General features: G+C 38.9%; 3 protein-coding genes and 2 long non-coding RNA genes across 13 annotated transcripts in view; 2 read left to right on the top strand and 3 right to left on the bottom strand.

Moving 5' to 3' along the window:
- Positions 1 to 24649: 24649 nt before the first annotated feature.
- Positions 24650 to 47869, bottom strand: LOC122023856. 9 transcript variants are annotated; one of them, XM_042582243.1, is made up of 5 exons: positions 47661 to 47869; positions 46980 to 47281; positions 45428 to 45648; positions 27749 to 28535; positions 24650 to 26962 (listed from the first exon to the last, which is right to left on the bottom strand). In XM_042582243.1, the coding sequence occupies exon 5, from the start codon at positions 26352 to 26354 to the stop codon at positions 25008 to 25010; it is 1347 nt and encodes a 448-aa protein (XP_042438177.1). In that variant the 5' UTR covers positions 26355 to 26962; positions 27749 to 28535; positions 45428 to 45648; positions 46980 to 47281; positions 47661 to 47869; the 3' UTR covers positions 24650 to 25007. The 9 variants fall into 9 exon arrangements, with proteins under 9 accessions (XP_042438177.1, XP_042438179.1, XP_042438180.1 ...); XM_042582245.1 differs by having other exon boundaries at positions 47027 to 47281; XM_042582246.1 differs by having other exon boundaries at positions 47153 to 47281.
- A 499-nt stretch (positions 47870 to 48368) lies between these two features.
- LOC122023690 lies at positions 48369 to 50852 on the top strand. The gene is made up of 3 exons (XR_006123178.1): positions 48369 to 48510; positions 49557 to 49693; positions 49874 to 50852. It is a non-coding gene; the product is annotated as an uncharacterized LOC122023690 (long non-coding RNA).
- On the bottom strand, positions 48708 to 50314 carry LOC122023688 (transcription factor bHLH139-like). Its single transcript, XM_042581947.1, has 5 exons — positions 49793 to 50314; positions 49545 to 49709; positions 49409 to 49474; positions 49259 to 49324; positions 48708 to 49125 (listed from the first exon to the last, which is right to left on the bottom strand). Exons 1-5 carry the CDS (start codon positions 50312 to 50314, stop codon positions 49024 to 49026), a joined length of 921 nt encoding a protein of 306 aa, XP_042437881.1. The 3' UTR covers positions 48708 to 49023.
- Positions 50853 to 53056: 2204 nt separating the features above from the next.
- On the bottom strand, positions 53057 to 56424 carry LOC122023689 (50S ribosomal protein L25-like). The gene is made up of 3 exons (XM_042581948.1): positions 56030 to 56424; positions 55806 to 55935; positions 53057 to 53564 (listed from the first exon to the last, which is right to left on the bottom strand). Exons 1-3 carry the CDS (start codon positions 56384 to 56386, stop codon positions 53356 to 53358), a joined length of 696 nt encoding a protein of 231 aa, XP_042437882.1. The 5' UTR covers positions 56387 to 56424; the 3' UTR covers positions 53057 to 53355.
- Positions 56425 to 71734: 15310 nt separating this feature from the next.
- The window catches only part of LOC122025155, a 2798-nt gene continuing 2443 nt past the window's right edge, over positions 71735 to 72089 (top strand). Inside the window, exon 1 of the long non-coding RNA XR_006123610.1 lies at positions 71735 to 71908. This is a non-coding gene — a long non-coding RNA (uncharacterized LOC122025155). The remainder of the gene's footprint in view (positions 71909 to 72089) is intronic.

Here is a 72089-nt window from a genome sequence, read left to right as displayed (position 1 = left end):
AAATGGTCCTACTCAATACACTCTGAGTGTACTAGTGTAATTATATAGTCAAGATAAACTAATACCTAATTACACTACGACCTTCTAATGGTTTGTTCCTTTCCATTCTGGTCGTGAGCTACTGTTTATAATTTATAAGGTACTGATAACATCATCTTCTGTATGTGACACCACATACTATGTTATCTACAATATAAATTAAATGAACAACTACAAACAAATGTAGATAATTAGACCAAATGTGATTCTTTATTCATAATGAATGTTTACAAAGCTTAGGCTTTCAGTATACACTCCAACAGATGGAAGGGGCACGGCCGTGTGACCCACACACGGCCGTGTCACTTCGGCAGAAAGAAGGAAAGACACGGCCGTGTGGAAATCACACGGCTGTGTAGCAATGGCTGAGAGGAGGAGGTGTCCGACCGTGTGATCCCACACGACCGTGTAGCCTTGGCCGAGAGGAGACAGCCCGTTCTCCGCTTTTTCGCTTTCACTTGCCATCCAAACATTCTTCCAAGCTGACAATTCCTTCATAACCAACTTATGTCGGTATTTTATATAATATGGAGTGAAGAAACAAACTAAAGTTCTATATGTTCCCCAAATTAACAACTCTCGGATCTCTTTCCATTGTTCCGCCACACACACACACCCCAAAGCACTGCTCCTGCTGCCTCCTCCTACTCAAGCTTTCCTTTACCTTTATCTGCAGTATAAGGAAATGCAATCTATAAGAAAATACTTAGTAAGTACCATCTACTCACAAAATAATGCATTAAAAAGGGAAAACATGCTTTGCAAAACTGCTTGAAGGAACACAAAACATGCACACAATAATTACTCATGCTAAAACCCATAATTTGGAAATATGTACATGGCATGTATTTTTAAATAGACTCATCACACAAACATCATCATTTTTAAATATGCTTATCATGAGACATCAACATAAAACCATGCTTGTATTGAAAATAAGTAATGAAAACCATAGACCTTGCTATACAATAGAGTTCATCAAAAGTGCACCTTATAATCTCTAATTCCCAAACTTAAGAATGCTTTCACTTAAATAAACAATGAACTTGGGAAAACTTCATATTACATACTAGTGAAAATAATAATCAACTTGCTTTGGGCCCGGCATTGTACCACTTTGCGCGCATCCTTAATAAGATCCGAGGTAGCTAATCCCGAACCTACTAAGGTACTACTAGGTGATCTAGGGGCCTAGGGGCGATCTAGGAGCCCACCCATGGACCTTGTGTCCAGTACAATGCCACATCAAAGTAAAATACTTTCTTTAAATATCGCTTTCTTATACTTGCACTAGCTTGTCATTTCAACAAATAACCTTGTGTGCACTTAATCCCTCACACTTATAGGGAAGCACTTAAAGGCACTGGAATATACTTCTTAGCCCAAAACTACATGGGAAACAATCCAAGACCCTCTAAACATGCTCTTAATCCCAACAATTGTAGAGGGAATCTTACATAACATGTCTTATATCTTCTTTAACATGAATATCTCTTAATCATGCATACAACCATAACAACCCACAACAAGAAGGTTCGTACATGCATAATCGAAGCAACTTATACTGTAGGTGAGTAGTACTTACATCCTTTCGCTAGATCTTACTATTATGGAGGGTGTAGGGAAGAAAATCCTCTCTTTTGTATGCCTTGATCTCCAAAACACCCTTCACGTGCGTACGAACCTTGTGGAATTATCCTCTTAGATCCTCCCCTTGAAGTCTTAGAATTTTAGAAACCCTAGTCCTAGATCTTGGCCGAAAACCACAAAGGTGAAGGAGAAGATTTCGGCTAGAGAGGAGAGGAGGAAGAGGGAGATGAAAAGTTAGGTTTTCATCTCATCCTTTCCCTTTTATACCAAGTGGAAGTTGAAGCATCTCTTCACATATATTCTACATATAATGAATTATTTCCTATTACTCATGTGATGTTTTACCACCACCCTAATGGCAACTTTAACCAATCATAAATAAGAGGTCTTGGGTTCAATCCTAGCCCAAGGCCATTTATTAATCTATTTTTATTTCTTTTATCTCTTCTTCTACTTCTTTTTGCTGTATTTAAATAGAAGAAATTTATGGGTGTTACACCAGGCAGCCAGGGTGCCTCCTCAACGGGCCCTGTGCAAGGGTTGTGTCAACAGGGTCCAAGCGCCCAGACCTGGTCCAGACGCTCAGACTAAAAAAAGTTTATCTTTGCTGAACCGTTGCGACGTGGATAAAATTTTATCCATGCCAGGTGCCCAGAGCCCTTCCTGGCACCCGAAGCTGCCATGTCAGCAAACAGTCATATTTTGTATGATCGATGCGCGCTAGAGGGGGATGAATAATACTCGTGGTTTTTTCACACTTTTTCAGAAAGCAAACAAAATACAACACAGCAAAAATAAGTAAACAGATAAAGCAAGAGCTAACACTTTTGGTTACTTGTTTCAGAGCCTGTGACGACTCCTACTCTAAGGCCCACACTCATTGAGTGTTTATTTTAGATAATTCACTATTAATTCTGAATATTATAAAACTAAGTACACCAGATTTATAATTAAAGTAGTACAACTAAAAGTTATACCGACAACAGCGATGTTGAAATTGAGAGCTTCTGGTTATCGGAGTAGCGTTACGACTTCATTGGATTGTCTTTGGAGCAGCACATAGGAGAAAGATCCTGTAGATGAGTTGTTGAAGAGGACATAAACTACCATCTACTCAAAGAGGACATTTATTAGACGCTGAAGGCACCATCAACCCCTTTGAAGGAGCCTCCAACTTGGATCTTATCCCCGTAGCTTTGGTTGTCAATAACATTCTCTTTCTGCAAATTTTATCTCTTTGAAGGCGCCTTCAAGCGCATGGAAGGTGCCTTCCATCCGGTATCCAATGCACCTTTAGGTGCTACGAAGGCGCCTTCGGCTTCTTCCATGAGGTCCTTCGGCCAAAGCAGCCGAGGTGCCTCCAACAGCCCTGGAGGTGCCTCGGACACTGTTCTTCCGAGCTTTGCTTTGTGCATCTCACTTCCTACAAGACATATTAGTCCAAATACAATGTATACCTTGCAATATAAAGTTAGCACAATAAATATGAATAATAAATTATTCGACAGCCTCCAGACTATCCATTCCTGACTTTTAAATTTCCTGGAAACCCTAGGTCGAATCGACGCCTATTGTTCCCTCAACGGGGAACACATCCTCACCTATTCTTCCCAGAAGAAATTAGTTTTTTCCAGACCGATCCTCCAGACCGACTGAACTTTTGCTTAGTATCCAAGACTTTAGGACTTCATGTTGAGCGTCCGCTCCATAACCCTTCTAGAGTTTCACCTGGTCCACGGCCACCAGGATTTTCACCTAGAGTCCTCAACTCTAGGATTTCTCCCAAAGTCCTCAACCTGCCAAGACTTCATTTCCTAACCACAGTTAGGACTTTCCATAACCTAGGGTTACCACCCCCTAGGACCTAGGGTTACCTCCCCCCAGGGTTTTCTACTAGCCTGAAATCCACTAGGACTTTTGATTATGAATACTTAGGACTTTCCTACAAGCTTATTCACACTTGTTAGATAACAAGTAACATTAACTTTAAACCCTTTGTCATTATTAAAACATAGGTTTGATCATCTGATGCTCCCTGCACGAACAATCTCTCCCTTTTTTATTATGGCAACATAGTTCAAAGTTAAGTAAAAATAAAAATTATTTGAAAGGATAAAGTAGAATAAATATCAAGTAAATTATAAGTAGCATTTTCAAGGCAAAAAATAAAATATTACTCACTCCCCTTTAAGTATTACTTTTTCTCAAAATAAGGCTTTTTTTTACTTTACTTTTAACACCTTTCTCCCCCTTTGACATATATCAAAAACTATTAAGTAGAAAGAAAAGTTTAAAAAAACTTTAAATTTTAAAAGTTAACTTTTTAATCTTTTCCTTTAAGCTCCCTCTAAAAAGTAGCACTTTACTTTTCTTTTTAAAAATACATTTAGCTTTCAAAGAGTTTCTTAGAAAAACTTACTAGATATTTAGCTTTGAAAAGAATATCTTTGAAAAAACTTAGCTAAATACTTAACTTCGAAAGGAATGCCTTTGAAAAATACTTAGCTTTGAAAAGATTTTCACTTTTAAAAAACTTAGCTAAATACTTAGCTTTGAAAATATTTTTTTTAAAAAAAAACTTAGCTAAATACTTAGCTTTGAAAAGATTTTCACTTTGAAAAAACTTAGCTAAATACTTAGTTTTGAAAAGATTTTCTTTTTTAAAAAATTTAGCTTTGAAAAGATTTTCTTTTGAAATAGCACCCCAATGAAAACTAAAAAAATTTAACTCCCTATTTCTCTCTCTCTTAAACAATTTAAGTAATTTGTAGGGGATAGTGAGCTTAAATAATTTAATAAATGCCTTGATTAATAATTATGACAGTAGAATCCAAGCATGAACAACATAAGTTTAAGGATATAAAAGTAATTATTTATTTTCCTGATTTTCCATCTCATCCATTCTATATTATTAAATATGTTCATCTTATGAGTTTGTGTGAGATGGAGTTAAGTTAATTTTGAAGTTGATTATATCTCTGACTTTGAAAAATATTTATGATATTAAAAAATATTTAAGTTTGAATTTCAAAAATAATTTAAGTAAAATTTTGAATTTAAAATGTTTGAATTTTAAATTTGGATTAAATTTTGAATATGTAAGTTTGTATTTAAATTTGGATTATAAAAATATTAAATTTTGACTTTAAAATGTTTAAGTTTTGAATTTAGATTTGGATTTAAAAAATATTGAATTTTGAAAAATTTTAAGTTTTAAAACTTTTAATTAAGATTAAAAATAGTTAGGATTTAAAAATTAATTAACATTTGAATATCAATTATGAATAAAGATTTTGAAATTAATTAAAATTAAAAAAATAATTAAGATTTTGAATTTTGAAAATTAATTATGATTTAAAAATTACTAATTAAAAAATAATTAAGATTTTGAATTTTTAAAATTAATTATGATTTAAAAATTAATAATTAAGATTTTGGATTTTGAAAATTATGATTTAAAAATTAATGATTAAGATTTTGAACTTTGAAAATTAGTTATAATTTAAAAATTAATAATTAAGATTTTAAATTTTAAAAATTAATGATGATTTAAAAATTAATAATTGAAAAATAATTAAGATTTTGAATTTTGAAAATTAATTATGATTTAAAAATTAATAATTAAAAAATAATTATGATTTTGAATTTTAAAAATGAATAATTAAGATTTTAAATTTTGAAAATTAATTATGATTTAAAAATTAATAATTAAGATTTTGAATTTTAAAAATTAATTATGATTTAAAAATTAATAATTGAAAAATAATTAAGATTTTGAATTTTATTAGTTTTAAATTTGGTTAGACTAATTCTCAATTTAAACCTAAATTCATCTCACCCTTTTCTATGTTATCAATCAAGGAACTTTATAAGTTTTATGAGATGGTTAATTTTAATCTTACTTTAGATTAATATCTAAGGATTGATTTACATTTGAGTTAGACTAATGTTTAATAGTTAGTCAATTAAATATTCATTTTAATAATCAGCTTCTAGGCTGTGGCGAGGTATTAGGCCTTCTTGGATATTGGAACAACAACCACTTCTAGACAAAGTCTTTAAATGAAATTAAATATTTAGTTTTCTTTTTGAGAATCCTTGATCTAACTAAATAAGTGTCAATCAAGCCTAAGTCCTTATCTATCCTAATCTAAGCATGCATAAGAGAAAAACAGTAAATCAAGCATCAATCAAATTTTTATCTAATGAAAATGGTCTTTCTATTGGCTCCCCCTAGATCATAGTCTCGATAAGATCTATCAAGGTAGTGAATTTGATCCTTGGGGATCCAATATTAATCAATATTAATTAACTCTAACTTGATTAATCAGGTTACACTTGGAGACTCATGCTTGGACTAAGTTTCTATTTGATCAATTTACAAGAGATAAGTAAGATTTAAATTTATGTTTTGCCTTATACCCAAGTCCAGGTCGACTGTATAGGACTCTTTGTTTTCCAAGAATCAGATCTGTTGGGACCGTGATGTCCGCTAGAGGGGGTGAATAGCGTTTCGTCGCGCTTGTCAGTTGCTTCATCTTGATGATGTGCAGCGGAAATAAACACAAGACACACACAACGCTAACAACTAGGATTTACTTGGTATCCACCTCAAGAAGAGGTGACTAATCGAATGATCCACACACAACAGGCTATCTCCACTATGAAACACTCTTTCTCGGTCGCAGCCGGAGGCGGAGAAGTCTCGTACAAACTCACACAACAGCACACACAAAAATACAAGAAGAGAGTACAAGATACAAATGAAAACACTACTTCTTCTTGCTTACTTATAGCTTGTTGTTGCCTCTTGAACCTTGGAGAAGCCCCTCCAAGTGCCTTCAAGACTAGCAGTGAAAGTCGGAGAAAGCGCTGTGAAGATCGCACAGAAATCGCAGATGAAGCTCGCAAAGAACTACGGAGAAAATGCTCCGCCAGGACTTTAAATAGTGCTCCCAATCGATTCAATCCATCCCCAATCGATTGCCACATCAGCACCCAGCAATCCCAGCCGTCCATCGCCTGTAACCTGCGCAACGGTCACTTCCCAATCGATCGATTGGGACTTCCTGAATCGATCGGTTGATCGATTCATAGCCTTTCTGTTCTATCGCGTCCGTGCGAGAGCTTCACTGCCCAATCGATCGACCGATTGATTGGCAGCTCCCAATCGATCGCCCGATCGATTGGGAGAGCTTCTGTGCTCGTGATTTCCCGACCCCAATCGATCGGCTGATCGATTGGGCCATTCTAACAATCGCAACACACTCCAATCGATCGGCTGATCGATTGGAGCCTGTTCAATCGATCGCCCGATCGATTGAACACCCTGGACTTGACTCAAACTCAAGTCTAGCTTCCCAAACCCAACTCTCGGTCAATCGTGACCTATTGGGTTTGCACGCCTAGCATTTGGCTACTCCCGTCCAACCTCGAATTAGCCTTCTATCCTCCTCCATCAGCCTTGCGCCCCTCGGATATCTCCCCATCCTTCACGCCTTGCCTTCTAGAGCTTCCATCGGCCTCATCCTAGTTGTCGCGTTCTCCTTGCCAAGTCACACTAGGACTTACCTTGCCAAGACCACATGCTTGGACTTACAAACTTTGCCAAGATCACACTTGGACTTTCTATTTGCCTGGCTCCTCACCAAGACTTTCCTTTTGCCAAGATCACACTTGGACTTTCCAGTTGTCTGGCTCCTCACCAGGACTTTCCCTTTGCCTAGCTATACTAGGACTTTCTAATTGCCTGATCTCACTTATCAGGACTTTCACCACCAAGTCTGGTCAACACTGACCTTCTTGGATTTTCACTCTTGCCTAACCTCCAGTTAGGAATTTCCCAGATGCCTAAACTCCAGTTAGGACTTTCCCATTGCCTAAACTCCAATTAGGACTTCTCCACTGCCTAACCTCCAGTTAGGACTTCACCACTACCTAATCTCCAGTTAGGACTTCACCACTGCCTAACCTCTAGTTAGGACTTCTCCACTGCCTAACCTCCAGTTAGGACTTCCAGACACCTAACCTCGAGTTAGGACTTACCCAGTCAAGTCTCCTGTCATCCCTGACCTACTTGACTTGTCTTCTTCTCAACCTGGTCAACCCTTTGACCATCTCCACAATCGGATGATTGCTCCAGCAATCTCCATATATTGTCAAATGGACGATTGCCCTAGCAATCTCCATATATTGTCAAACATCAAAACTCAAATCTCGACTCAAGCTTGACTCAACTCAAGCTTAGTCAAACTGGTCAAACTTGATCTAGGAAAATTGTCCCAATAATTTTTCCCTTTTTGATGTTTGACAATCCTTCTTAGTTAATACCTCTAAGTTAGGTTAAATCCCATAGCCTTAACTTTTCCATGACAAAGTATGAATGAAGGCCTAACTTAACCTTCAATTTTCCCCCTTTGTCACACATCAAAAATAGAAAACAACTCTTCTTGTAACGTCATGGCCCCTTGGGCGGCCACACTAGTGGCCCAACTGTCAGCCCAACCTTGGTCCCTTGGGCGGCCACAATGGCGGCCCAACTGGTAACCCCTTATATCGTCAACCGACGACCCTTCAGCCGTGCCGTTACTCACAAGGACTTCCCACCCCTGGCCAGTGGATTTTTGCCTTCCCCAAGATTCGAACTCTAGAGTTCCAGGATAAGTACTAGAGTTTATGAATCCTGGTAGCCAAGTGTGTGCACTTACTTGGCTACCAGGATTCATAAACTCTAGTACTTATCCTAGAAATCTAGAGTTCAAATCCTGAGGAAGGCAAAAATCCACTGGCCAGGGGTGGGAAGTCCTTGTGAGTAACGGTACGGCCAAGGGGCCAAGGGGTTGTGGCGTTACAACAAAAAGGTGCATTTTTATTGTAACGACCCGACCCCTCGGCCCCTTGGGCGGCCCAACTAGCGGCCCATTTGGCAGCCCCTTGGCGGTCCCTTGGGCGGCCACAATGGCGGCCCAACTGGCGACCCCTTATGTCGTCGACCGACGACCCTCGGGTGTGTGCTATTACTCACAAGGTCTTCCCACCCCTGGCCAGTGGATTTTTGTCTTCTACCAGGATTCTGACACCCCGAGAATCAAACCCTGGACCTCTCGACCATGAAACCATGCGCCCCCAGCTGTGCTACGCCTAGATCGTATGATCGGGGGCCCTAGTGACAAGGGTAATCTTTTAACTAGACATCCAAGGTATCACCTTGAAAGGGAGAATAATCCTTTACAATGAAGTGTAAAATTAGGCTTAATGGGTTATTTCTATATCCATGCTATCAATTGTTTAGTGTATCCTTGTAGATGTATGACTGGGGGGCTCTAGTGACAAGAGTATCTCTTGAACCGGACTTCATAAGAATCACTTCTATTCAGTAGCATCAGATGTTAATAGGGATAGCACTCTATCATGACCACTGTGGGGTAGTGTAGGTAACGAATTGAACTTCCTACTGGTGCATAGGAATAGAGGATGGATAGTAGGTAATCCTTAGCACATTGATCAACATCACAATGAAATTGAGCTCCTAGAATGCTCACTTCAACCAAGTTCCTCAACCAACTTTCAACTCTTGCTCTCTCTCTCTTTCTCCTTGCTTTCTTTCTCTCTACTTTAAATGCACAGATTCCCAACTCACGATCGTTTAGCTAATTCATTGTGTGAGTCTCTAGTGCTTATATTCAGTCCTTATGGGTTCAATATCTTTTATTACTTGATGACAACCGTACACTTATAGATTGTATACATTAGCAATAAGACTTGATAGGTCTAAAGGACCTTATTTGAGGGGAAGCATTGGGGAGTCGATTTGATGTTGTGTTGAAGTTCAAACAAGTTTGGAGGACTCGATGTTTGGCGGTAGGTTGAGGTAAGTAACTAGAGTGGAGCGATGGAGAGGTTATGTCCCAGGAAGGGATAAACCCTAGGTCGTTGGTCCAACTGAAGAAACTGGAAAGTTTCCCAAGTTGAGATCAAGATAGATCTCACTATCTTTTCGTACTCATGTAGTATTATATTACTATGCTAACTTTGTATTGCAGGGATACTTTTTATACTGTGGAACTAACTTTATTTTATAGAATCTGAAAGGATCGATCGACCGAACAAAAGGTTCAGTCAACCAAACATAGTTGATGTAACAAGGTTCAGATCACGCAGAGCAAACTTGGAAGCAGGTAGATCGGTCGACCGAACCCAAGGATCGGTCGATCGAACCCATTTTGGAAATGTAGTTGGAAGATCAAATTTTGACAAAAGAGGAAATTAATCAAATCAGTCGACCAAACACCAGGATTGGTCGATCGAACATTAAATGACATTAATGACACGAAGATAAGATCTCGGTGAAGAAGGAAGACTGGTTGATCAATCGACCGATAAGGACATCGATCGACCAAAAGGATCAGTCGATCGAACCCTTTTTCTATCGACCGAATGCAACTTATTAAAAGACCTCAAAATTCGAGCTGAAGGACTTCTGTGCAATCTTCTAATCTTCTATCATTCTGTTTGTGTTACTCCTCTACGTGTCACACTTGTGCAAGCTGTTACACCAAAGAGCTCTGATAAATCTTCATCTAATATCTTCATTATCGTTATATTTATTTTCATATTGCATAATCCTTTGTAAACTTCATTGTATGAATTATTGTTGGTGCAACCTTAGGTCAAGGTTGACTTGGTTGACCTGACTCGAGTTGTGTTTTGATGTTTGACGATGTTTGACGAGGAGAGAGTTGTATTCTTGATGTTTGACAAGAATAGGTGTTCGGGAGATTGTAGGTGCAACCTTAGGTCAAGGTTGACCTGGTTGACCTGATTCGGGAAAAGTCCAAGCAGGGAGCTTGGCACGCGAAAAGTCCAAGCAAGGAGCTTGGCATTGGAAAAGTCCAAGTATGGAGACTTGGCACTGGAAAAGTCCAAGCAGGGAGCTTGGCACGCGAAAAGTCCAAGCAGGGAGCTTGGCACGCGAAAAGTCCAAGTATGGAGACTTGGCACTGGAAAAGTCCAAGCAGGGAGCTTGGCACGCGAAAAGTCCAAGTATGGAGACTTGCACGGGAAAGTCCCGTGAGTGAAGCCGGGCAGAGTCCTAACTGGGATGTTAGGCGGTTGGAAAGTCCCGTGAGTGAAGCCTGGAAAAGTCCTAACGGGATGTTAGGCAATGAGAAAGTCCTAACTGGGATGTTAGGCGGTGTGGAAAGTCCTGGTGAGTGAATCCAGGCAAGGAAAATCCAGATGGATCGGGGATGATCGGACATCTGTGTGAGAAAGTCCAAGTAGGTCAAAGGATTGACCGGACACTGGGTGGAGTTCTAGCAGGTCAAGGAGTGACCAGATGTTAGGGATGAAGTACCAATAGGTCAAGGTTGACCGGATATTGGTTTGAAGTCTTGGGACTTGGTTTGGGCAAAAACCAAGCTCTGGATCGGTCACCAGACCGATCAATAGTTTTCTCGATCGGTCCGGTGACCGATCGATATCAAGCTCTGTTGATTCTTGTCGATCGGTGACCGATCGAAGAAAACGAGGCGAAGAAGGCTGATCGGTCCACGCATCGATCAAAGATGTCCGATCGTGGACCGATCGAGACGCAGCATCGCGAGAAGGAAAGGAAGGGATCGGTCGTGGACCGATCCGGTCGATCGGTCCACGCATCGACGTAGTACGAATGTCTTCGCAGATCGATCGATCGGCGGGACCGATCGATCGGTCCACGATCGAGTTCTAGCCGTTGCAACGCAACGGCTAGTTTCTTCGCTGTTTCTTCTTCGCAGGTATAAAGGAGACGAGGGCATCTTCTGTGCGTATGCTTCTTCCTCTTCTCTTCTGCTACAGAGCTGCTGTTCTGGTGCTTGAGCTTTGTTGAGCTCTTCTTCCTTCGGCTGGGACTCCGACTGAGCTGCTGCTGTGGTTGGCGTCTGAGAAGCTGTTGCTTCTTCAACAGTCGACAAGAAGGCAAGGGTTGTTTACATTTGCTGTGTATTTACTTCTTGTTTCTCTTGTATTTGTACTCCTTATCTTGCTGTTGCAAGAAGTAGTTGTGGCGAGGTTTCTCCACCCATAAGGAGCTCATATTTAGCCGGTTCTCCGGGGACTCATCCACCGACGGATTGGTAGGCTTCGTCCACCTTACGGACACGCCGAGGAGTAGGAGTTCATCTCCGAACCTCGTTACATCGGTTTGTTTTTCTTCTCCTTAGTTTCTTCCTTGTATTTCCGCTGCACTAACCCTAATCGTAGGAAGAACGCGAAAGGGCGGCTATTCACACCCCCCTCTCTAGCCGAGTACGAAGAGATCCCAACAAGTGGTATCAGAGCGAGGCCGCTCTTCATCGGATCAACACCCGTGGGAGCAAAGCTAGAGATGGATCTCTATGGAGAAGATGTCACGATTCAACCCTTCTACGAGTCTCACGACAACTTCACATATTGGAAGGTAAGGATGATGTATTTTCTTAGGACTAATATGTTAAATTGGTTTTATGTACAAGAAGGGTTTTCCCCTCCGATGGATGAGGAAGGAAAACCTATCAAGAAGAAGGAGTGGACGAAAGAGCAAATCCGACAATCCGAAATCAATGACGAGGTAACAAAAATTATTGAATTTGCTTTACCTAATAATGTTTTGTGCAAGATAGATAGGTACAACAACGCCAAGGAATTATGGAACAATTTGGCAAAACTCCATGAAAAGGAGCCTAGTGAGTCAAGTAGCTCACATCATGGAGGAAGCGAATTGGGAGTTGAGGGCTACTTAACATCCAAGGAAGAAGAGGAGAGTTCTTCTTCAAGATCGGAGCACGAAGAAGAAGCTTCTACCTCCGGGAGGGATGAAGAAGAGAGCATCCATCCATCCTCAACCCTAGGTAACTCAAACACTTTAAGTTCAAGTAAATTGCATATAATGTGTTTTGAGTGTAGGGAATTTGGACATTACAAGAGTAAATGTCCAAAGAAAACTAAGAAGACTCCACCGGCGCCAAAGATCAAGGAAGTCGGAGTCCCAAAACGCAAGGGCAAGGAGCACGTGGTGTGCTTCCAATGCAAGCAACGGGACACTATAGGAGTCAATGTCCAAGGGGAGGCAATCTCACAAGGACAAAAGACCAAGCACGTGTAAAGGGGGAGCGAAGGCAAACCCTAAGGTATCCTCTAAGGTTCATTCTTGCACTTCTAATAAGATACATGCTAGTAGTCTTATTGCAATTGTCAAGAATGATAAGCATGATAATCATAGAAATCAACATGTGTGCTTAGGTGCTAAACATCTTAGCTTAGATAAGAACAATACTAGGAAGGCCAACCCTAGGATTAACTCATCTAAGGCTAAGGAGAACCTAGGTAGAAACCCCAAGACAACTAGACATATGCCTAGGAACACCTCAAGAAAGAATGATAAATTAAAACTTGAGGTTTTAGAGAAAGAAAATCAAGTCTTAAGGTCAAGACTTAACACTCTAGAAAAGGCCCTAAAGAATTTAGAGAAGTCAACTCTAGGGTCTAAGGGTCAAATCTCAAAGCCCAAGGACAAGAAAGGTTTGGGTCACAAACCTAAGTCCCAAGTGGTCAAGCCCACTTATCATAATGTTCCATTCGATTATGGAACAAAATCTAGGGCTAGGAAGACCATCACCAAGGTCACAAGGGGAGTCACCCCTAGAGTTGATCTTGATGAGTCCCAAATGACCAAGGCTTTAAAGCCTAAGAGGGTCATTAGGAGGGTTGCTAGGGAAGTCATCCCTAGTGAATTTTTAGTGAACCCAATGAGCTCAAGTAGGTATTGGGTTCCTAGGAGCATTTTCTCTACCCCATAGATGGGTTAGAGAGTGTCAACTCCAATAAGAAGGGTAGTTAACCCAACTTTGAGGAAATTGACACTCAAGGAGCATTTTCAAGGTTTTTGGGAACCTTTGAAAATGAAATGGAATAATCTTTATCATTCACTCCTTGGAAGAGTAAAGTGTGCCAAAGTGAGAATATATTAATCTTACTTTAAATTGACACAATGTGGAAAAACCTAGAGAAATATCAAATTGGGATTTTTGATATTCTCTTAGGTAATCAAGGCAATCCGGGCCTTAATTTAGAAGTGCTACTCTTGTAAAATTTTTAAAATGGTATAAATCAAACAAGAGATCAAGAAATGCCAATTTGGGTTTTGACATTTTCTTGGAGCACTTTGGGCAATCTAGGATTAGAATTTAAGTTAACTAAGTGATTAAGGATACTTAGATAGGTAATCTAGGTATTTTATTTGTGTTAACTTACCATGGTTGTTTGCCATATGACATGTCATGACATCATGTTTAGTTTTATCATCATTTGAAATGTCATGATAGTGCTTAGGCTAGTTTATATGTCATGCTCTATTTAAGTTTTCATACTTTATGCCATGACATCATGACATTGGCACATGTTTTCCATTTATGATATCATTTATGCCATGTCATCATCTCTTGCATTAATAATCAATTGAATTGATTTAAGGATGAAGAACACATCTTGATATTGAGATCAAATTTGTGTTTAGAAAATGCATGAGACCTTAGCCTAAGTTGACCTTAACCCATATCTCACATCAAATTGACTTGAATGTGGTTTGATGCACCTTAGATGTGTGTGAGATATTAGGATCATGAGTTAGGATCAAGGTGCATAGTCATTGTACCTAGATGACCCTAATTCAAGAAATTAAGGATCATAGGGAAAGCTTGTGTACAAGTCATGTACATCTAGCCCTAAGATTATGGTCCTAAATTCAAATGGTTTTAAAAACATTTTAAAATTGATTTGAAAAACCTTGATGAAGCTTTCCTAGTGATAGCATTCTTCATTGAGCAAGATGATACAAAGATGACTTAAACTTGAACTATTTCAAAATTTTTGAACTTTGTATCAAGATTGAAAAATGGAAACTATTTTCATAGAAAACTATTTTTCCTTGATAGTGTATGACATGAGGAATGTATCCTCAAAGTTTCGTAATTTTTGGAATTTTCTGTAATTTTCTATGAGTTTCTGAACTTCTTCCGGGGAGAAAATCAGAAATCTCTGATTTCAGAGGCTGGATCGGTCACCGGACCGATCCAGGGAAGGCCTGATCGGTCTGGTGACCGATCAGTGACGATCCAGTGCGATCGGTGAAGCGTGGATCGGTCTGGGGACCGATCCAGGGGGCTTCTGATCGGTCTGGGGACCGATCAGGGCGTGCCGAATTTCTGATTTTTCAGCTGTTGGTCTGAAATTTCAGCTGGAAGTTGGGTTTTGGGGATTTCTAAAGGTTTGAAACTCTCCAAGACATTGTTGGTGCAATGGTCGAGGGGGAGTTGACTTTTAGGGGGAGTTTTTACTCCTTGAGGATTAGTGATATGGGATTATCACTAAGTTGGTTGTTGAGTTTAGTATCAAGGGGAAATTAAGAGTTTCAATGAAAGGTATGGGACTTTCATTAGGAAGAAACTCTTGACCTTGATACCCTCCTTTTCTTTTTGATGTGTGTCAAAAAGGGGAGAGCGTTCATTGGAGAATTATTGGAGAACCCAAGTTAGGTTATCGGGTTAACCTAAGCTAGGGGAAGAATGTCAAGGAATGTTCGAGGAAGAACATTGGAATACTTTTTGATGTGTGTCAAAAAGGGGGAGAATTATTGGAGAACCCAAGTTAGGTTATCGGGTTAACCTAAGGGGAGAATGTCCGGAGAATGTTCAAGAAAAGAACATTGGACATTGGAAGATGGTTGAGAACCTAAGTTAGGTTATCGGGTTAACCTAACTTGATTTTGGATTTTGTCAAACATCAAAAAGGGGGAGATTGTTGGTGCAACCTTAGGTCAAGGTTGACTTGGTTGACCTGACTCGAGTTGTGTTTTGATGTTTGACGATGTTTGACGAGAAGAGAGTTGTATTCTTGATGTTTGACAAGAATAGGTGTTCGGGAGATTGTAGGTGCAACCTTAGGTCAAGGTTGACCTGGTTGACCTGATTCGGGAAAAGTCCAAGCAGGGAGCTTGGCACGCGAAAAGTCCAAGCAAGGAGCTTGGCATTGGAAAAGTCCAAGTATGGAGACTTGGCACTGGAAAAGTCCAAGCAGGGAGCTTGGCACGCGAAAAGTCCAAGCAGGGAGCTTGGCACGCGAAAAGTCCAAGTATGGAGACTTGGCACTGGAAAAGTCCAAGCAGGGAGCTTGGCACGCGAAAAGTCCAAGTATGGAGACTTGGCACGGGAAAAGTCCAAGTATGAAGACTTGGCAGTGGGAAAGTCCAAGTATGGAGATTTGGCACGGGAAAGTCGTGAGTGAAGCCAGGCAGTGGAAAAGTCCTAACTGGATGTTAGGCAGTGGGAAAGTCCTAACTGGAATGTTAGGCAGTGTGGAAAGTCCTGGTGAGTGAAGCCGGGCAAGGGAAAAATCCAGATGGATCAGGGATGATCGGACATCTGGTGTTGAGGAAAGTCCAAGTAGGTCAAAGGGATTGACCGGACACTTGGCAGGGAGTTCTAGCAGGTCAAGGGAGTGACCAGATGCTAGGGATGAAGTACCAATAGGTCAAGGTTGACCGGATATTGGTTTGGAAGTCTTGGGACTTGGTTTGGGCAAAAACCACGGATCGGTCACCGACCGATCCATGATACTGTTTTCTCGATCGGCCCGGTGACCGATCGATATCGTAAGCTCTGTTCATCGATCGGCCCGTGACCGATCAGAAGAAAACAGAGGCGAAAGAGGTACCGATCGGTCCACGCATCGACAAAGATGTCCCGATCGGTCGTGGACCGATCGAGACGCAGCATCGCGAAGGAAGGAAGGGATCGGTCGTGGACCGATCCATTCGATCGGTCCACGCATCGATCGTAGTACGCATGTAATGTCTCGCATCGATCGATCGGGGGACCGATCGTAGGCCCTGATCGGTCCACGCATCGATCGAGTTCTAGCTGCTGCAACGCAACGCTAGTTTCTTCACTGCTTCTTCTTCGCAGTATAAAGGAGACGAGGGCATCTTCGCGTATGCTTCTTCCTCTTCTCTTCTGCTAAGCTGCTCTGGTGCTTGAGCTTTGTTGAGCTCTTCTTCGAAGCTTCGCGTGAGCTTCTTCCTTCGGCTGAGACTCCGAGTGGTTGGCGTCCGAGAAGCTGTTGCTTCTTCAACAGTCGACAAGAAGGCAAGGGTTGTTTACATTTGCTGTGTATTTACTTCTTGTTTCTCTTGTATTTGTACTCCTTATCTTGCTGTTGCAAGAAGTAGTTGTGGCGAGGTTTCTCCACCCATAAGGAGCTCATATTTAGCCGGTTCTCCGGGGACTCATCCACCGACGGATTGGTAGGCTTCGTCCACCTTACGGACACGCCGAGGAGTAGGAGTTCATCTCCGAACCTCGTTACATCGGTTTGTTTTTCTTCTCCTTAGTTTCTTCCTTGTATTTCCGCTGCGACTAACCCTAACTGTAGGAAGAACGCGAGAATTTGGGGCGGCTATTCACACCCCCCTCTCTAGCCGAGTACGAACGATCCCAACAATTATTTCTTTTCCGAAGATTTTGGAAAGAGGGATTTTAGTGAATTTCCTAATAGTGTGATCAAGGATTGTGGGTTTTAGAGTAGAAGTCGACACAGGTTCCGAACCAAGTAACCAACTATGTCTATGTGTGTATTATTTTTAATTCCACTCCTATACTTTGATTTTTATCTTAATACGAAAAAGGAATGATTTTTAATGAGCGATATTTACCCCCTCCCTCTATCGCTATTCCAATCCTTCAATAGCATGTCACATCCAATGAACTAGTTACTCTTAATCAACATACATATGTTAACTCTCAACATCCCAATGTTTCTAGCTAGTGAAGATCGACTGCTTAAATAAACCAAAGAGCATAACATATGTCAATATTATAGAATTGATGATGTCTAATCTCATCAATTCATAGACTAGGAAATATTTTAATACGTTCACAATTACACATGGAGTGATACCCACTAATTATGATCCAATCATAATTTCTCTCATACTATGCATTGTATTGTAGACTTCATTAATTGAATTTAAGATCAAAATCATATATATATAGAATGCACACTCAAATAAGAAATTTTATTTATCCAATAAATAATACAATATCAAAGGTGATTGCCTAAGTACACCTCTCAAATATAACACTTTGTGTCAATAATTAAGTTTTCTTTGGATCTTGGAACTAAGTCCTAAACTTAACTTCTCTTAAATTTATATAATTCATCTTGTATTGTTAAAATCCAGTCTGGATCAAGTTAGGCATCATCAATAATTTTTTGTTTAATTTGGGAGATTAATGTTATTTGACTTCCTTCATTTCAAAAATACGATCGAGTTCTCACCCGTTGTGTAATATCTCTCACAACTTGATCTAAGGGATGATTAACATTTGTCCTAGTAGATCTTGGTTCTTGAGTTGTGGTGATCATATTCTCAAGTGGTGACTCTTCTATTTTTTTCACTCTCACTCTCTTAGTTTTCTCCCCCCTTGCTCATTTTCCTCATTTAACGTTAATTTTTCTAATTCAACATTAGTTGTCTTTGTCCAATTTAAAGATGAATTTTCTTCAAACACAACATTTAGGGATTCTTTAACTATTTCATATCTCTTATTGTAAAGTCTATAGGCTTTGCTATGATTAATGTACCCTATAAGGATACCCTCATCCACCTTAGGGGAGAATTTTCCTAAGTGATCTTTGATATTTAGAATGTATACCTTACATCCAAACACTCTAAGATGTTTAATTGTGGGTGATTTTCCAAATCATAAATCATGTGGTGTTTTGTCCAAGAACTTATGTATTAGAGTTTGATTTTGCACATAACATGCCACATTTATTGTTTCAGCCCATAGATAGCTATGAAGTGAAAATTCATTCAATGTGCTCTTAGTGACCTCTTGTAACACCCTATTATTTCTTTCTACAATTCTATTTTTTTGTGATGTTCTAGGGGTAGAAATTTTATATTTATATCCATTTTCTGAGTAAAAAATAGCAAATTTATTTTTTTTAAATTCACCTCTATGATCACTTCTTGACACTGGGTAGAATAGCAATTATCCTGCAAGCTAACAAGAAATAAAAATTGAGGAGAAAGTAAGAAGAGAAAACCACCATCCTCTTGGTTTTTCCAAAGAAAAGGAAATTTTATATAATAACAAAGGATTATTTCTCTTACAACTAAATACATGTTTTGTAGTGTTTGAAATTCATCCATGCTAACTCCATAATGATTAGAGTCAAGTAAAATATTTAACTTAAATAATGTAGATTCATTAGCGATAATTATGAATTATGTGATTTAAATTTCATGATGCCTACCTTTAGGAAGATTTTTTTAAAAAATAAATTCTTGCACATTTTCAAAAACTAGAGGGGGGAATTAACATTTTACTTTTCCTTGTTTATTGAATTTATAGATCTTATTGGTTAGATCTAATAATTATTTATTTTTGAAACCCCTCATCTAAAAATTTAAATAAATTATTTTACAAGTATCATTAGGAGTTGTAAATAGTTTTGTGGATTTAGATGAGGGGAGAATTAGAAATTTATGTACATACTAAGGTAACCTCTAGTTTAAAGAGTAAGCCAAGATTTATAATTTTGGCAATTCCATAAATCTAAATAGGTATAAAAATTTAAATGACCCAAGGGATATAAATTTGATCCTTGGGAACCCAAAATTGGTTTGGTCCAGTCAAGTTAAGTAAACATGTTTTGGGGACCCATGCTTGAACTTGGTCTTTATTTTGACTAATCAAAGATAAATATGATTTGTTTGTCGTGTCTACTTTGTATCCAAGTCCAGATCTGTTGTACACAGCTCATTAATACCCAAGGATCATATTCAGATTCTTGGAACCCAAGTTGAATTTTTCTAATATTTTCTTGAGTCTCTCAACCTGACCTTTCAGGGTGGAATTTCCTTTCTCAAGTTTTGCAACTTGAGTTGAAGTTCCCTCCTAAACATAGTTGTTTGATGGATTCAAGTTAACTTGCTCCTTAAGGTATTCAACTTCCTTAAGTAGCAAGTTAATCTGATCCTCAAACTTAGTCAATTTCTTAAACAAACATTTTATGATTTTATACATTTGAATTTTAGAAAGTAAAGTTTCCTCCTATGGTCATTCTGAAATGGATACGGATCTGTACTTCTCTCGAACTTAGAATTGGACTCATACTCGAACTCAAACTCATGCTTAGATTCAGACTTGTGCTTGAATTCGGACTCGAACTCGGGTTCATCTATTTGTTCTTTTGTCATTAGTTCCATGAAGCTTCTTTGCTTTGGTTCCTCTGTGTCCGTCTCCTCTGAATATGATTTATTGTCTTGCACTTTGTTGTTAGATAATTTATTTGAACTATCATTACTTTTCGTTACCTTTGAAACATGGATTTCCTCGTGAATTTTCTACCAACTTATTCTATAAGTCCTTGGAGCTTTTGAAGGTTCCGACCCGATAGAGTTCTTCATCAGTCAATCCACACTGGAGAGTGTATATGGCCCTAGCATCATCTTGAGCCTTGATTTTAATGTCGAAGGTCCACTTTTCCATTTCTAGAGGTTCTCCAAAATTGTTGATCGGTAGTGTAAAACCCCTTTTTATGATGATCCATAAGTTGATCTCCATCTTTAGAAATTGCTCCATTCGTCTCTTCCAAAGGTAGAAATTTGTGTCGTTGAAGAGAGATGGGCGAGAGGTACTTAAATCATCTTGTTAAGACATTTTTGATTTTTGTAAAAAGAAAAATAAAAAAACTGTACCAAGATTTGGTCTTGGATTAGTAGTGTGGAAAAAGAATTACTCAAGAAATAAATAAACAAAAAAATCAAAAAAGGCATAAGAAAATTTTTGCTCGAAAATTATTTTAAATAAAAGATTAAACAAATATGCTAGAAAGACTGTTAAGTCTTTTCAAAGTAACCTTGCTTTGATACAAATTGAAGGATCGAAATAACGATAGAGAGGAGGGGTGAATATCGCTCGTTAAAAATCTTTTTCATTTCGTAAAACTAAATCAAAGTAAATAGAAGCCAAAAGTAAAGTACAACTTTATTTTTACTTGGTTCGCAGTCTCATGACTACTACTCCAAGGCTTGTGATTATTGACTGCACTCATTGGGCAATCTACTAATAGTAGTGCTTCTAGAAGAAGCAAAATCATACAAGTATGAATATAAGTATGAAAAGAATTTACCAATAACAATGAAACAAAAATGTAGCTCAGTTGTTCGAGATCTTCTTGAAGCAAAGTTGTCGTAACTTGCATGAACAGTAGTAGTACAGCAAAGACAGAATGCATTAGAGATTAGAATTTAAAAGTTGTTTGGCTTGGAGCTCGAGATGTACTTTTATAAGATGTATTCGGTCGACCAAAAAAGCCTTCAGTCAACTAATCCTTTCGGTCGACCAATCTCACTATCGGTCGATTGATCATGCGTCTTTCCTTTTTCGCTGAGATCTGATCTTCACTTTATTAATTGCATGAATTGATTGGTCGATTGATGCCTATGTTCGGTCAACCAATCTGGCTGAATTCCTTCTTTGCCAGATTCAAACATTAATTGCATTTAATGTTCGGTTGACAGATCCTGGTGTTTAGTTGACTGATCTAGCTGATTTCCTTGTTTGCTCTACGTGATTTGAACCTTGCAACATCAGCTAGTTTCAGTTGACTAAACCTCCTATCCGATCGACTGATCCTTTCAGATTCTGTAAAACATAGTATAAAAAGTATCCCTGCAACACAAAATTAACACAGTAATATAATACTGCATGAGTAAGAAAAGACAGTAAGACATGTCTTGATCTCAATTTGGAAACCTTTCAGTTTTTCAATTGGTCCAACAACCTAGGGTTTGTCTCTTCCCAGGACACAACCTCCCAATCACTTCTCTCCGGTTGCTTACCTCAACGTACCTATCAAACATGGGGTCCTCTAGACCTGTATGGACTTTGACTCGACATCATATTGGCTCCCCATGGCTTCCCCTCGACATCAGATCCTCCAGACCTATCGAGTCTAACTGTCAAGTGTTAGGTCCTCGACCCACTTACTCTTCCTGGCTAGCTTCCACGATATACTAAGACATTCTTATCTAGCCGTGACTAGGGATTTCCCAATTGAGTAATGACCCTGCACACTTAGTCAAATCATATCACAACAAGACTTAACTTGAACCTTTGACAACATTAAAACTCAGGTTCAATTCTGGTGTGCCCTGCATCGACAACTTTAACATTGTATGTTAATTGATTGAGATTGGCAACCCTTAGTCGAACATATCAATCGATTCGAGTAGCTTCTGTTTGCTTGAAATTGATTTTCAATCTATTGGCACAACTTACCAATCGATTGATACAATAATTATGTAAACCTAGAATTTTAGGTTTAACCCAATCCATTGTGTCAATCGATTAGTCTTATAAAAATCTAAAATTGAGATTTAGTGTTTATGATTTTGACTCACCAATCGATTACTATATCATACCAATTGATTGGTGAACCCTAATACAAGGTTTTTTATTCCTTAACCCTCAAGCACATAACTCCCTTCAAGTATTCGATGTACCGACCAATTGCTAAATACTATCAATCGATTGATACACCTATTTCAACCATTTCTATGGCCGAAGTTCGCTTAAACATCTCTATCCTCATTTCTCAGTTACCTCATGTTTGATGAATCTCCTGTTCCCTGGACTTTTATATTTAGAGTTTCCTTGTTTCTGAATTTTCATCTACCCTTGCATTCAATCTCGCAAGTTGCTCAGGTTTCTATCTTTTACTAAGAATTTGGTTCTTCACATTCTTAGTCTTTCCTTATCTTGCATCCAATCTTCTGAGCTGTATGAACTTCTTCTTTTCAAGAATCCGACCTTCGACCTCCTTGAACTTCTATTATCCTACACACTTATAACTTAAGTAAAATCTAATTTATTAATCTAAACTTAAATACTTATCAATTATTGAATCTTCTCATCTAGGATATGATTGAGACCATAAATTCAAGTATCAAAAGTAATATAAATGATTAATAAAAAAGGGAACCCTCTTTGATAATTCTAATAAAAATGAGCACTTTTGTTTCCTAAAATAATAAGTGAAAAGAATGAACGCCCTACAAGCTTATGGGGGTCTTTTTAGAGAATTTGGATAAGGTATGCCCTAACTATATTTGCAAGATCTCAATTTAGATTTGATGGTGGGTCATGATATTGCTTCTGCAACAAATAATACAACTCTTCCATTGTATAATTAGAGCCAACAAAAAGAGAACTTATTTTTTTTAATCATCATTTTTTATTCTAAATGCTTTGTTATTTTTATTTTTTAAACATAGAAAGCTAGAAAGATAATCTCTACTACATTTGTTTGTAATTTGATTTAATTAAGGGGTGAATTGGGGGGAAAAGTTTCATTTGTTTTTTTCTAAAAATTAAGAAAAAGTAAAAAGAGATAAGAACAAAGGACTAGTGATGAGGTTGATGATGACATGTTCCATGTCATTGTTGAAACCAACATGTCATCTCATGCATGCAAACCATCCTTGTCACCTCATCTATCCGTTCCATCATTCGGATGAAGGGGCCCGCCGATGGCGTCCATTAGGAGGACAAGTGTACAGTGGGTAAGTGAGTAACTTAATGAACGAAAACGATCTTTTATTTTATTTATTTTTTATTTTGACAGATTTTTTTTAAAAAAAAAGTTTTAATTATCACTCTTCTAAAATACTATATAATTCATTTAATAATAATTAATGTGCTACAAGATTTTGATATACAAATTATATTTTTAGGTGTGGATACTATAAAATATATTTTTTGTTAAAATGATAGTGGCGAATGGATTAAATAATGTCCATGCTAAAATGATCGTGATAATTTATTAGAACTAAAATTTTATGCTCTGTTTAATAATTAAAAATATAATTTTTAACATAAATATTATTCAAACAGCATGAAAGATTTTTAAATTATAAATTGTATATATATTTATATAGTTTTTTTTTTTTTATATTTTAGTGTATCAATAAAAACTTAAGATGATATCGTACAGAATATATGGGACACGATATATCCTTATGAATATAGTCGAATTGATATTTGGATAATAAATTTATATCACAAAAGTAAGATTTAAATCACTTGAGTTCATTCATCTAGGTAATAAGTTCCTCCCAATTAAGATACCAATTAGTACCATGATTTATCTTCCTTCCATATACTTTGAGGTGGGCCGTAAAAGAATGTTTGGAGGAGTATTATTACTTTTTTTAAGGGGCACAGTACGATGATAAAAAATAAGACATACTCTCATGTAACGAGAATTTAAAACTCATGCAAAACACCTCATATGCCTACGGTGTTTGATGTGGGCTATCTTTCTATGACACATTTATACTTTTCGAATTTAACTTAGTAATTAGTAAAAAAAAAAAATTGATTGGATCGATCTTCTATCTTCAGAATTAGTATATATAATATCCACAAAATCTTGCTAATTTATGAATTAGTTTAATTTTTTAGCTAAGATTACAAAACAGAAGAAGAGTATTTGAGGTAGAAGCAAGTAAGCATGGTGCAATCATGGTTGTCCCTTTCGTGGTCTCAAAATAGAGACCGCTCAATGCCTTCGTGAACATCTCTGACTTATCTTCTTGTTTCCATAACGATGCAACAAACAAATGCTCTTAAAAAATAATTTGTTTTTTATAATAAATATAACAAATAGTATTTTTAATATTTTTAAAATGAAACATTAATTGTAGTATAGTGAAATTAAGCAATTATTTAATGATGCAATTGGCAAGAAATTGTCTTTTTGTTATGTGAACTTTTTGCTTTGATAATGATTGAATTAATTGGTGCTACAGAGCAAGCCAAAAGGAAATTGAAATTATTGTCAAAATTTATTAATAAATAATAAAAAATAAGTCAAATATTTATTTATTTTTGAAAATATAAGATGTATAAAATATTTGAAGTTAAAAAATTTCACTGGTAAATGGCCATTGATGCACACAAGCACAGCTGCTGGGCCGGCCCATTTTGATTGAGTCCAAATGTGATCTCCGGCGTCAAGGGATCGAGTTGTCATATACCCGATACGTCCTGTTCATATATCACCAGTTCATAGTGAGAGCTTAGCTTGACAAATTCTTAGCAGTGTCTACAAACAGATTGACTTGAGACTTCACAATATCTACTGAATCAATTCTGATGCGTAAGCTTCATTCTCACTCTTCTCCTTGAGCTAGAAATGCAAAATTTATAATGCAGTGTGACAGTATCCCATATAAACGATATCGATCAATGTGATAACTTGTATAATTGAATGCAAGCATGGTGCTCTTTTCATGTTGAAGCAGGGAGAGCACCAGGTGGGCAACTTTGTCGACGAAGTTGGCTTGTTGTCCTCCCCCATCCAATCATACTGCTTTCACTGGCCTGAACCTCCCCAATGGTGATGGTTAAATCTCTGGGTTGCCTACTTGTTTGAGACTTCATTCCATTTCTGCATTTGTTTCTTCTTGTTGAGCTTGTCTGCCAAGGCCTACCTGATGCTTTCATCATCTCACTGATGTTTTGAAGATCCTCGGTCACTTCGTACCTTGACAATGATGTGAGGCTGGGGAGGATATCGTTCTGGAAGTCCCTTCTCTGCCTTCTCTTTCTTGCCTGGCCGCGCCGAGGCTTTGTGAAAAGCATGGAGGCTGCTCCAGTATCTTCCGTGTCTTCTTTGTCATCTTTGTTGTTGATTTCCTTGCGCTGAGACTGATCCATCTTAATCTCTTTCAAATTTAGAGTCATGGCCTCAAATATATCAATATCATCATCGCCTGAAGATTGAGTGCTGCAATCTACGCCATCGGATATCAGATTTGGATTTTCTGCACTGCAGGATGCAACAACCTCTGCAAGCCATGACAAGGTGTCATATGCAGGTTTTGCTAACATGTTAGGAGTGATCCTGTCCGAGCAATAACGCCAATCCCTGGAGAGATCAATTAAGTTCTGGGCAGCCAATTGAAGTGTATTGCCAGAATGGACCAGTTCTTCTGAAGCATCTTTCTTGCATGATGGAATATGGTTATGCTGATTTAAGCTGCCCATTTCAGATTGAGATATCGGTGTTTCCAAATTGATGACATTAGTTTTTGCAGAGAAGGTTGGGGAAGAGTGCGACGAAGTCACTACCTCACAATCATGGAGTTCCTCTGATAGCCTAGGATGAGCTACACATGGAAACTCAACATTCAAATTAATGTGATTCCTAACCCTTTCTATGTTCTTTCCATCACATATTGCACTATACAAATCACGGATGTGAGTCTTTTTCTCCGTCACAAAGTCCAAGTCTGTAAGAATCATGTTGTCATCATTTTTCAAGATCTTTGTACTGTTGTTTAGATGTTCTTCCTTACCCGGAGAAATTAATCTCTCCTCTACCCTCTCGACTTCTGGAGTAACAGCATGTGTCCTTGAACTGAGTTGCACACGTCTATTCAAGAAGCTATAATCTACCTTGGTAGCAAGCTGCTTAAAATCATTGGACTCGCCAAAATATGTTCTATTGTTGAGCCATGATGGCAATGACAATTTACCGTATTTGCTCTCGGCAAGATGATCACAGGTATCCACTCTGACAGAATGATTGTCTTCAGTGACATCCTGATATGCTTGATTTAGGTTTATATTCATTGAGGTTTCCAAGTCCCTTCTCAGGTAACCATTCTGATCATCCTTTGGTAGATTGTTGTGAAGAGTTTGATTATGATGATCATTCTGGTCTTGTTTAACATAGTTGTGCTTTAGATGTGTGGCATCAGAACAATGATGAGTACCATGGCAAAAAAAATTTGTGCGAGAGACCCAAATACCATGTTTGAGGCCTGTGATTGAGTTCCTAGAACTCCCACTCTTTTCGCAAGTGATAGGAAATTGATTGGCGATAGACAAACTCTCATTACTAGGATTTGATGATGGACGAAAAGAAGGAAGAGCTTGAACTACAGATGACTTGTCATTCGTGCTTGTTGAAGGTTTTGCCCAAGATGAAACAAATGTAGGTGCATGACTGATTAAACTAGCCTGCGGAGTTGTGACAGAAGCAGGCACCGAGCTATTGAAGTGAGTGACTCTGGCTTATAGCTTTTGTCCGGACCATTTCTCTGGGCAATGAGAAAATGGAAGAGTTTGATTATTTCTATGTGTGTTAGTGTTCAACTGCAAATTCCCATGCATCACTGTTGGGGTGTTACTGTTAGCAGAGGTTCGAGCAAGAAAATCCACAGAACTGCTACTTTTACCTGCATAAATAAGGAGAAGATCATAGTTTGAATCAAGTGCAAAGAATAAGCAATCCCAATATTAGAGGAAATGTTTCAAAATACATTGAGACACAAATGATATTGAAAATAACAGAAAAGATAGACTTGAATTTACAAGTTAAATGTTGTGTTGATATTTCTCTATTCTGGTTGATTATGACGTGTTTCCTTTCTCAATTTTCTTTCAACCAATCATGAACAAGTTAAATATATCCAAGTTTTTCCTGGTATTTCTTCTAACAAAATATGAATATTTGTAACTTGGATAATGGCCCAACTGTCATATAGCTTTTGTTGATAAATTTTGCATGCTAAAAAAAAATAAACCACACATAGAACATAGAAGCATAAAAACTAAAGCTTGGTTACGGCTTACCTCTTGTGACATGTCCTGATTCATCTCTTTATGCCACATAATTCAACAAGGATGGGAAGCAATGCCCGATAGACATTATTCCATGATATAAGATGCTAGTATATATTCATCATTTATCCAAGTTACATTGGTTCCAACAAAAATTATAGTTTGTAAGCAATGATAAACTGAGATTATGAGAAGAAACAACAATTATGCTTTAAGAGTTTATTTTAGACACCCATTCAATCAAATGCATGATAATTAGCATCTAAACTAAAGAGAAAAACATCGTTATATTTAACAACCGACTGAAATGCAGCCATCATATACAATGGATTTATAGATGGTAAGGTATAGATCAAGTTATGAACATCAAAGTAGACAAGTTTACGGGATCAATGCATTACCGCATTCAAGTCTACACAAAGGCCATTCTCTTTTTGGAAGTACATCTGTATACAAGTAATCTGATGAAATCTGTTGAACACAATGCCTGTCACTGATACTAGTACTTGATCTCACAGATGAATGGTGCATTTCATTTGATTCACTGTGTGTCTTCAAGCCAAGCAAGTGAAGAGATCGTGAGTTTGAAGGTCCTTCTGAATTTACACCTTTTGCAGGCTTATTTAAATCAATCATGCTGCAGGTTGATATGTTGATCTGCGTAAGCAAGTTCGATACGCGCTGATCTTCTTTATGAATACTCCCTATAGTTAGTTTTGCATCATTCTCATTGGAGAAAGAGTAAGTTGCATTCTTGGGAATAATACTAGGAGTGTATGGAAGCACAGAAAATATTTTCTGATCTGATTCATCAGTATCTTCAATGTCTATATATACATGAGCTGGAAGGTGAAGGTCAAACTTTTTCTGCTTCTTAGGGCCTAGTTCCTTGCTGTCCTTTTCAGAATCTCCATTCAGTAATGGATTGGGATGAGATTGAACACTATCTTCCCTAGTGAAACAAAAGTGGAATCTATCATTACAAGCAAGAACTGTCTTTCCATAGCTGTTGTTTCCTACATGATGGGATGTCTGTGATCTCTTTTCAAGGCACTCAGATTGCATTTGAGATGTAAAAGAGTTTGAAAGTGATGCTTCTGCAACAATAGATGATCCATAGAGTCCTCTAGTTTGAAACTTGGTCATAAGGTCCTTCTGTGTTTTATAGAGACGATGAAGTTCATACACCTGAGATATAAGTGAAACACCATAAGTTAGAAGACAGCATAAATGTCACAACAGCTATATGGGAGACCTGACCAATTGACTTATTAGGCTTAAAATCTAGTTCAAAATGCTAAAATCAAGTAAATGTTAGTTCACTATATTCTTCATTAGCCCATAATGTATCATGTGGAACTCAATTAGAGTGTGGCAACATCCTCTATTTAATGTTTGACATCCTCAATATAACCCAACTTCCAGTTGATAATCCAGAATTATTTCTAATAGGGCTCCCAAATAGAGCTGTCAAGCTGGCCGACCCGTGGCGAGACAGGTCGGCCCATAGCGGACCAACCATTTGGCTGGGTGGGGCGGGCCAACCCGTCAAACTTGGCGGGTTGGAAAATCTCCAATTCAACCCAATTGAAGGCGGATTGCGGGTTTGGCGTGTCAACTCACGGGCCCATAAAAATTTTTAAAAAAAAAAACTTTCATATCTTCGACAAGCTTCTGCAGCTTGATATACAACCTTTAAAAGGAGAATGAAAAATTGCAGCTTAAGATAAATTCACAAAAAAACATTGCTTGAAGAAGAGATTGATGGTTTGCAAGAGACAATTAGGAAGATCAAAACAGCGAAGGGTGAGATAGATGGATTGTGGGCTATGCAAGATAATTGTTGACCAGTAGAAGCAAATTTCAATGCTTCAAGCTGAAAAAGATTCAACCATCTATGACCTCAATCTCATGATCAATAAAGTCGATAGCCAGCTAGAAAAACTTTCATATCTTAAATCGTATCATGTCCTCCACGTCCACAGACATGTGTTTCTCAACCTGCAGGTCAACCCAAGCCCGTCGCGGGCCGAACCGCACGGGTCGCGGGCCTAGGCGGGTCGGCCCACGGCGGGCTTGGGTTGATAAAATTCCAACCCAACCCGCTTAATTGCTTTGGCGGGGCGGGCTAACCCGACAGGCCCAACCTAAATTGACGGCTCTACTCCCACATTCTTAGGATTTGGTCTAGTATGATGCCAAAATGTCACCACCTACCCAGATGAGAGAATTGGGACATTAACTTATTACTGATAACCATTAGTTCAAAATCCTTAAGGCCAAATTAGCATTAGTTCACTGATCTAAGCCTCCAAAACTCCCTTGTCAGTCCACAATTATGATGTGGTACTAACGTAAAATACGACAAATAAATAATAAGTGTTATTAGAAAAATAACCTTATTGGAGTTTTTAGAAATTTTTAGAGATTTTTCGAGATTTAATTGGAGTCTGTGTGACAAGTTTAAAGGGATGAAATGATTAGGCTTGGAGGAGTCCTGTTTAGAATAACCATTAGGTGAAAGTTGATTGAGAAATTAACTTAGGATTTAATTAATTAAACCTAAGTCTGATTATAAAGCTTGTTTTCTTTTCTTTTCCTCTCATTTCCGACCAAACTCTCTTGATCCCCTCTCCCTTCTCCTCTCTGCGTGGTCGTTGACCGCCACAACCCAGCAACAGTCGCCAGCCGCCCGAGCGCCACCCGATCTCCCCTCTCCAGGTCGCGGACACCAGGTGCTCGTCGGATGTCAAGCATCCGAGTCCTCCTTTGGGTCATGCCCTAGTTTGGATCCACCGCCCTGTCGCCATCGCTGGACGTCGCCCTCTTCCAATGTCTAATGTCGTCGCCCTAGGAGAGAGAGGGCAATGAGTTTTTCGGTCGCATTTCTGTCTTGTGCCCTAGCATCCTCTCATCCATCATTCCTCACGATCACCATCCTACTCAGAGCTCGGCTTGGCGGCATCGCTATAATCCAATGTATTGGAGCACCCGATCGGTCTGAGACTGGAGGAGGGACCCGATCACTTCGTCGGATTTCACATTGTCCTCTTCATCAAATCACGTTAATCTACAGTAGGGAGTTAGATCTAAAGCTCTTTCACTCATCCGTCTCTTTCCCGTAGTCATGCTAGCCAAATCCTAATTCTCCAACCGACTAGGAGGGAGTTCTTCTTGCGATCCGAGCTCAATGGTCTATATCCTCACAGCTGCACCTGAATTTCCTCCACTAAGCAGCAATAAATCACATTAAGGTAAGATCTTATCAGTGTTTGATTAATAGAGAATTTGTTCCACTTCTGTATTAAATTGATGTTGTGATTTAATTAGGTGGAGTTCCACATATGGATCAATTGATGAAAGGGTAATTAATGGTTGAGTTTGATGAGTTCATGATCGTTATTAAGGATCATTGGATTGATTATTAGTTGTGGAGTGTTTTAAAAGATGGATTTGTTATCCGATTGATTCAATTACGATGGATGTTGGGTTAAACCTAATCTAAACATTGGGATGGATTAGATTAGGGTTAATGATGGAATAAATCGGATTTAATTAAGGAAATTGGGATTAATCGAAGTTAATCATTAATTAGGGTTAATTAATGATCGCTCGATTAGGGTTTCCCCAAATTAGTTTGGGTTTTGAGTTTAGCTAGTTGTTGCATATGTGATTAGATAAACTGTACATCATGTAATTTGCAAGACATTGATTTGACACAAGCGTCTTGATGTGGAATTGTTTAACATGATCGACAGATAAAGGCAGGTACTTCTTCCTTGGCCTCTTCAGTTCATTGAACTTAAAGCATGGTTATTTTTTATTGATGAATTAGGTTACTTTACTTTAAATCTATTTGTTGTTATTCTTCTTGATACTTATTTGCTTAACCTTAGAGATGATCTAATTACTTCATATATAGTTTTGACTTTGGATATCTATACTCTATTGTACATGCACATGTAGAGTATGTACTGTAGGGGATATCTTGTTAACTGAGTAAATATACTGATTATGCATATGATGTTGAGTATACACATGATTAGTTTGTATTGTAGGAGTTACCTTGTTGACTGTCCATTTGCATGTTGTGTGCACACGTGTTTGGTGTGTACTGTTGGAGGAATCATATTGATTACACCTATTTTGTGTGTGCACACATGTCTAGTGTGTATTATCAGAGGAATCATATCGATTATACCTATTGATCTTGTCCGAACGCTGAGTCGATGGACGCTGGGGACGTAGCGCTCTCCGCTATCTTCGACTGGCTGAACGAATCTCCGGCGAACCTGCAAGGAAGTCGGGCCGGGAAGGGGTTCCCGGCGACGACCCTCCGACGCTCAAGTCAGGCAAGAAGAAAACGATGAAGTGGCTTTAAAGATGAGAGATCTCGTACCTCCGGCGAAGTCAGGGCTCTTATATAGAGCTATGGGGAGGCTTATGCACACCTATCGAGGCGTACACGTTGTTGGGACCTTAGATGGCTAGAGGGGGGTGAATAGCCTCTTTGAAAAACACTAAACACAAATTTCTTCAAGAACTTTGTTAGCACAGCGGAAATAGAAAACTAAAACAAGAAAGCACAGCACACTAACTCAGAGATTTACGAGGTTCGGGGATAACTTGCCCCTACTCCTCGGCGTGTCCGTAAGGTGGACGAATCCTCTTGATCTTTCGGTAGATCACACCCCGGAAGCTATCCGGCTAAAGGATTCTCCTTCTCGGTGGAGTAACCTCTCCACAAAGTCTTTAACAGCAGTAAGAAATTAAGCACAAGACTTACAGTAGTGGCTCAAATGAAATGATCAAAGGAAGCTCACAGCCACAATCAGCGAAGAACAAGCACACTGCTTCAATCTTCCAGAGAGTTTTTCTCCACAGTTTTTCACAGCAAGAGCACACGAAATCCTTGTCACGAGAGCCTCTCCTCTCCACCTTCATATGCCTCTCTGCTCTGTAACGGATCTCTGCCAAACCTGCAGCAAATCCCTGCAAATCCCTGCAACCGTCCACGACGTCGCCAATCACACTTCTTCCTTGTCTGATTGTCTCAGCTCCCACCAATGGCATCCTCGTTTCCACTGGTACCTCTGAGCTTGAACCTATCAGCACAAGTCAAGCTGATTTCGACCAAACGGCTGCCAGCAGATCGCAAACGAGACGTTGCTACCAAAACTGGTTTGTCTGCAGCGAGACACAGCAAAAGCTTTTTGTTGCCTTCTACTAATGATCCTTAATTTGAATTCACCCAACATCGTAATCTGTAACCTGAAACTTCGAGAAAACTTGCAGCAGATGGTTAGAAACGAAATAGGTAAAAGCAATTGCGAATCGAAACAATAAGAGAAAGCGCACGAAAACAAATCATCGTGGATCGGTCGTGAGACCGATCCACGCTTTATTTATCGTCACCGATCGGCCGGGACCGATCGGTGCTGTCGATCGGTCCCAAGACCGATCCACCCCTTCACGCAAATCTGGTAGCGACCTGATCGGTCCGTGGACCGATCAGACTTCACCGGATCGGTCCGTAAGACCGACGGATCCACCGCCATCGAGGATCATCCGATCGGTCCCGATCGACAAGATACACTCGCATCGAAGTTATCGATCGGTCCCGGACGACCGACAAGATACACTCGAGTGTTCGATCGGTCCCCTGACCGATCAGAAACCGGATCTGCACCGATCACCGTTATGCACCGATCGGTCCCAGACCGATCCAAAATCGCAGTCTCGAGTCAAGCTTCCAAGCTTGCTGTCCTCACCCCTGACGGTCCAGAGAGCGTGCTACCGAACCCTCTCCGACCATACATGCCAAGCTTCCACACTTGGACTTCCCAATTGCCTGGTTTCACTCACCAGGACTTTCCAAATGCCTAACATCCCAGTTAGGACTTTTCCACTGCCTGGCTTCACTCACCAGGACTTTCCCGTGCCAAGCTCCTCGCTTGGACTTTTCCCAATCAGGTCAATCAGGTTAACCAAGTCAACCTTGATTAGTAATTAGTCTGAGTTAATTTAATATCTGATTCAAACTTAAATCAGTGTCAACATCAAAACAACATCCAGGTCAGACTGTATCAACAATCTCCCCCTTTTTGTTGTTTGACAACACAATTTAAGTTTAGATCAGAAAAATTCTCATATCCATAATTTCAGGGAAATTAAGATCTCCCCCTAAGATGGATATAATTCAGTTACTTTCTCTTTTTTCCTTTATTGATTCAAAGAGGTCAAATCATCTCTAAACTTAATTATTTTCTCCCCCTTTGTCAAACACCGAAAAGGTGTAAAATAATGAATAAGACTGACAAGCACCCCCCCTTTTAACCAATAACGCCTCACAAAAAAAACATGGTATATGAAAAACAATGGCATATGAAACATCATAAGTGTATCATGAATAGTGAAGCATCATAAATAGCATGAATATAAGAAACACAGCTAACATCTAGTTCAGATAAATGTATCAAAGACATAGTATCAACAAAACAATCAAAACATAGAGAATGTCAGCCAACATCCTCATCAAGAGGATCATCTGCAGCATCAGCTGGAAGAGTGGAATCCTGAAGAGGCATGCTGCTGCCTGAGGGTAGCTCGCCCGCAGAGTGCTGAGGAGGTGGATGGCCGGCCATCCATCCTAGAAATGCCTGATGTGTCGCCAACTGCTGTCTCTGTAGAGTATCGAAGCGCTGATCAATCTGGAGGCGCAGGCCATCGAACTCTGCAGCCACCATCTCCTCGTGGCGGTCAAACCGGCTCTCCAGCTCAGCGATCTGCCAGCGCAGATCTGGATCCTCCTCGCCATATGCAGCAGCAGCAGGAGGACGAGCAACCTGTCGTGGAAGTGGTAGCTCACCCAGTGCCCTCCCATCCTTCCACCTAACCGGCCCATCCTGACTTAGGATTCCGGACTTGGAAAACGCACGTTTCCCAAGTCGACAATCCTGCCTGACCATCTTCACTATCCTCCCCCTAGAGACGTCAATACCCATGGACTCGAGCCAATCAGTAATTATATGCCCAAAAGGCATATAGATGTTGTCGCCGCTCGGTTCACTATGGGATATGATAGACATATAGACACTCGACATAATATCAAAATCTAGACGTCGACGTAACCCATAAAGCATCAGACAGTGATATGGTCGAATTTCTGCCAACGGTTTAGAGGTGATAGGTAGAAGACATTGTGTGACAATTTTGAAAAGAATGTAGTCAGGAGCAGAGAGTCTAAGGGCTGCAAATGTAGGAAAGTCGTCATCTAACTCATCTAAACCATCCAGTCTCGGATGACCAAAGAAGTACTCATAGATTGAGTCAGAAGAGACATTAAGAGGATGAGGTACGGGTTCAGGCAAAACAGGATAGATGGAGAACACCGTCCCCGAACACAAACGACAACCTAAATACCCAAAGAAGGCAATTATGTCGAGATCAATGTTTTGCTTAGCCACTCTTGTTCTATAACTACCATCAGGAGTCTGATGAAGGTTGTTATAGAATTCAGATACTAGATCAAAGTTGATGTCCCTTTCTAGAAAAACCAAAGAATCGAGCTTGTAGTAGGCAATGGTTTCTAAAATAGAGGGACAAGATTCCTGCATGAACTTCTTATCAACAGATCGACAAGGGAGTAATTTGAAAGTCCTCTCCTTAAATGATTTTTCAAATTGTTGGTTGGGGAATCTCCCCGAACTAGCTGGTTGAGGTCGGGAGGTAGCAGGAGCTTTGGACTTGGATTTGGATTTCTCGGTTGGTTCCTTAGAGGTACCCTCACCACTAGTGGGTTTCTTCCTAACCATTTGGACAATGAGAAACAAGGAGAGAGCACCGGCCATGGGCAAACCACCAAACACAAACCACAGTCACCGTAAGAAACATGATAACGTGAGCTGCCAAAGACAAGTAGAGATCGAGAGATTACCTCGGTGCCATTTTGACCTTCGGCTTTTAGAAGACGATGGGTCGAGAATACGGGAGGAAGAAGGGGGCGTCGGGGCGTCGGTCGGCTAGGGTTGTGAGAAAGAAGTAGATCGGGAAGAGAGGAGATCAGGAGGATTTAATGAGGGGTAGCGCACAGTGTAATCTGATCGGACGGCTGTCCGATCAGGATCGATTTTAACGCACACAAAAAAGGTCTGATCGGTCCCCTTGACCGATCAGGAAACCCTCTGATCGGTGCTCGGATCGATCAGGGGCCTTCCTGCGAACCATAGAGAGCTGATCGGTCCTTGGACCGATCGGAGATCGAACAGAGAGGCGTCGAGATCTCCTGATCGGTCCCTGGACCGATCAGAGTCACTGATCGGTCGAGAAGCGATCGGTCTTTAAATTTCTGATATCTGAATTCGAGCAACTGATTTCGCAGTCGTTTCTCTCGAGAATTCTGAAAATTCAGAACTTCTCAAATTCAGAATACAGAACCTAAACATCTACGAACAAGAACATTTCCTAATTGCAAGCTCTGAAAGTCCTAACATTCTAGTTTTTTTTATTAAGTTACAAGTTAGTTTCAGACATTTCAGAGTTTCAAAACCTGAAATATCCAACCCTGTCATGTTTAGTTTCAAATTTGTCAAAATATATCCTAAATTACTATTCTTACATTATCAACTCATCTTATCATTAAAGATACCAATCCAAAGTATCAATCAACACATCAATCATGATTAGATAATTTCTAGACAAAAGTCCAACCAAGATTCCTTGGTTGGAATATATGAGTAAGATCTAGGAGTCAAATACACATGAATTATGTAATGACCTTCCCCATACTCAATTTATGTCTCTCCAACCTACTTATTCAAGGGATGCATAGTACATTTTGAATAAATTGGTTGTTCCTAGCATCTCACCCCATTTCTAGCAAACAAAAACAATTTGTTAAACCTTATCGTTTGTGTGAGATGTCCCCAAATTGCCCAAATCAGTTTCCCAATTACTCTTGTCATTTTAATAGTCCTCATTGATCATGGTGAAGTTCTAATGACCTAAGGAGCCAAACACATTCCCAACTCCCTCCTTAAATGACTAAATTCATTCTCCGGAAGGGGTTTGGTGAAAATGTCGGCTAGGTTTGACTTTGACTCCACATATGTGAGCACAATGTCACCCCTAGCTACGTGATCTCTAATGAAGTGATGACGCACTTCAATGTGCTTGGTCCTAGAATGATGGACTGGATTTTTAGTTAGGTTGATCGTGCTAATGTTGTCACATAGCACTTGTACACCCTTATAAGAAAGTCCATAATCCTCTAGGGTGTGTATCATCCACAACAATTGTGATACACTCTCTCCCATGGCAATATATTCAGCCTCGGTCGTGGAGAGAGCAACACAATGTTGCTTCCGACTTGACCAACTAACTAAACATGAACCTAAAAATTGGCAACCCCCACTCGTACTTTTCCGATCCAATTTGCACCCAGCATAATCGGAGTCGGTATAACCTATCAAGTCAAATGATTCAGTACGAGGGTACCAAAGACCTACTCTAATTGTGCCTTTAAGGTATCTCAGAATTCTCTTAACTGCAATTAAGTGAGATTCCTTGGCACAGACTTGATACCTAGCGCACATGCCCACAGCAAAGAGTATGTCCGGTCGACTAGCTGTGAGATATAGAAGACTACCGATCATGCTTCTATATTGCGTTAGATCAACTGATTTTCCACTCTCATCATTGTCAAGACGAGTGCTCGTCGCCATTAGAGTGGATACTTCCTTAGAATCACTCATTTTGAATTTCTTAAGCATCTCTTGAGTGTATTTTGCTTGATGGACATAAATGCCATCTCTAGTTTGTTTGATTTCTAGTCCAAGGAAGAATGTCAATTCTCCCACAAGACTCATTTCAAACTCACTTTCCATGTGAGTGATAAATTCATTTAAATAGCCCTTGTTATTTGAGCCACAAATTATGTCATCGACATATACTCTGGGCTACAAAATATTTTCACCATCTCGACGAAGAAATAGTGTTGGGTCTATTTGACCCCTTACAAAACCCTTTTCTAATAGATAAGTCGACAACCTTTCACCAAGCTCGAGGTGCTTGTTTTAGCCCATAAAGAGCTTTCGAGCTCAACACGTGGTTCGAGCTTGGTGATTCACAAACCCCTGGTTGTTCAACGAGACTTCTTCTTTAACGAAATCATTTAAGAAGGCCGATTTAACGTCCATTCGATAGAGCTTGAAACCTCATGTGCGGAAAAGCTAGCATCGAACGAATGGACTCCAATCGTGCCACGTGAGCATAGGTCTCATCATAATCGAGGCCTTAACTTGACTATAGCCCGCTACTAGTCTTGCCTTGTTCTTACTACCTCTCCTTTGGTTTAACTTATTTTCAAGACCCATTTAGTTCCAATAATGGTGGTCTTCAGTCTAGGAACCAAGTCCCACACTCTTCTTTCAAATTGACCTAACTCGTCTTGCATAGCTATGATCCAATCAGGATCGCGCAATGCCTCATCAATTAATTTTGGTTCAATCTCTGAAATCAAAGCGACTTCATTAGACTCATTTCAAGAATGACCCAGTCCTAACCCCTTGTTGAATGTCTCCCACAATTTGGTCTTGGGGATGACTAGAGGCTATCCTAGATTGTCTTGGTGTTGACGGTGCCTCGAGTGGTCTCACTAGCACGTGCAAGGACTCAATATCCGAAGGATCGATCGAGTTCTTTGTTGTCTTCGCTCATCAACATCGAGTCAACTTCGACTCTCTTCATTTCGATCATTCAAACTTAGATTTCTAAGTTCAAATCAATTTCTCCTATAGCCCTTGATTGATCATTTGAGTTAGGGATTTCTTCAAAAGCTACATCGAGGACTCTTCAATCAATTTAGTCCTATTGTTGTAGACTCGATAGGCTTTACTGGTGAGCAGTACCCAACCAGGATCCCTCATCACCTTGGCCGAAAATTTTCCAAGATAGTCCTTGGTATTTAAAATGAACACCTTACAACCAAACACCCTAAGATGTTTAATTGTGGCGGTTTCCCAAACCAAAGTTCAGAGTCTTTCCTAAAACCCATGTATCGAATTCGGTTTTGCATGTAAGTCGTATTCACTTGACCATAAGTAGCTTGGTAGGGAGTACTCATGCTTCACAGCCTCTTGAAGACTCGGTTCTTTCTCTCCACAACCCCATTTTTTTGTGGGGTCCTTGGAGTAGAGAACTCATGCCTATATCCCTTTTTCTCAAAACTCTAAAACCTATGATTTTGAAATTCGCCACCAGGATCACTTCTAATGGTTTTAATTGTTGTCGATTTTTCATTTTCAGTTCTTCTACAAAAGGAAATAAAAATATCTATAGTTTGATCCTTATGTTTCAAGAAGAAAGTCCATGTGTATCTAGTAAAATCATCAACGATTACCAAACAATATCTACTTCCATTCAATGATATTACACTACTGCAATCAAATAGGTCAATGTGCAATAAATCTAAAGCAGTAGATGTACTTACATTGCTTTTACCTTTATGGACAGCTTTTGTTTGCTTACCCTTTTGACATGCATCACATAGTTTGGTCTTGTGGAACTTGATGCTTGGTAAGCCTCGCACTAATCCTTGGTTGGCCAACTTCCAGATGTTCTTCATGTTTACATGTGCCAATCTTCTATGCCATAACCAAGACTCTTCTTCTTTCGACATGAAACACTTAATCAAAGCATTAGTAGCACTTTTAAATGATACTTGATAAATATTGTCAACCCTTGTGCCTACTAGTACCGTGTCAAGTGTGTCAATGTGTTTAACCAAACATTGACTTGAATGAAATTCAATCGTGTAACCCGTATCACACAATTGACACTTAGGAGATTAAAGGTCACCCCTTGACTAGAAGGACATTCTTGATATGAAGACATTCGGATATATGAATGTCTCCAATTCCTACAACCTTAAGGCTACCATTATTACCAAAAGACACATTACCTCTACTTTTGTTTTGAATGGTAGTAAACAGTGATTTGTTCCCAGTCATGTGCTTGGAGCATCCACTATCAACAAACCAAGTTGATAGATGCTCCCCCTCGACCAATGCCTACAATACACGAAAAATAGAGGTTTTAGGTACCCAAATCTTGGGACCTAATGCTTCTACAACGAAAGACCTAGGAACCCATGCCTTGGTCATACCTTTCCTAGTTCCATGAACTCTAGAAACATGTGATCTACTATTTTGAGTTCTAGACATTAGAGAAATGAAACTCGACTCCTTGGGTTGATACCCTAACCCGACTTTGTTGTAAACTGCCCTTTGGGCATTTAGAATCATGTCTAGAGTCTTAGAGCTAGTTGAGAATTTCTCAAGCATTTTCTTGAGTTTCTCAACCTCACCCTTTAAGGCCTTGTTCTCATCCTCAAGGACTTCTAGATGTAGGTCATCGACCTCATCTTCCCTAAGGGTCCTTAAGGTTTTTACTTCTTCTTTTAACAATTTATTTTCTGTTTTTGACTTTTTAAGCAATGTAGATAAGTGAGTGATAGTTTTATAACACTTTTCTATATGAGAAGAGGTTACCTCTTCATCATCCGAAGATGATGAAGCCGCGGTTGAAGCATCACTCTCGGATTCTGACTCTTCCCTTGCCATGAGTGCCAATTGCCGAGTGCTCTTTTCCATCTTCTCTTCTTCCTCCGATGAGCTTGATGAGGACTCATCCCAAGTGGCCTTGAGAGCCTTCTTCTTCTTGGCTCTTTCCTCCTTCCTTTTGGCTCGTTCCTCCTTCCTCTTTAGTTTCGGACACTCGCTCCGAATGTGTCCTTTCTTGCTACACTCATAACATGTAATATTAGATTTATCAAAATTTTGATCATTAGTTTTACCTTTTCCTTTGTATCTTCGGCTTCTTCTCATAATCCTTCTTACGAAGTTCGCCATCTCACTTGACGATGACCCACTTTCATCATCAGATTCAGAAGAAGAGGTGGATGAGGAAATCTCCTTTTCCTTCTTCTTTTCCTTCTTCCTTCTTCCATCCTTGCTCTTTGGTCCTGCAAATAAAGCAATACCCTTCTCTTTTTGACCTTTGTTAGCAAGCTCATGAAGTTCCATCTCACAGAAAAATTCATCTAGTTTAACAATGGAAAGATCCTTGGATACCTTGTAGGCATCTACCATGGATGACCACAAGGCATTCCTAGGAAAAGATTTAAGAGCGTACCTTACTAGGTCACGGTTTTCTACCCGTTCATCCACGGAGTGGAGACCATTGATGATCTCCTTGAATCTCCCATGAAGTTCACTCACCGTTTCATTGTCCTTCATGGTTAGATTTTGGAGCTGATTCAAGAATAGGTCCCTCTTGGCAATCCGAGAATCTCGAGTTCCCTCTTGGAGCTCGATGAGTTTGTTCCATAGGTCTCTTGCACTTGAGAACGGACCTACCTTGACGAGTTGATCCTTGGCGATTCCACATTGCAAGGTGACCATAGCCTTGGCATCGGCTTGTGCTTTGCGGAGTTGTTCGGTAGACCACTTTGACGACTCGAGTTCCTTACCTTCTTCATCCTTTGGTGGTGTGAAACCTTCCTTGACTGAGAACCACATGGCTATGTCGGTTTTGAGGTAGTACTCCATGCGGCCCTTCCAATATTGAAAATCTGCTCCTTCGAAGTAAGGTGGACGGTTGGTGCTAAATCCCTCCTTCATGGCCATTGTTTTGCTCTTCGGGTTGTTAAGCCGAAATGAAGAGAACCTGGCTCTGATACCACTTGTTGGGACCTTAGATGGCTAGAGGGGATAGCCTCTTTGAAAACACTAAACACAAATTTCTTCAAGAACTTTGTTAGCACAGTGGAAATAGAAAACTAAAACAAGAAAGCACAAGACACTAACTCAGAGATTTACGAGGTTCGGGATAACTTGCCCTACTCCTCTGTCCGTAAGGTGGACGAATCCTCTTGATCTTCGGTAGATCACACCCCGAAGCTATCCGGCTAAAGGATTCTCCTTCTCGGTGGAGTAGCCTCTCCACAAAGTCTTTAGCAGTAAGAAATTAAGCACAAGACTTACAATAGTGGCTCAAATGAAATGATCAAAGGAAGCTCACACCACAATCAGTGAAGAACAAGCGCTCAATCTTCAGAGTTTTTCTCCACAGTTTTTCACAGCAAGAGCACACGAAATCCTTGTCACGAGAGCCTCTCCTCTCCACCTTCATATGCCTCTCTGCTCTGTAACGGATCTCTGCCAAACCTGCAACCGTCCACGACGTCGCCAATCACACTTCTTCCTTGTCTGATTGTCTCAGCTCCCACCAATGGCATCCTCGTTTCCACTGGTACCTCTGAGCTTGAACCTATCAGCACAAGTCAAGCTGATTTCGACCAAACGGCTGCCAGCAGATCGCAAACGAGACGTTGCTACCAAAACTGGTTTGTCCGCAGCGAGACACAGCAAAAGCCTTTTGTTGCCTTCTACTAATGATCCTTAATTTGAATTCACCCAACATCGTAATCTGTAACCTGAAACTTCGAGAAAACTTGCAGCAGATGGTTAGAAACGAAATAGGTAAAAGCAATTGCGAATCAGAAACAATAAGAGAAAGCGCATGCAAAACAAGCCATACTGTGGATCGGTCAGCAGACCGATCCACGCTTCTATTTATCGTCACTGATCGGTCTGGGGACCGATCAGGTGCTTGTCTGATCGGTCCCAAGACCGATTCACCCCTTCACGCAAATCTGTATCGAGCCTGATCGGTCCGGGGACCGATCAGACTCACTGGATCGGTCCGTAAGACCGATCAAGATCCACTCACGCCATCGAGGATCATCGATCGGTCCGGACCGATCAGTATACACTCAGTGTGCTACTGTCTGATCGGTCCCCGGACCGATCAGTATACACTCAGTGTGCTACTGAGTGTTGACCGATCAGGAAACTGGATCGGTCTGCAGACCGATCAGCCGTGCCATTGTGCCACTGGATCGGTCTGCAGACCGATCCAAAACTGTGAGTCTCGAGTCAAGCTTCCAAGCTTGCTGTCCTCACCCCTGACGGTCCAAAGAGCGTGCTACCGAACCCTCTCCGACCATACATGCCAAGCTTCCACACTTGGACTTCCCAATTGCCTGGTTTCACTCACCAGGACTTTCCAAATGCCTAACATCCCAGTTAGGACTTTCCCACTGCCTGGCTTCACTCACCAGGACTTTCCCGTGCCAAGCTCCTCGCTTGGACTTTTCCCAATCAGGTCAATCAGGTTAACCAAGTCAACCTTGATTAGTAATTAGTCTGAGTTAATTTAATATCTGATTCAAACTTAAATCAGTGTCAACATCAAAACAACATCCAGGTCAGACTGTATCAACACACGTGTCCTTTACCATACCTTAGTATGGGCTTACCAGATGAGCATGCCTGACACTATACTGCTACAGTCTGAGCACCTTTCAGCAGAACCTTCCGTCGTAGAATTCTGCGTATGGCTTGGTCGTCGAACATGCCTATTGTCAGAAGATGTTCCCCAATGTCCCTTTGTCCTTGTCTTCTTTTTCCCCGAGCCGAGCGTCCATCCGCTCGGCAGGCATCCGTCCGACCGGGCATAGGTATCGGTTCGACAGGGTGCTCGGCTGAGAGTGTTCCTTCACAGCATTGATGCTTTACGCCTCGGCCGAGCGGGCTACCCGCTCGGCCCGGCGACCCCGTTCACCATGAGCGTCGGAAACCTGACTCCCCGTCGGGTTGTCTTTGATTCCGCCCGGACCCATTCGGCCGGTCGACCCAACCCTTCTCCGATTAGCCGGACCTTATGCTGACCCTTTTAACTTTTAACCTCCACGTGGCGTTGACTCCCCTCCAGAGGGGGTCCCCTGTCCTTACTGTCGGATCACCTATGTTGGGTGGGCACACGTGTCTGGTGTGATTATTGGAGGTATCATGATAATTATACCGATGTTGTAGGGTGCATACATGTTGGGTGTGTACCATGTTGCTATTTAATAGACACCTATTTGACCTATCCATACATATAGATATATGTGATTGATGGATCATGTACTAGAGGTACTTATGTTGATTGTGTTGTTGTATTGATGATGATTGTGTCTATCATGATTATTTACATCATGTTCATCATTGCACTACATGTTGACGATCATTGTCTCCCTTGTGGTATAAGAGAGTCGCTAGTCATTTTTAGCTGCCCATTCGGCCACTTAGGGAGAGTGGTAGCTTGGAGTGAAGCTTATCCTGTCATGCCACCCGGCCACTTAGGAGTAGTGATATCTGACATTGTCAGCAGTCAGGACCACCCCGATGTTATGTAGTGAGATAGCTACTTAGCGAACTGTTTGACTTAGCCACTCTATAGTGGTATATGGAGGGTAATACAATTGTCACAAATCCGACCACTCGCCACACAGGGGTCGTAGTGTCTTGAGGGGTGGTCAGGAGTGATCATGTTGCATGCATGTGATATGCATATGATGCATGATGCATCTTTTGTAGATATATCTGCATTGGCTTGAGATTGTTGCATTTGCTTGAAATATGATTGTTGCATATGGTTGTCATGCTTATACATGTTCATTTATCATATATGTATATGTTGTTAGTTATGTTGCTTAGGTGTTACGAGCAGATCTATTATTGATTCCTAGTGAGTTTACTGATCACTATACCGTATGTGTTAGATCTAGATTGGATATGTGCATTTATTATGTCAGTTATGGTTATGTCATATATGATCATATTCTTATTTTCCTATAGTGACTATATTCTTTAATCTCCATATTTTATATTGATCATGCACTATCTTGTCTATTACCCGCTGAGTCACTCGCAGTTACCACCCCATTTATGTATTGTCTTTTTCCGCAGGTAGTAGATGATTGTGGAGTCGTTTAGAGTATCCTATCTATCGATCCCACGTCACATCTAAGAACGAACTTTCCTTCGCTTTTGCTTTCTTGCATGCTTTCCTTATGGTTTTGGCACTGTAGTAATTAGATTTGGACTTGGTGTTTGGCGTTGTGGCTACTTTATCGTTTTCAGTATTTGTTGTGTTTAAACCGTGCCGGCACACATTGTATCATTTTGGATTATGTGGCTTTTCTATGTCTTCCGCTATATTTTTGTTATAGTCGTGTGGGTTGTTTATTATTTTGTTTTCTATTACAGCATGTGGACTGTGTATACAACTGCATGGTTGTTGATTCAGTCGTGTGGGCTGCATATTAAACTGCGTGGTTATGTTTTATTTCCAACCGTGTGAGCTATAGATTATTATACTTGTACAGTCGAGTGGCTATATATCTAGGTTTCATTTGTCACTGTTACAGGGGAGATGTTGTCCGTTTGTCGGGCAGGGACTCCTCTAGGGCGTGACAACTAACTTGAGTATTATAATAGGTGAACTTGAGAGCAACAAGGTGGATCATTTAAATGTATGCAGAATGCAAAAAACATCAGAGAAAGTCATCTAACCCCCCCACATTCTTATAAAAATGACTAACAAAACATTGCAGGACTAACTGACAACTTTTAAGCAGATGGTAGAAAAATTGCATTAACTCTGTTGAATAATGTAAACATATTTGTCAAGGTCTAACAAATTACAACAACAAAAAAAAATTATTGGTTGATATTCCACAAAAAACGTTGATGAATTTCATGTTCTTTAGACCTTTGGCACTTACTTCTAGAAGCTCATACAATCAGACCAATTACAGGGACAAAATATATAAATTAGCATCTTCCAAAAGTTCACCTGAAAAAGATTTTGATGAATTTCAAATTGGACCTTGTAAGGCTAATGGCAACTCATCCACGTTATTAAACATGGGTACATGATCACACAAAAGTTAGGATCCCAATCAACTACGGTAAAGGATAATTGACCTACAAAGTTTGCTTTGAGACAGTTTGATATAATTAGTACAATTTGGTTATTTAATCGATTAAGAACAGATGAGATGTAACAACTCAAAAACACAGATGAAATACATGCCATTAAAGATATAAAATGAGACAGGATAGTCTAAACTAGACTGAGTTTATTCTTAAAACAGTTCCAAAGAATTATTTTTCTACAAAATACCAAGCTACCTGGTTATGGAATATCACGTCATGTTCAAGCATCGTATGCTTTAGCATTTCTTTATCATTTTCTGAGCACCTATTCACCAGACTTTGTACATAATTACTGCAGAGATGTGAACTTGGTTTTTCATCTTGATAGTAACCAAACCAGCTACTTGTGTTCTCGACAGCCTGTGTGGAACAATATCCTGGAAGGTAACTTTTACTCTGCATTTTTGTTGCCATTCCTGCAAGTTCTAGATCAATCAGCACAGAACAAAATGACTCAAAGGGATTGACTCCAAATTTCTCCACCAAAGGAAAAACAAAATGACAAACCCCAACCATGAAATTTCAATTTCAATCACCACTTTACAAAACTCAAATAGGTCACTGCTGCCTCATGCTTCTACTTGCTAGGAAAGTTAGCATCTAGGCAAGATCTACAAGTTTAATGTTTTTGATCCCCAATTTAAATCTCTTTTTATATGCATTTTGGTCTTTTACTTATCTATGGCATATGGACACGGAAAGGAATATAGTAATTCTTATTCTACAATTTGTAATCAGAAGCAGAGCAGAACCCCCATTCCATCCCAAAATGAGTATCCATGAGAAAAAGGAATGTTCTATCAATATTTGTGCATCATGAACAATTGCACTTCTCTATGTGGTACTATGGGCATATCAAGAAACCATGTTTCAACTAACCACCTCATGTTAGTCATCACTCAATGGTATGGAGAGATGAGTCTGGATCTAGCACTGTATTGATGGAGCAGGGGATGCCCCTCCTAGTATGAATGCATAATGGACCATTTCACTTGTCCATGCAGGACTATGGGAGTGGGGAAACCCTATTTCAACACATGTCATGCTTGTCTAGGACTAGGAGAAATTATCTATTGAAGCCAGAAGTTAAGTTTTTTTCCATAAAAGAAATTGTAATGAGAAAATTTCAAAAGAAGTTATGCAACATTAGCTACAAGACAATCAAACAACACCCACTAGGATAAAATTCTAGCTCAACATATTGCATTTTTGGCTGTAATACTGCCGTCAAAATGAATATATAACAAAATGAATGTGATTCTCTAGAAAACATAATATGTAACTTTGGTAACCATGTGAAATAGCAATAACAATAGATTTGTAAATACTGTTCAAAGAACATGAGCTACAAGACAACCAGACAATTCATCCAGTAGAGATAAATCCTAGCCCATCAGGTTGCACGTTTGACTATAATATTGCCTTTCAAAATAATTATATAGCCAAAATACGTATTTTACATAACCTTGTGAAATAGCAACAAGAATAAATTTGTAAATACTGTTAAAAATACTTCCGAAACAAGTTGTAAATGACTGGCACGAATACAAACAAGGAGAATAAATTAAAATTTTATTAGTCCATTCTCCATCTGTATTCATGCCAACTTAGCAATTAAAATGCCTAAAAATAATGCAAAACTTAGGCGGCTTTGTTTCAACAATTTCAGGGGTACTCAACCCACATTTATGCAAAGAAAGAAAGTTCAATGATTAACTCAAAATTTAATGACTTTATGGAGAGTTACTTCATTAGTTTTCTCTATCATCAGATTGTAACTTGAAAAGGAGGGACCTATGGAATTAACAATCAAGGAAGGAACACACTGCCGCAAAATGGGTAAGAGTCTCTTTAAATCAAATCCCCAATGCAGGATACTTCAACACTGTAGCATATGTCGTGAGTGATGTTTCAGGCAACCTTCCTTCCGAAGTGCAATTCAACTTCTGGGTTCACCGTCCACAAGTCTGGGATGATACTGAAGAATAAAGCACGCCAATCTGGTCAATTTATGTGCTTTGACGATGTTTATCTCTTTAGAAAAGATGCCTGTGCATTTCAAAACCGTACAAATTTACAACAAATCCGTCAACCTAACTGTAGATGCTGTACAAATAATGCACACGAACAAGAAGATGAATGGATTTTTTTTTCTTAGAGTTCAAACACCGAACATCATCAGCTCGAAAAGCGATCAATTTAAAGAGACAAGAGGAAACAAATACAGAAAGTCGCAAGGTTTTTCCGGGCAATCTAACAAAACAAGGAAACAAAACCGGAAAGCCTACACGAAGAGAAATCAGAAACCAAGCACCAGTAAATTCCTCATCCAAACGCAGAGCATCCGCAGCCCAGTAACTGCGGCGCCGCCAGAAGCAGAGAAGGATCGGACTCGGGACCCCGAAAGGTAGAAGTTTTAGAAGAAGACCTGGAATTGCGCGCTGGAGGCGCGGACGCCGATCGAGCGGGGGATAGAATTTCGATCCGCCGGGCCACGGAGAAAGGGAGAGGAAAGAGATCCGAGGAGCGAAAAAAAAAATGGAAATCTCTCACAGGAACGAACGACCTTCTCCTTGGAACAACGACAGGAAGCTTGTCAAGATCGCGCCTTTTAATTCTCGCTCTCACAAACCGATCGAAAGCTACTTTCCAGTTTAGTGTCTGCTTTTATTGAGTTCGGGGAGAAGTCATCCAACTTTACTTAAATAGCCCTGCAATTTAGTTATTTAAAGAATGACTTTTATTACAAACTCGATTTATTATTTAACATGAATACTATTAATAGAAACAAAGAAAAAATTTTAAAAAGAACAATTAAAGAGTTAATTGCAATTATTTGTTATAAAAAATAGCAATTAGATTATAGATTAAAAGTCATAGAAATCAAAAGTACGCTCCATATATATATATATATATATTTTTAAAAAATTATTTTATTAATTGACTAGGTCAAATACTATATATAAAATACTTTTATATAAAAAATATTCATTATTAAATTTGGTCGATTAAAATTAATTTAAAATGGTTTAAAATAGTATATATTATATTATATTTATTCATATCATGGGCCAGCATCTGGGCTGTCAAAGTACGACCCATTTACAAGCCCTTAACCATCTTTCTCTCTCAGAACTCTTCTCTTACCGTACAAGGTCCGATCCGTGGACTTCCGCCTCGCCTCATTGAGATCCGGCTTTGGTGCTCCTCGGCCTCGTCGTCAGGGCGGGGGGAGCATGGGATCCCGCAACCGTCTCCTCTTGAATCTGCTGAGAGAGGTATGAAGTCTTCTTTTCTTCTTGGTCGTGCTACAAGTCCAAAAACTGGAGATGTTTACTCTGTAGATTTTGATTTCAGTGTTCTACAAAATCTTTTATCACATTCCTTTTCTGATTGTAGAAAAATTATCCTTTTATTCAAAAAAATATCAAGAAACTAACACTACATCATTCCACTCTTCCAACTGTCGGTCTAACTCTGCAATTCTCACTGAACAATTCTGAGCAACACATCAAGACTCAAATAGTGTTTAACCAATTTAAAAAGGCAAGCATTTACATTTCTTTACTCTATAGATTAATATTTCACCCCCATTTGAAAGTTAATACAAACCGGATGGTGGATGAATTAATTCCTTCCCAATACTAAAATCAGGATTTTATGAAAAGAAGAGTTAAACAACTAAATATTCTCACAATTTTACTATTGTTTAGTGGCCTAGTATTACTCAGGAAAAGAACCAGTGTCTGCAAGTGTTAGCTTATATAATCTCAGAGCATTCTTCTAGCTTCCTACTTCTCTTCCAGTTGTGGAATGGTCTTTAGGTCAAGTCCTATGTTGACTCCATTGTAAGCGATTGGAGCATACATCCATAGTTCATCCGAGCTCAAGAGCTGCACTTAGCATATTCAGAGGAAAGAACAGACTCAGTTCAAGTGCTTTTACAAACTTAAGTTTTAATTTCTACATTAGTTTGCTGCATTCAGTTCATATTTAACATAATTTGAATTTTGTGGTTCTATTTACCTTTATTTGTAACTGCAAGAACTTTACATAGTGGACAGCTTCCTCCAGCATTGTGCTTATGTCAACCTGTTTGATTTCGCTAATCAGTTTACCAAATTACAGTAGTTTACATATTCTTATGTTGTTTGAAAACATACGTCTGAAACTTACTTTAGTTCCGTTAGGAACCAGATTCTGCAAAATTTTCAGTCTCGTGTTGATTCTTTCCCTTCTTTTCTGTATTAAAGAAACAATAGTTAGCATATTATTCTTCTATAATTTTGGTTTTTCATGCCATAAAATTTACCTTCGCATATAGACTTTGTGGATTAGTTGATGGTGCTTGTTCTGCTACCTGTCTTCCATCGACAACTTCAGAGCTGTAGCTGCAGGTCTTGTTCACATTGTTGTCTTCTTTGTCACAAGTCCAAGTCCTCTTCTGGCCTTTCTTCAAAGGTGCACTCTTTTCAGCCTGCATTTTAATCTAACTCGTCTAAATAGATTCGTGAGTGTAAATTGAGCTTTCTCCTTACAGCTTAGGCTTTTCATACTTACATTCCATGAAACCTCAGCCTTCCTTGAGGTTTTGGAGGAGACATCGTCTTTTGAATCTCTACGCTTTCTCTTAATCTGCAGAATTGGATCCTGAGGAGGAACAGGCTGTCCAATGTCGTCGCTGCTTGCATCCTCACTGAAATGAGCCAAATCTCCAATTGCAGTGACACAAACTGCTGGATCCTGAGGAGGAGGAACAGGCTGTCCAATGTCGTCTCTGCTTGCATCCTCACTGAAACGAGCCAAATCTCCAATTGCAGTGACACAAATTGCTGGCTCTGAATTTTGTGGAATTACATCTGATTCATTCAGATAAAAACCATCACCATGCCCAAAATGTGGAGTACAGAATCCTCCATAAGAATCAAAGTTTTCGACTTCTGATGGGTAATAATAGCAATAAGAAGAAGATGAATCAGCAGTAGCAGAAGACCAAACTGGGACCTTAAAGCTTGGATCATCGAAACCTTGCTCCATGAAGTGTGCCATTATTTCATAGCCCTCTTCCAATGAGCCTTCCATTTCTTCGACTCACTCAAATGGAGAGATGGAGTGTGTTGCAATGTGTTGCGGGGATGGGGGTTCTTATACAAAGCAGGAGGAGAGCATGTGCAAGTGAGATGGAGTTGACCATATTAAGCACTCTTAATTATTTGCGGTTTGACAAACGCATCCATTGACTTTGTTGATAATTTGGGTACAAAAATTTGATTATGTAAACATGTGGGAGGTGCTGACAATGACTGAGGATGCAAATGATTGGTGTGGAAGTTTATCATGAGTTTTGCATGGAAATGGAAGAATGAAGTAGGTGTATAATTTGATTAAAATAAAGGCAGTAAAGGAGAAAGAGGGAAGCATGATCTTAGAGATTTTCCAAGAAGCGTGTGAAGTCTTTGTCAAGAGAATGAGTTCTTTCTGATTCTTCAGTATATTGTTCTATGGAAAAAAGAAATCAACTATGAACTCCTTTGTATGCTTTTTTGTTGGAGTGTGGAACATAGTATTAAACTTTCTTTTATTATTCTTTTTTAAAAAAATAAGAGGATATTGTATTTTATGATTGGTGTGGAAGTCAATCTTTATTATAAATAATTTATGGTAGTTTTGTCTTGATTTTTTTTTTTTTTTGTCATCTTGTTTGGTAGCATTTGATAGAATTTGTTTACATGTACTTTTTTGTCATCTTGTTTGGTAGCATTTGATAGAATTTGTTTACATGTACTTAGTGTTTACTTAGTCCTTGATTTAATGAAAGTATTAGTTTATGGTTTTTCTAGCATTGGAATTCAAGAATTGAACGCCTATTTTTGCTAGATAAAAAGGCTTTAGTTAGATGGAAGGGAGTAGATAGGAAAGAAGGGAATAAGGAGAGGTGAAAGTGAGCTGGAGTGGAATGAGAAAAACTACTAAATTAGCATCTTTCTCTAGCAATGTTGTAGATATTGTGAGTCTGCTGAATACATTGCGAGTCTGCTAATGTTTTTGTTGTACCATGTCGGAGGGTTAAAAATAATTTATTTTTTTATATAATTGAATATCTAGTTCTCGCGAGATGATTAATTTTGGAGCATTCCGCTCACTATGTAAATTAGGAAGTACTCATGATTGTTTGTTCGGAGCAGCCAACTTCTTAAGTTTGTCATTTCATTCGAGAAAAATATCTTACGGTGTATCATAATTGGGATTCGAATAATAGATATCCCGGAGTGCCTAATTACTATACTAAAATCTTAAAGGAAAAATCTTTTTTTTTTAAGAATGAGATGATAATCATAACGATAAATTTGAAAGTATGAATGACTCATCCTTTTACAATTAATATTCTAAAGTTGTCTTTCTATTAAAAGAAATTACAATGTGCTACAGTTAAGACCTGTGAATCTAGGAGGGTGAAATAAAACTTTACTCATTCCTCCTATTTTGTATTTATGCTTTACTCCAATCCTCTCCTCTAATGTAAACAAACATTGAAAAAAAAACACACATTTTTGAGTTGATCGAGCTTTAGCCTGAATTGTTTAATTATTTTGAAATTGATTTAGTAAATTTGTTGAATCTATAATTTAAAAAATAATAACAATAGTAACATACTTAATTTGATATAGGACACAATGCATTAAAAAGTCCGTTGACTTAATTTGGTTTTATTTATTTTTTAATTAAAATTATTGGCTACTTATTTATGATGGCAAGAATAGAAGACATTAATTTTTTAATTAGATGCATACAATTAAAGCCACAAGAATTGGAAGATTGAGACATATAATTAATTAATACAGAGAATTTATAATTGGATTGACCTTTCAATTAGACTAGAAAAATTTATAGAAAAAAAAAACAAAATATGTGGTGTCTCTATTGATTAATATTTGAAGATTATCAAATTGACTTTATTATTTAAGTGGAGTTAAGCAAATTTCAATATATCATGTAATTTTCTTTAATTCTTATATTATATTTTTGCAATTGATTGAACTAGATTCAAGTCACTTGGTAATTATAAATTTTTAATTAAAAACAGTTTGAATTTTAGAGGCAAGTTGAACCTATTCATATTATTAGCTGTGATCATCATTTTCATATTAAATTATAGATATTTTTATTTAGTTCAATTAGGAGCTTCATCCATCACTAATGGTAAATTAGATAAGATACTAGGACAATAATTAATCTAAAAAAAAAATTATGAGAAGTTTTTTTTTATGAGAAGTTGGATAGCAAGCATAGTGAGGGCTGATTTAATGTCTGAGTTCCGTTTGTGACTTAATCCGTGACTCTCACATACATATTGGCGCTCGAATCATTTCCGGATACTCCACACACCCAGTAAATCACTTCCGGATACCCCACACGCCCAGTAGGGCACGGGAGTTGGACACGTGATCCGACACCATATCAAACCCCAAGTATAGTATTCTTATTGCTACTCTTTTAGAGAAGCATTAAAAAAATTCATTACTCAACCTCTAATTTTTTTATTGAGTATTAATAAAGTTGTTTCTGACCCTTGATCCAATAACCATAAAATAAATGGAACTCAGGTTCAATGCATTATGAGTTATTCCACAATTGTTAGAATAACTGAATAAATCTACATAAAATATGATTGAAAAAACAGAAGATTCAATGATCAACTACAAAGATTAAGGGGATATTTGGTTGGTGGATTTGGGAATGAGGGAATGGAATGATAGTAAAAGATAGTATTTAGATTGTAGATTTGGGAATGATTTCTAGATTTATGGGAATCAATCAAGTCCATATAACTAAGTGGATTTCATTCTCATTCCACTTTACTATCAAACTCATATCCATAGTCATTCCAGTCATTTAACTAAACGTCACCTAAGTTTATTACTGATTATAAAAAAAAAATATAACACAAGAAACAGGAAGATTTCATTTCTTCCACCACACTAACCTTGGGGACCCTTCGATAGTAGATTACAAGTTCTCGAACTGAGAATGAATAGATCACAGATATGTAGGCAAACATGTATCATTCTTTAGGCTTCTCCATCTTCTGCCATTTCAGAATCCTTTCTTCCAATCTTAGTTTTTCACTCATCCGGTTTCGTTGCTATGATCTTACATATTGCCTTGTCGTTGATTTCACTCAGCAGCTTCAGCGAAGGATGGACTGCAATGTCGCGCACTAGAACTACATCTCCAATGTCCAGATGTGTTAGGTTCACCTCGATTTTTTGAGGAATGTGTTCCGAAGGACAGAGGTACGGTAGGCTGACTATTATCTTATGAAGATAACCACCTACAAACATACTGAATGAAATGTTGAAAAAAGAAAGCACAGCTATATGAAACAGCCTGACTCTTAGATTACAGTCATCACTCTAGTTAGTTATGTGGTTCAATTGTATAACTGTGGTTCAACTACACATTTAAATGATCAGCATATACCACTAGAAAGGGTAAATGTGATAACCTATTCAAAGAGCAAGTTGTCATAGCACCTTCTCTGATGTGCATTCGAATTCATAAAATGTTAGAGATGATCCTTGATTGCAAGAACTAAATTGTTTTAGTTGTAACACAGGCTCATTTCCTGCCTATGATTTCTTTTGAAAATCAATGTCTAACTATAAAGTATGTATACAATATAGAAGGTTAAATGGAATATGCAGTTTCTAAGGATAGTTTAAAAATTGTTATTTTGATCAATTTTAAATTGTTGCATTATATGATTGAGAGTTTGAATTGAATGTGTCAATAAATATATTTTATTATGTGTATATTAAATTTTTTTCTTGATGTATTTTTTTTTTTAAGTATTTATGATAATACATTGCTTATGTCCTTACATAATGCATGTGTGTTAATCAAATGCCACCTATATACACCTTTTAACATCTTGTATAGGACTCATGACAAAATTTTACGATAAAATATCATTGTGAAACTAAATGCACTATATTACTGATCCTATTAACCTAATAACTCTTATCACAATGGTAGGATCTTTGGATCTTAACCTTACAAATTGTATATAGGTTCGAATCAATCAACAAGTAATCATTAACTAGTGTTAAATGTTCAAGTCAATATCCATTAGCTTCATGAATCAATATCCACGCCATAGTTGCCAAAATCAGTTGATACCAGATATAGATTGCCTGAGTTGGATCAGTATAGGCAAAATCCAATCCATTTATCTAGATTGATGGTAAAGTATTGAGGAAGTAGAGATTCAAAGAAATTACCTTAAAAAGATTAACTCCATGAAAAAGTAAATTAAATTGATTGAAAGCACATAAAATCATGAATGAGAATGATGAAATAGATTGTCAGACTAAATTGGTCTTTGATAAGCTTAACCATTCTTAGCCAACTCTTTCCCAATCTTAAATTGAATACCAGAAAAGGGATGCAAGAGAAGAAGATATCTTTGTTGCTCTTGTGAATTCTAGCTTGAATCCCTCACTTCATCACCCTAATATGGTATTATCTAATATTATTTAATAACCTTATATTAATAAATGGGATGATGGTTACTATTGATTCTATATTGATAAGTATGACTTAATATCCACAAATAATCTAAAACATATATGTTGGATTTAATAATATAATGGCATTAGTAATATGATATGGTTCAACTAATAATAACAATAGCATGAAATTATTAATAATATATCTAATCTAATTAATCAATTTTATTATTATATTGTGTTATTATGTTACCTGATATGCATTTTTTAATATGATTGAACATCATTTATCATCTTTTTATGTTAAATTATTTAATTTTTCACTTTTTTATTTTCCCAATGATTCAGATTCCATCAGTCCTAACAATCCTATAAGGTCAATACTTGCATTTTTCGGACAACCTGATTCTGATACGGAATAGCAGTTTTTGACAACTATGATTCAAACCACATATCTTTTTCATGAGACAATTAATGAGAACAGATCCAGGAAAAGCTAGAACAAGCTCAAAATAACCTTTATTGCTCTTCGTTCATGCTAACTGTATTTACTTCAGTCTTGATCTTGTCAAGTTAATTGATCTTGAGCTGAAACACCTATACTGTCTGAGTTAGTTATCGTTTTATTGTTTTGTGACCGAATCCTCAATCATAAACAACATTTCAGATTCATACAATCCTGTTCTCAAATCATTAACAGATCAGCAAGGAAATAGTGTTTACTTTAAAGGAAAGTATACTCATAGTGGTCTAGCCACTACAAGTTAAACCCCAACTAGCGAAAATGTTTCCAAACTTTGTGCATAATTAACAATTATGATGTTGTTATAACAATTACGATGTTTCCAAACTTTGAGCATGAATAACAATTACATTATTTGGACATATCTAATTGGGGAGAAATTTTATAACAATTTATATGTTTTAAATGAAACCTAACGATAAATCCGTGGTGGCTGCAGTTAATGTTCCTAACAGGATCCATCAAGAAATGTCAAGTAAAAAACAACTAAGCACAGCAAAATGGCCTGAGAAGACCTAGAATTACCAGAGAAAGCTCAAACCTTTTTTCAATCCAGGGCAGGCATCCTCTCCCTTGTAGATAACAGGCACGTCAACCTTCAACACCGAGCCTTCATCCGCCCATTCAAACATCAAGTTCATTATTTGCCCCGTCTCCTGGCTCTTATGGACCTACAATTCAACACCAACCAGGATCTCAACCTAAAAATGGAAAGCAGAGAACAAAGAGGCCCTAAATAGGATTCTAGAGTTTTTGAGTCCGTGCCTGGATAGGTAGAACAGTGCCGGATCGAAGGACAACGGTGGAGTCAGGTCTGGCGCGGACTTGGAGCTTGATGGGAGTGGAGCAAAAGAAGGGTGACCGATCGAGAATCTCACGGATTTGATTTTCGTCGGTGGTGAGGAGCTGAGTGTTAGAGATGTCGTCACTGCCGTGGCGCCGGGTGAGGACCGCCGCGGGAATCCGGCCGGCGGCTCGCTGCTTGGCGGCGTAACGGCTCCCGGTATACTCCCTCAGGACGGCCTGGACCGTTAGGTGGTATTCGTGGGTAGCATCCCCCTGCCACAGCGGCGTTGACGCCGCCTGGAGAAACCCTGCTCCGGCTCTCCGCCACCGCGCCATCTCTCCTTCGGCCGCCTCTTTGCGGAGAGGTGACTGGAGGCCTTTAGCTGTTGGCCCGAACAAATCATAACACATGGGCTTTTGATTGGGCCCAAATAACGATTTAAGTGACTGGGCCTAAATTAGCTTTAAATAGTGTACATTTAGCCCATTGTTATTGTTATCTCCTCAAAAGAGCATCCCTCTTTTATAACATATATAAAAATAATAAAATTCTATAGGTAGTTTTATGGGAGATGAACATATCCGACTAGATTAGTCGTAAGCTAAATGTCTGGTATCAATTAAAAAAATTAATAGATGAACATATCATGAGAGAAAGAGGCAAATGAGAAGTTGATGTTTGGTAGCATTTTGTTGTCTTTTCTACGATGTTTAAAGTTAAGGAATTCATAAACTAGGGTTGTGATAATAGATGATACAACTAGAGATGAGTCAGTCAAGGGCTATCTTGGGTTGTAGTCTAGCTTGAGTGGCTCCATGTATGTACCAAGTAAAGAAGAAAATAAATCAAAAACTAATAATTCTCAACTATCAAAGTAAATATCATAGTCAAAAGAAGGAAAAAAATTTGCATATGTTGCATTGTTTTAATTTTTTTTTATTAATTCATAAAAAATTAATTTACATGTAAGATGGAGATATGGTTCACAAATTTATTGTATCTCTGCATCCTCGCTATTTTGACAAATCCATTTTTTTCATCTTATAATTTTATTTTTAATTCAGCTATATATTTGTTTAATTATTTTTTTATTATAATTATAAATGTGATTTGTTTTCTTTCTCCTATCCATTCAGACTAAACTTGTAACATGCATGTTTAATATTTCATTATCTACTATACAACTATGGCCATGGGCGGTAGCCTTTGTCTTTACCTTCCTTATCTTTGACTCCGAGATCAAGGTTCAATTCTCTATCTCACTCCCCCCACTCCTCTCGTCGTCGTCCTCCGCTCATCCTCCCCCGACAATATTGCCTCCCTCCTCTGCCTTGTTTACTCATCCCCATGCTCTTTCACTGTTGTCACTTGTGGCCAGGCCCTCACCCTCGGAGGTGTAGTCGTCAATATGATCACTCTCGGTCATGGCTGCCACAACGGGATTGATGCGTCATCCACATCAGCATACCCTTACGTCAACACCAAAGGCAAGCAACTGTAGATTAAGATCTCTCGTGAGATGCTCGACAACACACTTTCTAACAATGTCATGATCAACATTTATTATGACCCCCAAATTTTCAATATCTAGGAATTATAAATTACTATTAGTAAATTAACTTAATAATTTCATAAATAATAATAAAATCATTTAATAAAAATTTAAAATTCAGTAAACTATAGAAAAATGAAATAGTAACTTGATTGCACAAAGTGAACTCGGACCTCTTCCATGTCCTTGGAAAACTCAACCAATTCCCAGTCCATTTCAAATTTTGGGATCTGTTCCTGGATACAACCACATGTTTCAATTACAAAGCAAAGTTCAAGTATTGATACAAGTATGTGAAACAAGCTAGCTAGCTAACCTAGAACTATAGACACCACCTTCCAATTTCTAACTTAACATTCAATCCATCTATTCTCGAAGCAAAAATAATTTCCAAAGACAACTGAAGAATCTTGTCGAATGATTAGAACCGATCGCCATCCCTTACAACCATCTCCTAAGAAGTTATTCAGACACCAACAAGCCATTACATTCCATTTATGTCTTTTTGAATTCTTGACCACTGAAGAAGTTCTATAGTTTACGATGAAATCAGATGGACTTTTTGTAAAACGTGACTCTATTTTTGAGTTTCTATGTCTGAAACTAATTAAAGTAGAACGATAAGATTATGCAGTTGGCATGAAAACAAAATCTTGCTACTTGGAAAGTAGAACAATAAGGTGGTCTATCAAGAAGATAGCAATGAGGAAACACAATCACAGATGGAAGAGGAAAAGCATTGAATTTTTCGATAAGTTCTAGCAAATTGTTCAGATGGTATGTAAGAAATGTTGGATTTAATTTCTCTTAAGGTGAGCTTAAATTTAAGAAACTTGTGATACTTAAACTCGTCAAGTGATCTAACTTAAGGTTATTGGATTTCAGATTATTAGATGTGAGTTTAATGTGTATAACCCTTTAATCCGATCGGTTATTATCTATGAGTTGATAATGGATTGGATTCCTATATAAAGGGGATGTTCCAAGGGTTTATCATCTTAACTTAGTTTCTTGTTCCCCATTGACAAGAAACTTTTTGGTGTCGTCATCCCCTAAACCTCTTGGAACATTCTCCTTGTTTGCTTCCACTTCTTCTTCTTCCATAGGGATTGATCCTGCCCGAAAGCAGAGAAAATTGTAGGCTGGGAATGTGGCTTTACAGTTGACTTGATGGAGATTTCTCGCTGTCCTGCAAAACTAAGAGAGTTAGTGCTGGGCTGGGAAGGGGTTCCCAGTGTTGACCCTCCAACATTCAAGTCAGTCCTTGGATTAGTGGAGAAGAACAGTATGAATAGTAGCTAGAGTGTGTAGAATAATAAGATATCACATACCTCTGTTTGTAAGTGGAAACCTTCTTTTATAATGTCATTGTAGCATCTGTGCATGCATCTCAAAGCATATGCACATTTTCCAAAGTGTCCTAGGAAAGGACAAATCAAAAAGTATTCTTGACACCTTTTCTTAAGCGAGCACACAAATCTCTTACGTGACAGGCTGAAAGCTTCTAAAGTACGATTTGTCTGTTGGATATGCTCTGTTGTCAATAGTATAAACTTTCAAAAGGGTATGATAAGATATGTAGGTGGGTCCCATTATAGGTCTACCGAAGGCTACTCGGTAGGGAAGTCTCAGCTCGGTCGTACTGAACAGAGTTATTTTCTTTCACTCGACTTTCTTGTTGTTGGAGGGCTACCTTTTATTCGACCAAACATGTCGTCCGATTGGTAGGGACAATGGTCCGGGAGATTTACTGTCTGTCTTTTAACTCCAGTCGCAAGTTTTCAGAGGATGGTCATCCGAGCAGTCATGTCTGACTGGCATTAAAGACTCGTTCGGCCAACTTGGCCTGATCTATGAACCTAGACTTTTGACTATTTTGATTTTGACCTCCACGTCAGCCGCTCTTACCTGCTTTGACCCATCTTTGGTGGGGTTCCTCTTTATCACCATATCACAAGTTTTCCCCTCAAGTCTAGTCGAAGGAGGCTACAAGTCCGATTAACTGGACAATTAGTATGTTCTGCAACTCTTCTTCCCGATCAAACATACTAGGGTTTAGATCCACCGCTCGACTGTGACAGTCACTATTCTTTTTGCTCTGCGAAAAAGTGATCTTCTTCCCGATCAACCACCTCATGTTCTGAGGTTGATGCTGCTTGGACTCGATGTGAACAACACTTAGCTGTTTCTTATCCTTATTAGCCTTTATCTGGCTTACTTCTCGAGTGGCCACTCATATTCTGAGGTTGATGTCACTCGGATCCGTCGTAGATGACACTTAGTCGTTTGTTAACTTCTTTTAACCTCTTTTTCGAGCGGCCGACCCCGCTGAGTGCTTTTTAACTACTGCTAATGTCACAATAATTTTTTGAAAATTGTTCAAATCCCTGACCATTAATGTAAAGCACACCAACCATGTCTTTTAATCATATGCTTCCATTCCTCATTAATGTCACCTGTGGTTGAATGTCACGTGTCGCGATCCTTTGCCGCCGAATATGTGACACGACAGGTGACTGTTAGGATCTAATGTGACAGATGCCTTTTTGAATTCAACGGCCAAGATTAAGCCCCATTTTCCAAACCCCTTGACCGGATGGCTCGGGGCAATTGCCAATAAGGTTTTTAAACCCTTAATTTCTTCCTTTGCCTTATAGTATCCTTCGCTCTAGTTTTCGTCTCCACTGCTTCTTGCCCTCTACTCCTCAACAACGATCTTTCTCTAGTAAGTTCTTTTGTCTTTCTCCCTTTCGATCTTTGATTTCCATCTTCTGTCTCATGGCGCATTCTCCTTCTCCACCCCCGATTATCCCTAGGCTATGGTATGTTAGGACCAAAAGTAGCTAGAGGGGGGGGTGAATAGCTCGTCGCTTTCGCTCGGTGGTCGGCGTTGCTTGTTTCTTCGAAGATGTGCAGCGGAAAATACAGAAACACTCACACAACGCTAACACGGTTGGTTTACTTGGTATCCACCTCACAAGAGGTGACTAGTCCAAGGATCCACACCAACACACACACCCTCCACTATGAATAAACTCTCCTTTATGGTAACTACCAAGGGCGGAGAAGCCCTACAAGACTCAATACAAGAAGAAGAAAGGGTAGTAAAGAAATACAAGCTTACAAGCTTACAATGAGTGCACAAACCCTAGCCCTAGTTTCTTCTTCTTGCTTTGATCCGCCTCTTGACTTGGAAGAGCCTCCAAGAACCTTCAAGAACTGGCGATCTCGAGCTTGAGAAGAGCTGTGGAGGAGCTGGTGAAGATCTGAAATGAATTGGTGAAGAAGTGCCGAAGGAATCGTGCGCCTGCGGCCTTTATCGACGCCAACGGTCGGATCCCGATCGATTCGATTATTCCCAATCGATCGGGGAGGCTTTGGATCGATCCAGAGCGCCTCTGTGCTCTGGAAAAACGCCTGGATCAATCCACGGATCGATCCAGCGCTTATCGCACGAAGCAGCAGCGTCCCAATCGATTCACTGATCGATTGGGACCTCTGGATCGATCCACTGATCGATCCAGAGGCTCTCTGTTCGCTGAGAAAGGCCTGAATCGATCCACTGATCGATTCAGCTCTTGGTTTTTGCCCAAAACCAAGTCCCAAGCCTCTCAAACCAACATCCGGTCAACCTTGACCTGTTGGTACATCATGCCTAGCATTTGGTAACTCCCTTGACCTGCTAAGACTCCCCACCATGTGTCCGGTCAATCCTTTTGACCCACTTGGACTTTTATCTTCGTGCCAAGTATCCGGTCACTCCATTGACCTACTTGGACTTCCACCAAATGTCTGGTCAATCCCTTTGACCCATCTGGATTTCCTCTTGCCTGGCTTCACTCACCAGGACTTTCACCTAACTTCACTCACTAGGACTTTCCTTCTGCCTGGCTTCACTCACCAGGACTTTCACCTAGCTTCACTCACTAGGACTTTCCTTCTGCCTGGCTTCACTCACCAGGACTTTCATTCTGCCTAACATCTCAGTTAGGACTTCCCAGTCAAGTATCCGGTCAACCTTGACCTACTTGACTCTTCTTCAATCAATATCTTATTGTCAAACATCTAAACCCAAACCAAGACTCAGCTTGGTTAACCAGGTCAACCTTGACCTGAGGGATGTTGCACCAACAATCTCCCCCTTTTTGATGTTTGACAATACCACAATAACACTTACAATCCCACATGTAAGTTAGGCTAATCCCATAGCCTCATTCTTCATGCCACTAGGTAATGAAAGCAGAAGTTAAGCTCTTCATTCTCCCCCTAAGAGGGCAAACTCCCTCTTAGGTAATGAAAGCCTAACTTACTCCCTTTCACAAGTCATTTCATTCTCCCCCTATTGGAACACATCAACCCAGCCTTTAGCACACATCAATCCATGCCTCAATATTGGGCACACATCAACAAATCCATTGTTGAAAAACTCTCCCCCTAAAGAGTTGCTCATCGTGATCACAACTTCACTCATTGTGATCAACACGATAATGAAGATCCCATTACCCTTCATTATCCTTAACCCTACATTCTCCCCCAATGTAGGCAAATGTCCATCCTTGAGCATTATCCACTGGAAACCACTTGAACAATGAGGATATCCACTCCCCATTAAGGTTCAAACGCTCAACCTTGAGCATGTTCTTAACGGAAGGTTAACCACCTTCCAAGGTTCATGAAAAATAATTTTTCATGTCTTTAAAGAGTCCCTCCCCCTAAAGACATGGTGGTAACTTCTGTCATTGCACCAACAATGACTTGGAATCCCTAAACCTTTAGGAAACCCAAATTTAGAAGTTTTGAGGTTCAAATGTTCAAAATTTGAAACAAACCTCAACCTAAACTTCAACTTAGCCTTCCTTAACCAATCCATCCTTGTTTTCAACACGAAAACACCCTTTTTATGTACACAAATGTGTATTGAGGGGTTTGGAATGGTTACGTAGACTAAAACAGGTTCAAAATGCTGAAATCAGGCCTTCCTAGCTAAAATCAGCACCTTGGATCGATTGGAGTTGGGTTCCAATCGATTGAACCTTTCTGAATCGATCCACTGATCGATTCAGACTACCTGGATCGATCGGCTGATCGATCCAGCGAGCTTCTGGATTGTATTCCAATCGATCCACGGATCGATTCAGGCACTCCAATCGATCCATGGATCGATCGGAGCTCTGATAGTTGCTGAAATTCCATTTCAGTCAACTTCAGAAACCCCTAGAAAATTCTACAAAAATTCAAAAATCATGAAATTTCGTGTAGACATTATTTAGGGCATACTTAATCATGGAAAAATAGCTTTCTATGAAAATACACCATATTTTCATAGATTGACAAAAACTTGAAAACTTGTAAAAACTTTAGTGTTTTCTTCAAGTTTGTGTCTAACTATTCAATGGTGATTACTATCAAAAGATAGCCTTCACCAAGGTTTTCAAAAAACATTTTAAAAACATTTTCAAAACCAATATCCCATCATGTTCCTTGGGCATAATGCACATGACTTGTACATTAGCTTTCCCAATGATGGGAAAACACATAACTATGTGTTTTGATGAACCTAAAACTCAAAAGAATGCACTAAATCAACATCTTGAGTTTTGTTCATCTTCCTAACATCTCACTTGTATCTAATGTACACTAAAACATGTACAAGTCACCTTATAGTCCTTGTGAGATGTGAGATTTTGGTTTTGCTCTAATCTAGGGATCATGCATATCTATCTAGGCATTCTAGAGATATTAGACATCCACCTAGGATGTCACTTGTCAATAATTGTTGTTAAATGCCATTCGTCCTTAATTACAAGGAATTAAACTTAATGCATGATTATGTTATGGCATACATCAAAAGAAAATAATTTTCAAAAGAAAATATCCTATTACTACATGATGTATGAATGTCATGACATGGTATTTTTGGATTTTTCATAATAAAACAATGAATTCAAAAATAGACATGATGTCATGGCATATGATGGACAAACAATCATGGCAAGGTTTAGCATAAATAAAATATACCTAGATTACCTATCTAAATATCCTTAATCACTTAGCTAAACTCAAAATATACCACTTGTTTTAACTTAAAACGATACCACTTGTTTTAATTTAAAACATTAAACCTAGATTGCCCTAAATGCTTCAAAGAAATGCCAAAACCTAAATTGACATTTCTTATTTCTCTTGATTTGTTTATGCCACTTAAAAATTAAACATATCCTCAAATGTTGGCATATTTCATTTTTCCACAAGAGTAGCACTAAGAAAATACCAAAGTCCCAACTTGGTATTTCTTATATTTTTCTAATTTGTGCCATTTTAAGATAAAATCAATTTTTCCACCAATAGACACATGTTACTCTTTCAAGGAGTAAATAATAGTTCCATTTCATTTTCAAAGGTTAACAAAAACCTTGAAAATGCTCCTTGAGTGTCAATTTCCTCAAAGTTGGGTTAACTACCCTTCTAATCGGAGTTGACACTCTCTAACCCATCTATGGGGTAGAGAAGATACTCCTAGGAACCCAACACCTATTGGTACTCCTTGGATGCTCTTGGTACTCACTAGGGATAACTTCCCTAGATACCTTCCTAGTGACCTTGTTGGACTTCTTAGAAGCCTTGGTCACATTTTTTAGGTCAACTCTAGGAATAGCTTCCCTTGTGACCTTGTTAGTGACTTTCTTAGACTTCTTAGAAGTCTTAGTCACTTTGGTTGCAAAGATACTTCTAGGAATATCTTCCCTTGTATCCTTGACTTGACCTCTAGACTTAGGGTTTGTTCCATAACTATATGGAACCCTATGATAACTAGGCACATCCCTTTTTGCTTTAGGTTTGTATCTCAAACCTCTATGGCCATTTGATGGCTTTTGTACCCCTAAACCTAGATTATGCTCATTTTGCCCTAATAGGATATTTTCCAATTTTTTTAGGGTCTTTTCTAATTTATCAAGTCTTGACCTCAAGACTTGATTTTCCCTCACTAAGTCCTTAGTATTTGATTTTTCATTTGATCCATGAGCATTTTTATTCTTGGGCTTGTATCTATTATCCTTAGTGTTTCCGCCCAAGTGTCTATCTACCTTCCTAACCTTAGGTTGGGTGGTTTTGGCATGTAGGGCCACATGTTTTTCCTTAAAGCCCTCATGCTTTCTATTCTTGTGGTAAATTGCATTAAAATGATAAAAATTAGAACTATCATGCTTTTTACCATAATGTGAAGGGATAGGCTCAATAAATGTTACCTTCTTCTTTACCTTGGAGGCTCCCCCTTGACTAATGCCTCCTTGAGCCTTGACCATCTTCTTCCCCTTGGGGCATTGACTTCGGTAATGTCCCTTTTGGTTGCACAAGAAGCACACAATGTGCTTCTTGCTCTTCTTTGTTCCGGGAATGGTCTCCTTGAGCTTCTCCTTGCCTTTAGGTGCCACTTGGCCCTTCTTCTTGGCCGATTTAGGACACTTGCTCTTGTAGTGCCCATGTTCCCTACATTCAAAGCATATAATATGATTTTTATTATTAATTGAAATATTTATACCTTTGCTTGTAGGGGTGGCATCTTTTCCTTTGGATCCGGAGGTGGAAGCTTCCTCTTGATCGAACCTTGATTCCCCTCCATTTGATTTTTCTTGACTTGTGGAGGTAGAAGCTTCTTCCTCCTCTTCTTCTCTTGACCCGGATGTAGAAGCTTCTCCTTCTTCTTGATCCGGTGTCACCAAGAATTGCTCCCCCTCAATCCTAGAGGTGGAGGCTTCATCATCTTGAATATGAAACAAGGAGTATGCTCCCTCCTTGTTCCCTTCGTTGCATTCCCTTGAGGATGAAACGTCTTCTTGGATTTCTTCTTCGGAGGTTGAGCATCTCTCAACCTTGGAGTCCTCCTCTTGGTCTTGCTCCAAAGAGTCACCCTCTCCGGATACTTCTTGCTCTTATACAGTGGAGGGGATCTCTTCATGAAGCTTGGCCAATTTGCTCCATAAATCCTTTGCATCTTCAAATTCTCCAATTTTGCAAAGGATGATGCTTGGCAATAAATTTACCAAAAGCTTGGTCACTTTGTCATTTGCCTCGCACCTTTGGACTTGCTCTGAGCTCCATTTGCTTTTCTTGAGAAGCTTGCCCTTGGAGTTTGTTGGAGCCTTGAAGCCTTCCATAAGAGCAAACCATTGCTCTATCTCCATCATAACAAAATTTTCGATTCTTGATTTCCAAGAATCGAAGCTCGTGGAAGTATATGGTGGAGCCACCCTCGTGTCGAATCCGAGCCCATCTCGGAATTCCATTGTAGAAGTTGAGCTTTTGAATTTCTTTGACTTTGACAATTTTGCTTCAACTTCTTCACCCTCTAGCTCTTCTTGTTATGCTTGACCCTTCCGGCGATGATTCCTGTGAAGAGCGGCCTCGCTCTGATACCACTTATTAGTACCAAAAGTAGCTAGAGGGGGGGGGGGTGAATAGCTCGTCGCTTTCGCTCGGTGGTCGGCGTTGCTTGTTTCTTCGAAGATGTGCAGCGGAAAATACAGAAACACTCACACAACGCTAACACGGTTGGTTTACTTGGTATCCACCTCACAAGAGGTGACTAGTCCAAGGATCCACACCAACACACACACCCTCCACTATGAATAAACTCTCCTTTATGGTAACTACCAAGGGCGGAGAAGCCCTACAAGACTCAATACAAGAAGAAGAAAGGGTAGTAAAGAAATACAAGCTTACAAGCTTACAATGAGTGCACAAACCCTAGCCCTAGTTTCTTCTTCTTGCTTTGATCCGCCTCTTGACTTGGAAGAGCCTCCAAGAACCTTCAAGAACTGGCGATCTCGAGCTTGAGAAGAGCTGTGGAGGAGCTGGTGAAGATCTGAAATGAATTGGTGAAGAAGTGCCGAAGGAATCGTGCGCCTGCGGCCTTTATCGACGCCAACGGTCGGATCCCGATCGATTCGATTATTCCCAATCGATCGGGGAGGCTTTGGATCGATCCAGAGCGCCTCTGTGCTCTGGAAAAACGCCTGGATCAATCCACGGATCGATCCAGCGCTTATCGCACGAAGCAGCAGCGTCCCAATCGATTCACTGATCGATTGGGACCTCTGGATCGATCCACTGATCGATCCAGAGGCTCTCTGTTCGCTGAGAAAGGCCTGAATCGATCCACTGATCGATCCAGCTCTTGGTTTTTGCCCAAAACCAAGTCCCAAGCCTCTCAAACCAACATCCGGTCAACCTTGACCTGTTGGTACATCATGCCTAGCATTTGGTCACTCCCTTGACCTGCTAAGACTCCCCACCAAGTGTCCAGTCAATCCCTTTGACCCACTTGGACTTTTATCTTCGTGCCAAGTATCCGGTCACTCCCTTGACCTACTTGGACTTCCACCAGATGTCTGGTCAATCCCTTTGACCCATCTGGATTTCCTCTTGCCTGGCTTCACTCACCAGGACTTTCACCTAGCTTCACTCACTAGGACTTTCCTTCTGCCTGGCTTCACTCACCAGGACTTTCACCTAGCTTCACTCACTAGGACTTTCCTTCTGCCTGGCTTCACTCACCAGGACTCTCATTCTGCCTAACATCTCAGTTAGGACTTCCCAGTCAAGTATCCGGTCAACCTTGACCTACTTGACTCTTCTTCAATCAATATCTTATTGTCAAACATCTAAACCCAAACCAAGACTCAGCTTGGTTAACCAGGTCAACCTTGACCTGAGGGATGTTGCACCAACATGGTATACCTCCACCGAGTCCAATTTCAACTGTGACGAGGTCGATCAAATGAAGATGACCTATCACATTCTCGACAACTATCAAATCGCAATCCCTTCTGCCTATGTTCGCCCTCATACGCCTCTAAATGACTTTCTTCCTTTCTTCATAGACCAATTCTATGTCGATCCATAATTTCCTATTCATCTCTTCTTTTTTGAAGTCTGTAGGTATGCACACATTCCCTTGCAACAGTTGATTCCTAATTCATTTAGGTTACTGTGCGGGGTTGTAATACTGTTCCATGTGTACAAATTCCTCTTTTGCTCCTCATTTTCTACTATTTTTACTACCCAAGGCTACTTGAGTTGGACACCTTCCTTTTTCAAGTCAGAGTGGACACTGTTTATTTTAAAAATATGCCTACATCTAATAAGGGCTAGAAGGATCAATACTTCTTCATCAAACTTCCTGATCGGCCCGCTTTCCTGATCGACTGACGAATGATGCTGTTAAAATCCCCCACACTGGGAAAATACCAATAAGAGTTGACCTACCTCCAAGCAGCTACGTATCTGGCCGGTTAGAAAGAAAGTGACATTTATGAGGCGACCGTGTGTAGACCTGACCATGATTCAGAATCGACAGTTCGACGATTCCAGGCAGGTTGACCCTTAACCTTAACCACTCAAGACAATTACGGTTCACGGTTCAGAACTGCCGGTTCACGGTTCGTCACGGTTCACCATGGTTCAAGATTATTATGTTAAAAAAAATAAAAAATTAAAAATTAAAAATTAAACATTAAAAATTATAAATTATAAATTACAAATTAAAATTTATTGAAAAAAGGGTTTGCACTTATTTAAGTTTTCTGCGTATCTCCTTAGGGGAATCAAAACCCACGTAATTCTTTTATATTTTTATTCTTTTACATTGTCACTCACTTCCATTTCTCGTTCTTGTCGTATTTGTTCCTTTAGTATCAAAATCTTCAACTTCATCATCTGAAAGTTGCATTCCTTGGATTCTTTTCTCCGCTCTGGTTCAATCGTCCAGTAATGCTTGGGCTTCCAATGAGTCGGGAGACAAAGTTGATCGTCATTTATCTAATATGTTGTTGTCGGCACTGAACGTCTGCTCCATAGCAACAGTTGACACTAGACAAGCTAAATTTTTTTGGTGATCACAGAGAGGACAGGAGAGTTTTGAGCCTTCTGTGACTACCACTTTAAGATATCGAAATTTTCGCTATCTACTTCATTAAAATCAAAAGAAGTCGTAAAATAATTCTCAAGTTCCTGTGCGGAACTTGAGGATCCTCGTGGACATTTTGTCCATTCTTTTAATAAAAGTTGTGTTTCTGTAAGTTTTAAATTACTACTAGTAATTTGTTGTATTTCAGAAATATTAATTTGTGTTCCATATTTTACATAATATTGATTATAAATATCATATAAATAAATAAATTCTAACATTATATATAATATTTATTGGATAAGGAGAAGAATAATCTTTAATTGGAATTAAAGCTTCATAATATAAAGTTAACATTTATAGTAAAACTTTTAATTTAAATCTAGAATCTAAAGCAAATGTAATTAAATAAATTTCAAGAATAAAATAAAAATATTTTTCCCATTTAATTTCTATAGCTAAGATGTAAGGAGATAAAGATTCATTATTAATATATTCATTTAAAATTAATACTATATTAGAAAATTTTTCTAAAACTAATTTAGCAGTAGAATAATAAACACCGAAAAGTTGTTCGGTTGCATCATTAAATACTTTTAAAATTTCACAAATACTACTACAAATATTTTATTATTGTGAAAATAAATATATATTAGTATTAATATTTTTGTGTAAAAAATAAACACAATAATTCTTTATATTCAAATGAATCTTGTAATAATTGGTATGTTGAATTCCAACATATTGGTACATCACGTGAAAATTTTTTAGGTCTCATTCCATTAGTTTTACAAAACCTACCTCATTGTTTCATTATAGATGGATGAGATAATAAATAAGAAATTGTAATTCTAATTGATTTAATATAACTTTCTAAAATTTTTAATCCATCTTGAACACAAATTTAAAGCATGGCATACGCAATGAATATGAAAAAATAACCCACCAATAATAGGTTGACAAACAAATTTTAGATCATATATACAAGCAGTATTGGAACTAGTATTATCTAATAATATTAAAAAATATTTTATGAGTTAAGTCATATTCTTCTAAAGTTAAACATAATAATTGTGCGATGTTATGAGTATTATGTGATTCATCAAAAACTCGATAAGTTAATAATCTTTTTTGGAGGTTCCAAGAGTTATCGATCCAATGGTAAGTTACACTCATATACGAATGTGTTTGCCAATGATCACTCCAAATATCAGAACATAAAGAAACTTTATTATCTAATTTACTAAATTCATCAATTAAATTCTTTTTTCCTTATTTTACTAATTTTTTAATTGTACGAGTAAGTGTAGTTCTAGGAATACGTTAGCACATAGATTAAGAGATTCTTTACAAAAATCTTCAAATGTGCATTTAGATCCAAAACTAAAAGAAAGATGTTCTACGGAAACAAATTTAGCTAATGATTGTCTTAATTTATTATCTGAATATAAAAATAAACCGGAATCGATACTACCGCTAGTTGAAGAAAATCTTGATAATTATATTGAGAATGGTCGAGTCCATATTCTGTAGGTGCTTCGTTTCTACATGTCGTTTCAACGACCTATAGTCGCTACCGGCTTAGAATTTGTAGGAAGCATTGCAGTGTTTACATTTTACACGCATTTCTCCCGACGGAAGAGTGACTTTCTCAAAATGTTTAGTGAAAATAGAAAACTTTAGAGGAGGAAGTTCCCGAACCTTAGAAGTAATTACATTGGTACTTCCTTATGTTTCGAGTGTCGAATTCAGAAGATGCTCGATCTCATTATCGGTGGATTGAATGTTTGGATCCTCCTCCCGCGGATTCATTATTTTCTTTCCCTTTCGAGCTCAAGATGATGCACCTCCGCGACTTCCTTCCATTGTAATTGAAAATTCACTACAAGAAATTTTAGATTTAACCACACCTAATAGACAACAGTTTTTCGAGAAACTGTTGTCTTTTTGCCATTTAACAACGGTTTTATTGAAAACCGTTGTTATTCACCATAATTTTTTTTAAATGACAACAGTTTTAAAAAAACTGTTATCTAATGTATGTCAAAGACAATAATTTTAAAAAAACTGTTGTCTAATGTATGTCAAAGACAACGGTTTTAAAAAACTGTTGTCTTTTAGTATTGCTTATGTGATAATATACAACAGTTTTATTAAACTGTTGTCTATTGAATGTTGTTGAATCATAAAAACACAACAGTTTTTTTAACTTCCTTAAAAAAACCTAAAACCCACTCTGACTCCTCCTTCGCGACTCCTCCGCGAATTTTTAAAACCAAGGTTTCTTATTTTTCCCTTACTTTCCCTTCTCCACCGAATTCCTTAATCCCGAACCCTCACTCCCGCGACACTGCCGAACCCCTTTCTTCATCGCCGACTTCTTCCCCTAAGCCTCACCTCGCGACGCCGCCCTCTCCATCCTCCCTTCCCTCTCGCGAGTTCCTGGGCGTTGCCGGCCTCTCCTCACGCCAACATCAGAGATGAGCCCCAGCCGTCGGTCTCCTCTCTTCCTTGTGTGCGAGCAGGCGATCTTCTTCTTTCCCTCACGCGGACAACACAGCAGCGATCCTTCTCCCTCGCTCGAGCACTGCAGACCACAACCGTCGATCCTCTTCTCTCCGAGCCGTGCCTTAACTGGTCAAGCAAGTATACTTCCATGTGATGGTATGAGATCTGTGAGGTGATGATTAGGTTGTTAGGAGGAGTCTAATTTCTTGTTGGTGATGCCCAATTTGTGGATTGAGTCGCGATTGGATCTTCTGCCGTGATGCTCTAGCCTTCCTATGCGATGTTCTGGTTTTTTTTTTTGATCGGATTTGGGGGCTTTAGGGTATTGGTGGAGAATGCTTTTGTTCATTTCCTTCTTGCTTTCGAATCTGTGGAAGTAGATCGTTGGATTTTGATTTGGTGAGTTGATGACTGGGCTTTTGTCAAGATGGAAACCCATAAAGATTAGGTTTGATCTAAGCAACAATGATTCCTCTTCGATACTTTGACTTTTCATTTATTCCCTTTGTATTGATCTTGAATACATGCACTCGAGCATTGACACTCTGAATGGATGCTTGATATCCTTTGATCGTGAGTAAAATTTTTTTATAAGTAGCCATGACAGGCACTTGGATCCACACTCGTGTCAGATAATCACACTCGGTCCGAATATCATTTCCTTCCTTAATAAATGCTGATTATACCACAAATTCCTTCAAAGGGGTTTGACGATGTTGTGGTGATTATTGTTATCTTTCATCATGTGCAAATTCCATGGCATAGGTGCAACATATGAAAACTAATGATGCTTGGTGTAGCATGGAATGATAATTGCAATTGTACAGTTCTGTGCACTACATTGTCTGATGTTACAAGGCTGCAGCTAGATATTGTTCATGCTATGGCTAGGTAAACCCCTTTCAGTTGGCTATGTTATAGTTTGCTGTGAGTCTGTACCCATGATTACAGTTTGTTGCACACAGGATCGCTGAACAATCTATTGTTGTTGAACCTTGTATTCGATGATAGATTTCAACATGCAAGACTCACCTCACTATGGCTAAACTAGGCTTGAATTCTCATCAACGGC

This window comes from Zingiber officinale, chromosome 9B (assembly GCF_018446385.1).
Source record: "Zingiber officinale cultivar Zhangliang chromosome 9B, Zo_v1.1, whole genome shotgun sequence".
NCBI lineage: Eukaryota > Viridiplantae > Streptophyta > Magnoliopsida > Zingiberales > Zingiberaceae > Zingiber > Zingiber officinale.
This window is presented reverse-complemented; position numbering and strand designations above follow the sequence as displayed.

Excerpts from the sequence above, each read along its gene's own strand:
- LOC122023856 (XM_042582244.1), bottom strand. The coding sequence starts at position 26,354 with ATGAATATAAACCTAAATCAAGCATATCAGGATGTCACTGAAGACAAT.
- LOC122023688 (XM_042581947.1), bottom strand. The coding sequence starts at position 50,314 with ATGGAAGGCTCATTGGAAGAGGGCTATGAAATAATGGCACACTTCATG. Across the intron at positions 49,475-49,544 it reads CACAAAGTCTATATGCGAAG|AAAAGAAGGGAAAGAATCAA; the intron begins GTAAATTTTATG and ends TCTTTAATACAG. Across the intron at positions 49,325-49,408 it reads TGGTTCCTAACGGAACTAAA|GTTGACATAAGCACAATGCT; the intron begins GTAAGTTTCAGA and ends GAAATCAAACAG.
- LOC122023689 (XM_042581948.1), bottom strand. The coding sequence starts at position 56,386 with ATGGCGCGGTGGCGGAGAGCCGGAGCAGGGTTTCTCCAGGCGGCGTCA. Across the intron at positions 55,936-56,029 it reads GCACTGTTCTACCTATCCAG|GTCCATAAGAGCCAGGAGAC; the intron begins GCACGGACTCAA and ends GTTGAATTGTAG. Across the intron at positions 53,565-55,805 it reads CTGCCCTGGATTGAAAAAAG|GTGGTTATCTTCATAAGATA; the intron begins GTTTGAGCTTTC and ends GTATGTTTGTAG.